The sequence below is a fragment of the Salmo salar genome, chromosome 10, assembly GCF_965601325.2.
Source record: "Salmo salar chromosome 10, fSalSal1, whole genome shotgun sequence".
Taxonomy (NCBI): Eukaryota; Metazoa; Chordata; class Actinopteri; order Salmoniformes; family Salmonidae; genus Salmo; species Salmo salar.
Window position 1 is genome coordinate 15,904,940 of NC_138300.1, and position 70,165 is coordinate 15,975,104.

The following is a 70,165-nucleotide window of genomic DNA, read 5'->3' on the forward strand; positions in this document are numbered from 1 at the left end:
AATTCCAAAGGGTTCACATACTTTTTCTTCCCACTGTAGATGGGAGGGGTTGAGGGTAGTTGAAGGATGAAAAAAATGAAATAAATGAAATAAGGAAAGACAACTATTGTAGAATACATTGTCCGTAAAATGTATATACAGGGCATTCGGAAAGTATTCAGACCCCTTTTTCCACATTTTGTTACGTTACAGCTTACTCTAAAATTGATTAAATACAACATCCTCATCAGTCTTCACACAATACCCCATAATGACAAAGTGAAAACAGGTTTTTAGAAATTTTTGCAAATGTATTAAAATGTAAAAACATGTTGTTTACATACACTACCGGTCAAAAGTTTAAGAACACCTACTCATTCAAGGGTTTTTCTTAATTTTTACTATATTGCAGAATAATGGTGAAGACATCAAAATAACACATATGGAATCATGTAGTAACCAAAAAAGTGTTAAACAAATCAAAATATATTTTATATTTGAGATTCTTAAAATAGCCACCCTTTGTGCAAAGCGGTCATCAAGGCAATCTTGGCATTCTCTCAACCAGCTTCATGAGGTAGTCACTTGGAATGCATTTCAATTAACAGGTGTGCTTTCTTAAAAGTTAATTTGTGGAATTTCTTTCCTCCTTAATGCGTTTGGGCCAAACAGGGGTGTTACACAGAAGTAAGCCCTATTTGGTGAAAGACAAAGTCCATATTATGGCAAGAACAGCTCAAATAAGCAAAGAGAAATGACAGTCCATTACTTTAAGACATGTAGGTCAGTCAATATGGAACATTTCAAGAACTTTGAAAGGTTCTTCAATTGCAGTCGCAAAACACATCAAGCGCTATGATGAAACTGGCTCTCATGAGGACCGCCACCGGAGTAGAAGACCCTGAGTTACCTTTGCTGCAGAGGATAAGTTCATTAGAGTTACCAGCCTCAGAAATCGCAGCCCAAATAAATGCTTCACAGATTTCAAGTAACAGACACATCTCAACATCAACAGTTCAGAGGAGACTGTGTGAATCAGGCCTTCATGATCAATTTGCTGCAAAGAAACCACTACTAAAGGACACCAATAATAAGAAGAGACTTGCTTGGGCCAAGAAACACGAGCAATGGACATTAGACCGGTGAAAATGTCTCATTTGGTCTGGTGTCCAAATTTTGAGATTTTTGGATCCAACCGCTGTGTCTTTGTGAGACGCGGTGTGGGTGAATGGATTATCTCCGCCTGTGTATTTCCCACCGTAAAGCATGGATGAGGTGTTATGGTGTGGGGGTGCTTTGCTGGTGACAGTCAGTGATTTATTTAGAATTCAAGGCACACTTAACCAGCATTGCTACCACAGCATTCTGCAGCGATACGCCATCCCATTTGGTTTGGGCTTAGTGGGACTATCATTTGTTTTTCAACAGGACAATGACCCAACACACCTCCAGGCTGTGTAAGGGCTATTTTGGATGAGTCAGACCGCAGAGTGAAGGAAAAGCATCCAACAAGTGCTCAGCACTGAATTGTAATTACTTCGCTACTATTGGTCTTTTTATTGCCTTACCTCCTTACTCCATTTGCACACACTGTATATAGATTTTTCTATTGAGTTATTGACTGTTCGTTTGTTAATCCCATGTGTAACTCTGTGTTGTTTTTTGTCGCACTGCTTAGCTTTATCTTGGCCAGGTCGCAGTTGTAAATGAGAACTTGTTCTCAAATGGTCTACCTGGTTAAATAAAGGTGAAATAAAAATAAAAAATTCTTTCTCAATATCAATATTGCACCATGTATGAGGTATTTCTGTACAATTATACAAACGAGGCTGTACTTATTTATTCTTCACTGTGACCATTCTCTGTGTATTGGCATGTTGCACTATTGTATTATTTCATATAAACAAATACTATTAAAGATGTGTTTAGAACATTGGATCAATCCACATGTGGGACCAACTCAACTGAATCGATCAATACTTCAAAGTCAATACTTCAAAGTTTGAGCTGAGTAAATCTTCCTTTCCCCACTTGCGCTACAGGACACTGACCCTGACCCCTATGAGGGACTCATAAGCTCAACTCGCAGCCGATACTTAGATTCCACATACACAGTCATTTACAAGGAAAATATACCTCAGGTAAGGCATTGTCAATTCATAATACTGTTACGTAGGGTTTAGTTTGGTTGAAAGAGGTGACGCTATGTTCAAAGATGGCACGTATTTAGCAACAGGTATTTGTCAATGGCTAGCTGAATAAACAGACGGTAAATTCAAAGCTTCTCAACAGAAATGTTGTTCTATTGTAAGTCTTCAAACTTAAAACAGAGTTTTTTTGGCATTGTGTGGTTCCTAGTTGCTGTTTTAATCCCTTTCATATACAGTGGGATCCAAAGTTATTGACACCCTTGATAAAGATTAGCAATAATGACTGTATTACATAAATAATTCAAATATTGAGCTATGTTGTATCCTAAAATAATTGGCAAATTATTTTATACTAATACAATTGCTCCGGGAAAGATTTTGTGTCACAAGTAATACTTTTCTTTCTCTAAAAGCTAGGGGTCAAAATTGACACCCCTAAAGGTTCATATTAAGTAATCAAAGGTTTTGTATTTGGTCCCATATTCCTAGCACGCAATGACTACATCAAGCTTGTGACTCTACAAACTTGTTGGATGCATTTGCAGTTCATTTTGGTTGTGTTTCTGATTATTTTGTGCCTAAAAGAAATTAAATATAATGTATTTTCATTTTGCAGTCACTTTAATTCTAAATAAGAATAGAATATGTTTATAAAAATGTGGATGCTACCATGATTACGGATAATCCTGAATGAATCGTGAATAATGAGTAAGAAAGGTACAGATTACCAATAATGGGAGGTTAGCATGTCCAGTATTAGTATAAAATAATAAAATGTTAAAAATGTTGTTAGCATACAATATAGCTAAGTATTTAAATTATTTATTTTATTGCTTATATTTATCAAGGGTGTCAATCATTTTGGACCCCGCTGTACATACTTAGATTGCCACTCTTGAGTTATGAATTCCATTAAAGGAGTTATGAATTCCATTAAAGGAGAGGTTTTACTTGCGTCCCAATTTTTTTTTTTTTTACAGGTGCTGAATAAAAGGATTATCCACTTTAAAGAAAAAAGTGCTTCTAATAAGCTCATAACATAACATACACTAAGCTTTATTGAAATATCACATATTTCGGAGAGCAAACTGAGTGGAAACTCTTTCCCACGGGGGGCCAGTACAACAAAAAAAAAATGCATGAAATGAAATGTATGCAATCACTACTGTAAGTCGCTCTGGATACGAGCGTCTGCTAAATTACTAAAATGTAATGTAAATGTAAAATGATGAATTTCCCCATTGAGATAGCCCCAGTGTGTGCTTTATTTTGTGTTTCCCTACATTACAACGGCCTCTCACTAGGCAAAGAGACAGTTGAACTTTGGAAGTTACTTTGAGAGGTGTTATGTTGGTTAGAATGTGTGCTGCAGTGGCATCTGGTGACTTAAAAAGTAAGGGAGGTAGGTTGAAAGTTATTTAGAATTTGTTCTAGTTAAGCCAATGGTATGACATGCTTTTATTTGAATGATATTGTTTTTAACGTTTCCTAAAAATGTAGGACATCCCTCTCCTCCCTCGAGGCGCCTCCTCTGGTTTGTACAAGTATTTCAAGGTAGCTTAAAGCAATAGATGTGTATACAGTACCATACTGTAGCCTATACCAACGCTAGTCCTTGTGAGCTGCAGTGTCTGCTAGTTTCCCCTTCCCCCGGTGCTTCATTGGTCATTACATGCCATCGGTTGGCCAGAGACAGCTGGTTTCCCAAGTCTAAATTAGCCTGTGACCAATGACCAAAGGGGTTGAATAAGCCTCATATAACCTGACCCAGACCCCTCTCTCCCCCCCTCAGGATGAGGTTGTCCAAGTTTGTGTGGACTCTGGGGCTGCTCCTCGCCTTGCTGTCAACCTCCCAGGCGTTCAAAGACTTCTGCCATGTCAAGCCCAAAGACGTGCCCCTGGAGCCCAAGTGTGTCTACCGCAGCCCCGACGATGAAGCCTTGACAGCGGATGCTAAGCCAGAGAAAGTCCCTAATAACACCAATCCCCGGGTGTGGGAGCTGTCCAAGGCGAACAGTCGCTTCGCCCTGTCCCTGTTCAAGCAGCTATCCCAGGATAAACCCAGCGAGGCCAACATCTTCTTGTCCCCTATCAGCATATCCACAGCCTTCGCCATGACCAAACTGGGCGCCTGCAACAACACGCTCAAACAGATTATGAATGTAAGGGGTCTGAAGCATAATGTTGGTGTCTCGTGTGTTCGCACGTGGCAAGCTTTTGTACATTCACTTCTGCCAAAACAGTACACAGTTAGTCACTCACCCTTTTAGATAACTTGAAATAGTCTAACCAGGTCTAGTGTCTTGAAGTTGCCTAGGCTAGGTAGTGCTAGCCAATTAGCTTCAGCGCGGCTGGTGTGCGACCGTGGAAAAATGGGGTTGACATCGGATAGCCTATCTCTGGGGCTAGTTAGGAACCATCAATAAATTACACAATGTAAATGGGACAATATTTTCAAGTTGCACACCTTTTAGTTGTCTCATTAAATGCTTTCAATATTTGTATATGAATTTCTACAATATATAGTTGATTTGAGGTTTGTAAGTCATAAAAATTTGGAGCTATTGACCTTTTAAAATATTGTGTACAAATTTACCATGGGCATTACGATCCGGTCGCGTGCAGCTGCACTCCAAATCGATGATTACTTGGGTGCTTCCAGCTGTGGGCAGGATTGAAATAAACCCAACCTAAGGAAAACTGTTAAGGTACCCTTCATTCCATGACAATGATTTTTCCTATCATCTTGCAACTCTGTTTTGGACGAGACTGACTTTATGACAAAATTCTCCTTTTTATACTTTATGGACACTAGAATAAATGTGTCTGACTCCTATCATTGCCACATAGTTCTCTTTCAAAATGAGAAGTTGGTTTTTAGGGGCAGTTGCTCTTTAAATGGTCTTGGTAACCCGCATTAAAATGCCAAAATACAGAGTGTACAAAACATTAAGAACACCTTCCTAATATTTCGTTGCACCCCCTTTTGGCTGGATGTGCTTTGCGTGGTGGACCATTCATAATACAAACGGGAAACTGTTGTGTGTAAACCCAGCAGTGTTGCAGTTCTTGACACACTCAAGCCAGTGTGCCTGGCACCTACTGCCATACCCTGTTCAAAGGCACTTAAATATTTTTGTCTTGCCATTCAGAGGCTGAATGGGCACACATATACAATCTTAAAAATCCTTCTTTAACCTGTCTCCTCCCTTCACTGATTGAAGTAGATTTAACAAGTGACCTCAATAAGGGATCATAGCTTTCACCTGAATTCACACGGTCAGTCTATGTCATGGAAAGAGAAAGTGTTCCTACACTCCGTGTATAAAACCATCAAGATTGAGACTGTTACTATACATTTACAATTACATGCATGACCCGCTCAGCATTTTTTTCATACACATTAGGCAGGAGGAACTTAGAAATGTGGGTTTTATGTCAGTTAATATGTTTACTCAGTCTTTCTTGCTCTTTCTTCTTCAGTGATGTTTATTTATTTATAGCCACAACCAATAACAGCTCAGGTCTCCCAATGTCTGACCTCTGTCTCAATCTCAATTCAGGTGTTTGAGTTTGACACAATCAAAGAGAAGACGTCGGACCAAGTGCATTTCTTCTTCGCCAAGCTAAACTGTCGCCTGTACCGCAAGAAAGACAAGACGACAGAGCTGATCTCAGCCAACCGTCTTTTCGGAGAAAAGTCTCTGGCATTCAGTGAGATTTACCAGAATATCAGTGAGCTGGTGTATGGCGCCAAACTCATGCCACTCAATTTCAAGGTCATTCCCTCTTGCATTTTTCATAGCCTACTGCTTAATTTGGCCTTTTCACACATCACAAATAGCATTTGATATTATGCACTCTTTAATAACAATTACTGTGTGTACAAGAGTTAATTCACTTGTTACTATTATGGACCAGAGTTAAGTAATCAATTAGAGAAGTGGTTCCCAACTCCGGTCCTCCAGTACCCCCAACAGCACACATTTTTGTTGTTGCCCCAGACAAACCTGATTCAACTCATTGAGGGCCTGATGATCAGTTGACAAGTTGAATCAGGTGTGCATGTCCGGGGGTACAATAAAAATGTGTACTGTTGGGGATACTCGAGGACCGGAGTTGGGAACAACTGAATTAGATGTACTGAGGTATTGCTACATGTTATTTATCTGAAGTTACTGCACAGTGTTGAGTAATTAAATTCTAGAGTTACCAAAGTAGTTCAAGGCATGTGATATGGTAGAAGTGTAATTCTGTGAACATGGGTCTTTTAGGAGAAGCCAGAGCTGTCACGGGTGACCATCAACGATTGGATCTCAAACAAGACGGAAAAAAGGATTCAGAACACTTTGCCGGAGGGATCACTGAACTCCAACACTGTGCTGGTCCTGGTCAACACCATCTATTTCAAGGTGAGTTGAATATATTTTCTCATACATTTTGTGTTCTGCACTGCCTATGGACGGACAGGCCAAAACAAGTTTTATTTTGGCCACCACCCAGGAACCCATTGCCTTTCATTCAACTGTCGCCTTATTTTTTGCTGTCTCACAGGGTCAGTGGAAAAGCCAATTCGACAAAGACAAAGTCTTCAAGGCCGACTTCTACGTGAGTAAGTCCAAGACGTGCCCAGTGTCCATGATGTACCAGGAGACCAAGTTTCGCTACGGCAGGTTTACTGAAGATAAGGTGCAGCTGCTGGAGCTGCCGTACCGCGGAGAGGGCATCACAATGGTGCTGATCCTACCACTGAAAGGCACACCCTTGTCTGAGGTGGGTCCTGGGTGCCTACTGTCGTCATTTACACTGTTCACTGACAATTATATTTGTACTCCCAAGGTTATTCATGTTTTAGTAATTTGCTATTCATGACACATTAGATCATTTCAACTCATCCTCCATACCACCAATCACACTGAACATCTGCTGTTGTTGTAAGGTGGAGGAGAACCTGGACTTGAAGAAGCTGACTGGCTGGCTGGATAACATGAGGGAGACCACGGTGTCGGTGCACCTGCCACGCTTCCGCATCGAAGACAGCTTCAGTCTGAAGGAGCAACTTCAGGCCATGGGGCTCGAGGACGTCTTCAGCCCCAGGGACGCCAGCCTCTCAGGCATCCTGGAAGATGAGGCAAATAATCTGTACATTTCAGATGCATTCCATAAAGCATTCATAGAGGTATGTACAGGATCCATAAGAATCATATGAAATCCATAAGGATCATCACTTAAAGTATCTGAAAAAAAAACAATTTGCTAACAGATCAAATGGGCATCAGGTGGGGCACTAGGCCTAATTGGACAATTAACAAGCATAACATAGAATTGTTTAACTTCATTAAATCAATGAAGATCATAAACTTTCTAAACTATTCTTAACAAATAAACAAACTGTTGCAGGTGAATGAGGAAGGCAGTAAGGTGGCTGCTGCCACAGCTGTGGTGGCCATTGGCCGCTCCATCAACTTAAACCAGGAGGTGTTTATGGCCAACCGGCCCTTCCTCCTGCTCATCCGAGAGTCCACCATCAACACCATGGTGTTCACCGGCCGGGTGGCTGACCCCTGTGACCCCTGATCACACACACCAACCTCGGATTCGTCATTCATGTAACTGCCAATTTCTGGTCTCTGTATCAATGTAAAATAAACCAAATCGGATGGACCACTTTGTGATGTATTTAAGAGTCAATACTTTTTTATGTAAATCTGTCAAATGACTAATTGATTAAGTATCTGTTGATTGGTGAAAGGACCATCCTTAAAATGACACTTTTAAACAAACACTCAAAAGGTATACATACAGGTACACATCCATTCACACATGTACTCATCCTGCCACATGTACGCAAACTGCTAAATCTGACCTTACTAAAAATAAAACCAGCCAATCACAGTAACACTTAAAGTACTTTATTTCCTTTGAAGAGAATGTACTTTAATAATGAAAATGATATAGTGGTTATTGTGAAGTAACCCTTTTTCACATTATCAAAAGCAATTAACAAATCAACCTTTGGCCTTGCAAATGACCCCAAGCGATAAACCAAACCCTCTTCATACCACTAACCCAAAGCATTACCCTTTACAGTATAATCAAGAAATGCTTCTTTTTCAGGAACAGGACCATGCAAAAAATTTAATAAAAAGGGAACTTCACATATAACCTGCAAGATCTTGCAAGACCACAGCTGGTTTTGTACATTTCTTGACAGGGAAAATGTAAAATATTGTTATTTAATATATTCCATTTTCTTTGAGATATTCTTTGTTTATGAATATATTTTTTACGTCAAATAATATTTTGCGTTAAGTATTAAATATTTTTGCCAATTAATTACATAGCTTAATAATTAGTTGGAGTAAGCATTTTGCAGCCAAAATGATATTGGATATACTGCATGTATGCATTTGTGTATAGACATTTCACACAAGACAATTGTTAAAAAAAAGAGAAACCTCTAAGACAATAAATCAGCAAGACCAAGACATAATAGCACAAAATGTAGAATATATTAAATGTCACCTAATATTATTTGGCATGTTTTGGAGCAAATATATTGATAAAGAAACTTTCCCAAGTTTGGCATTGAAAACCTATGACAAAGATGGCATGCATTGATGCTAAATAGGGCCTCAGCTTGACAATTCATTCAAGTAACTGAAATGTTTGGATTCCTGATTTTGACATCTTAACATTTTTAGCTAGATGTTGTTTTTCACAGTTGGACAGATGGGTCAAAACAGAACTTTCCAGAACAGTACTTAAATCAACTATATATGCATTATTGACACCCTCTCACTAGCTTAGTAAGAATCTTCACACGACATACCGAGGTAAGTGGAGACGACATAGATCTGTTTGCTGAAACTAGAGAGGCTACACGAGATGGCTTGTTCCTGTCATTGATCCACATTCAGCAGTAACAATACATATACAACGGTTCAATAATCATATTTACACTTTCAAACACACATGTCCTCTGCGCAGTTAAAGCTTATTAAAAAAGTAACAAAAGCCATTTGAATTATAAGCAATAGACAAAGAAAACAGCATGACAATCAATCTTGGTCAAATCCCCAAAAAGGCCTGGGAGTACTATTCAAACTAAATTGAAATCCAGCAAACCTGGTACCTGCTGGGAAAAAATCTTGTAAAACCAAACATTGAGTTTTGTTCTTTTTTCACATAGTAATTGTTTAAAAATCGAATTGTTTTTTTTTTTTTTTTTTACACATAATGCAGAAACACTTTCCTATCTGGATTCCAGGTTTTCCGGCATCAAGGTTTGTAAATGTAATGTAATCTCTAAGATGATTGAAATCTAATGTATCTGAAAACCGACTGTCAATTCAAATGATTCCGCTTTAGTTCTACTTTGGAATGCTATGTACGCACTGGAATGTTTTAATTCTAAGTCGGCACACCCTGTAGCTCTCCAGGACCAAGGTTGGTGACCACTGGCTTAGAGGCATGATCTGTGAGCGTGACTCACATTTTTTTATGTTAGCTGAAGCCATCTCATTGTTAAGAATCTTCATGCTGCAAGCATAATATTGAGTATTAAAATACTTATATCATGCATCCCTAATTGAAACATATCTGACTTCATATCAGTATAGGACAAACATGGCTGAAAAAACGATATTCTGTACCAATATTGTATGGTGTTAAATCTGAGCTGAAATAAAATTACACGGTGCACTGTTCACCTTGTACAACTCCCACACCCGGGGATTGGTGTTCTCTAGGTGAAAATATATTGGACCTTTACAAAAAATGGTCGTCTATAAATTATGAAAAAGGCCTTTTGATAAATATCTAGTTGTTGACACAATTTCTGTAATGCCATTTTTCCCATGATGGCTGATACATAAATTGTATCAGTCACCATGGACAAAAAGATATTGGTTATTGATCAAGATTTTCCCCCTAGCCTTTTGGGGGCCTTAAGCAACATTTTGTTGGGAGCCCCTGCAGGCAAAACATTTTAGTGGACCCCTCTTGATGGCGTAGAGAAACAAATATATGTTTGAGTTAATTTCCTGCAATAATTATTTTTGTTGCCATGGGGCACAGAGAAAATATTGCAGTTTTAAAGCAAGTTTGCTACAATTCTACACATTTTGCCATGGTGCAGAGAAGACTTTGCGATATTATAACTAATTTCAACGCTATTCCACTCATTTTGCCATCGGGGTGGAGATTTTTTCTTCTTCCGTTTTACACCATATTTCCTGCAATTCTACAGATTTTGCCATAAGTTGAAGAGACATTTTTGCAGTTTTAAAGCTAATTTCCTGCAATTCTACACATTTTGCCATGACTTACGCCACGTTAATATGATATCTGAGTGAGAGTAACTGACAAAATCAATGGGAGGACCCTGGGCATGTGCCCTTTGTGCCCGCTCAATAATTGACTGACATAAGAGAAAAAACTGCTGATGCTCAACTAAATTTCAAAACTGTAAGTTGAGACCCCAACTGAGTTCCTAAAAACTCTAACGGCTGGGGCCCTAAGCAACCGGTTTCATTTCCACATTTGTGCATCCCTAGTTTCGACGTAAGATAATAGCTGCATTGCTACCGCCATAATGGCATTTTCATTTACACAAAATAGTTTATTCATTTTATTAAAACATGTATATTTAAGCATTGCACACTTGCTAAATAAAGCTTGCTGTAAGATATCACTGCAGTTAGCCCAAGCATGTTTTTTTTAAACTCCATAATCTTAAACGTAATTTACAAAGAGAGTAAACTTAAAAACAGTAAACAAAAATACCTGATATTTGTTGTAACAAATGTTGACCTGTTTTTGTCTGACGAATCTAGACTGAGGTGTACTGTGGTGATGTGAAATGCATTCTCAATCCGGATAAGAAAAAACCAGTGGACAAATCAGTAGCTGTTTTTCACTTGCATACACCCATTCATAAAAACTCCTTTCACAACCACAAATGATTCACAGCTCTGTAAAACAAAAAGGGGGAAAAAAAGAACAGCCAATCCACTATGCTACCATTATATCTGTGTTCAAAATCTTAGCAAGTTGTTTAGGTTCTCTTTACTCTTATATAGCAACAAATGTGTTTAAATATGCATATGCGATATATACCTTTTACATAATTCTTAAATGCTATCCTTTCAAACCCCTCCTTTAAGTGCTTAGCATAGTACTGTTGGCCTCCATGCGAGGGGGGAAATAAGTTCCTTGGCTTATCCTCTCAATTCCATTGGTTGCCAGGATGCCTCTTACTGATTTCCAATGGAGCACATTCTACTGTTGCAAGCACGCAGGGTGCGTGTCTATCCTTTGGTGATGGGCCATCCGTGGCAGTCAGTGACCTCCTGCTTGCTCTTGGGTGGTACTACAGTACAGCCGCAAGGTCTTATTAGTCTCCCATCCTGCTCCTCCTTAGGACTCCCCTGATAGGGATACGAGTGTCCTCCATTACAATCTTGTCTCGTCTCTACATCCTCCAACATTGCCAACATTGTCAGAGCTAGATAAAAAAATGTTCCGAAGACATAAGACCTATGCGAAAGAAAATCTGTCACTTGTAAAAAAAAGTAGTTAACGTTAACCACAACATAGAAAAACGAGAAAACAATTACATACTGTAAATTCTGCTGAGTGTATCGACCAATCTGCTTGGAGCAGACCTGTATTGCGTAGTGATGTGTGAGAGGTAACAGTTTTATTGTAGCTTATCTGAGGTTGAAGACCATTGAGTTTCCTGTGTTTTGCGTTCCTGTATATAAGTATGCATTCAGCAGCTAGTTGAAGAATGTAGATATGAGGTTTTAACCAGTAAAATACAGATGGATTAAGAGTCCTCTTTTACAATACATCTGTAAAATTGTTGTACTGATTAAATAATGTTACACTTTCAAAAGCATTTAGCCATGTTGACCCTTCGGTCTTCTTGACATCTGTCAAGAAGGTTGTGTTATTTTCATCATTGCACTTATTACTACCAAATTAACAGTGTTTTTTTTGTTCACTGGGCCATATCTACTATTCATGTGCAATTGCATTTTTTTAAGCCATTCTGGCACTTATAATGAGCTTATATGAAGAGTCTGATTATCTATCATTGACCCCCAACTGCTCAAGATTGTCTCAAGGCAAAAGGAAAAAATGGAGAGTATGGATATATGTAGTTATTATACTGGCACAGTGTTTTGGCAATATTAATACAATATGACCAAACTGTGACCATTTCAGCCTGTTATTTTTTTCTGCATTCTGAACCTGTAAACCGGTAATACAAAAGTATAAAACTGTAACATGGGAAAATAGACAGTCAAATAAAAACCACGGGCATTCAGTGTTGTATGAAGTTATTAGAGTGTGTGGCATTTCTTCATGTGTTCGATTGATCTGTTCAGTTTGTATTATGAAGGTAGATGTGGTTTAAAGCGGACATATCACTTATAAATAACTATATAATACAAAGTGCCCTATCAAACTACTCTTTTGCATCATTCTGGAACTCCCGTCCCTGCTGTTTAGTTGAAGGGATTTGAAAATTGCTTATAAAAATAACACCCTGGATGGACTTAAAACCCTCTGAAATCACCTACTCCCTTTTCATCCTTTCCTTTGAAGCAACTTCCAAGATATATATTTTTTTCTTCGCCTGGCAGGAGAGTACAAAACGACAGCCTAATTGCCCCCCCCCCCCAAAAAAACTAATACCCTGTTCTCCCATACCCCAACCATCTCCCTCCATGGCCCACTGGGTCAATCAGGCCCAGTGGTGGAGACCGAGGCCTGGGCACCTTCTCCAAAAGAGGCCCCACCTCCGTTGCTACCCCCCTCTGGCTCCTCCTGGCTGGGCGACGACTCCTCGTTCTGGCCCCCCCGGGAGGAGACGGTGGTGGTCTCTGGGGAGGCACTGTGGGCCACCTCCTGAGGGGCGCAGCCCGGGTGGTTCTTGCGGAAGTGCTGGTTGAGGATGGCCTGGAAGGGGAAGCTTTTGCCGCAGACGTGGCAATGGAAGGGCTTGTTTCCTGTGTGCTTGCGAATGTGGTACTCCAGCTGGTCCTTGCGTGTGTACTTCTTGCCGCAGATGCGACAAACGAAAGGTGTGATGCCCATGTGCAGCCGCATGTGGCGGTCCAGGCTGCCCTTCTGGTTGAAGGACTTGCAGCAGTAGATGCAGGTGAGCCGAGGGTTGTAGCGGAACCAGCGGTCACCAACCTGCTCACGCAGGTACTCCTCGTAACCACCCATGTCGAACACGGCCTGCTCCTCCCCCTGGCAAACAAACCACAGGACTAGCGATGTATGGTGGACTTTGGGAATGCATAGTGCTGACCACCAGGGAAGAATACCAGTCGATGAGGGTGACACATACCTGTGAGCTGGTGTGGCGCTGGTTGTCCGCTCTGCTGGGTGACTCACTTTTGGCTCTCTGTCTCTCGGCCATCACCACCACACTGCCAGTAGGACTACACCTAACAGGACAGAGATACTGGATCCGTAAACCTCAGTTCGGTGATTAGCTCCACCTTGCCATTTACCTTAGCACTCCATCTTCCATTAGTAATACATATAGTAGGCTACTTTTGTATTGAATTTTCACTCAACTTTAAATGTTACCCAAAGTGCTTTTCTGAGGTACTTTGTGCTGAATTTGACTTCAGTTTAAAACTTGCATGCACACTCTCCCTTTATATAAAGGCATAGATGAAACCATGAAGGGCCTGCTTCCCTGGAACTTGTACCCACCTCTCTGTCTCACTGAAGCTGCTGGAGGGCTGAGAGCTTTTGGCCCCTGTGACAAAACCCTCCTGCACCAATGAGCTGCGCCCGGACGTGTCGATCATCATGGCTGCTCCCTCCTCCGCCCCGCTCCCTTCCTCCTGGGTATCGGCCCCCATCCACTCCTCCATCCTCTCCGTCTTTATCCTCAACCCGTCCACCACCCGCACTGACTCCCCCTCTTCACCACCACTCCCTCTCTCTGACTCGGCCTCCACGTACCACTGGCCAGCCCGATTGATGCGCAGTATGGGCTCCTTCCCCAGCCTGCTGCCCACTACCACCCCCCTAGCCAGCCCCTCTGGGCCCAGCCCGCTGTGCTCCACCATCTGGGGGCTCATGGACTCCCCCGCTGGGCTTCCCACCTCCCGGATATCCAAGGCCCCTCCAGCACTGCTTCCTCGAATGCCCAGAACCCTGGGGCTGCTGTGGCGCGGGCTAAGGGAGCGCGAGCCCCCTGATGTTCCTAACCCCCCTCCTCCTCTTCTGGCCTCCAAGCTCCCAGCCCCCCTGTGCCTCACTCCGGCCCCCAGCTCCTCCTCCACATCCGCCAGGCTGATCTTCAGATGGATGCCCTCCAGGATCTGCGTGCAGCGGTCGATGATGTGCTGCATCTGCAGGAAGCTGGCAGCCGTCAGGTAGCTGATGATGTCCGCCAGCTGCATGCACAGCCTCCCGGTGTAGCAGAAGGAGAGGAGCTGCTCGAACACAGAGGGGTTGCGGATGACTGACAGGGATACGGTGCTCATCTGGCTCAGTGACATGTGGTCTCGGAAGTAAGGGGAACTGGCAGCCAGCACCACCTTGTGAGCACGGAAGCTCTGGCCCTGCACGTTCACCACAATGTCGCACAGCCGCCCCTGCATACGCAGCTGGTTCAGGTGGGACAGCACAGAGTTGCTGAAGTCAGGGATGTCCAGTTGGATGCTGCCAGCTCGCTCCATGGTGTCTCCTCGCTCCATGCTGCCTTGTATGATCCCCAAGTTGGAAACTAGTGGACAGATATCTTGGAGATTAACTGTTTGATAACCTAACCAAGAAACTTTGCTTAGCAAAAGAGGACAACTTTTCTTACCTTTTCAGAATACACCGGCAGCACTGTACCACGGGCACTGAAACGTTACTTGCAATTAATTTCTGTACTGCACCATCATATTAACTACTGACTAAGCTGGCTGGCTAACTTGCATAGAATATGGAATTAATTATAGCTTGCAAAGGGTTGTGCATTGTTGACCAATGGTGTGAACCGACGCTGTTTTTGCACAGCGGTAACGCTCAAATGCTATAACCGAGCCCTGGCCCTCTTTTTAGCCACTGTAACATACTGCAGTACGGTGATGAGCCGAAGCCTAAACGAAGATATACACCCCGGCGTTGCTCGCGACAGGGAGGTGGCTAACGTTAGCCAGCTAGTTCAACGTCCATGTAGCTAACAACAAAAACGAAGAAAGACAGAACACCGTACAACTTCTGTGTCATAACGAACCGTCGTAATACAACTGCGGTACTGTTCCATATTTAATGTGTCTATGTGCACGTTAACTTATGTTCAATTTTATCTGCCCGGTTACTCCTTTCGCAGCTCTCATTTTCCCATTTCATGATACGGCAGACGGGACAATTTCGAGGGAAAAAAGTGAATTTGCATTATGGGAATTGGTGTTCTCTTCTCATTGACAAGCCCTCAGAGAACAGAGAAGACGCTAGATAAAATAGCATCTGTTCCCAGAATGCATTACTTTGAAGTCAAACAGATGTTTATGGTGCTTGTAGTTCCTGATGTATTTATTTACTTGTAGTAGCTAAAATGAGAAAAAAAAGTGCAGTAGACTATCTCTTCTTGCTTGTTAGTTTGTAAGTTGATTGACTGAAAGTTGAGGATGTTGAAAAGATCACTTTCAGGGGACAGAGACAAATAATCCTCTAAAGAAGAATTTATGGCATTTAGTTTATAGTTCATAATCATGGAACTACGGACAGAAAAATTGGTTTATTGGGTGTAAATGTCCTTTAAAACACTGCTCTTTCTTTCACCTCACCATCTGCTTCCCCATCCATGTATTTTAAATTAATGTCGCCCTGGATCGCCTGTTCAATCTGATGTGCTTTCTGGACTTCAGCAGTCAGCATTGAAGACAAACTCTCCACCAACTTCATTAAGTACACACTTTCAAACTACTCCACAGATCAAACAAAAAAATCCAACATGACCTTTGTTTGTTAGTCTTTTTAATTGGTGTACTAGATATCATTTTCCATAGTATAACTTTTTATGCCACTATAATTGACAAACAACCCAACAGTTAAAGGTATGTACATATCTGATTGGAAATACTGCTACTGTTGATGGCCTCAACAATCATTTTCATTTCCTGTCCCAGACTGAGAGGCATTGGCTGTCTGCAGTAGTGGCATTAAAGTACTGCGCAGTAAATGGAACTGTTGAGTGGTCCTTTGCATGGGGTGATGTAAGTTTCCCTTAACAATCAGTCTTCCAGATAGATAACATAGACACAGGAACCTTGATATAAAATTCTTTAGTAATAAAATGCAATTGCAGACAGAGATTCACATACCGAATACCTCAGTAGTCTATAGTAAAGATCTGTGTGGCGAAACAGGAGACAACGCTCTTTATATTAGTGGTGTGGACAACCTACCGTCAATCACACCTTAACATTGTTGCATTGGATTAGATACAAAGTATCGAAAATGAGAAAAGCATGTCTTGACTGTGGTTTCTCACTCTACTATCTCCGCCTTGAGGCTGCGTGACTATCAGCAGGTGCAGACAATTCTCAGTCTGAGAACTAAAGCAGTACATCTCCATTTACCCAGTACTTTTCCATCATTGCGCATTGCAAGCATACAAAGGTTATCACATATATACAGTAATCATGGCATTGGTGTAGCCCCACACCCGACCCCCAGGGTAACCCCCCAAATTCCCTCCTTTGAGACTACCTAGTCTCATATAACCATGTACAGAAATCAACGTTAGACATCTGGAACTTTTAACCATTCACATATAGGTAGTATAGTAATCATCCTAAGGGTCAGTTGGGCAAGCGAGAGGGTCATAGTTGGGGTCAACATCAGTGGCATCATAGTGTTCATCATAGGGGGCAGGTAAAGCCAATGCTGTTAAACCAGGCATGGTCTTCACTGCCCATTTACCAAGACAACAAAATATCAAAACACAGCAAAAGCCTATCAACACAGGAACTACAAATGATAAGATACCCATTCAAATCTGGAACATCACATTTCCAAATTTCCCAGTGAACCATTACGCTGGCTCTGCTTTTATTTTTCCCTCCTCATAAAATACAGCATTCCACAGGCCTGATCTGTCTCTGCCATTGGTCTACTCATTGAACCAAACAACTCTCTCATGGATTTGGGTTTTGACAAAATTAACACCGCTGTCCCGTTTGGGGACACTTTTCTACCTAAGTCTCGAACAAACTTTACCCACGTGTTGACAGGGCCGGCATCACCCACACAAACAAGTAGTGTGGATAGAGCCAACACAGTCAACCACCAACGACCACACGCTGCCGTCTTCCCTCTCTTATACCCCCCAAGGGTTTACAACATAAACTTGCTGATCATGTAAAACAGTTGGTTCTTCAGGGCTTTGGTCTTGCCCTTCATCTTTTTCAAGTCTTTGGTCTCGACTCACATCGGCTTCTTCCTCTTGTTTTAGGCTGTGTCTGGCTCCATCATCTCCTGTGGGCTGAACACCTTCTGGCAGGTGGGCCAGTCGGACCTTTCCTGAACTCTGACTGGGGTTGGTGTTGCCATGGTTACCTTGAATGGCCCCATCCATCTTGGTTGGTTCCATTTTCTCTTGTGGACACGGATTTTGACCCAGTCTCCAACCTCCACAGGCAGGTAGTCGGGGTCCTCACCTGGTACCTCCTCATGAGCTTTCCTAGTGTGAGAGTGGAGAGATCTGACAATAGTAGTTAGCTCTTTCATGTACTCCAAGTGTTCTACTTCAGCTAGAGTGAGGTCTATTTGTCTGTCAGTCATGGGTCTGTGTGCGGGAACATTCATGGGTCTTCTTGTCAACATTTCATGTGGTGTACACCCCAGGCCTTTATTAACATTACTGCACATTTTCATTAACACCAGTGGTAAACAATCCAACCAAGATTTCTTGGTGGAGTGGCATGCCTTAGCTAACCCTTGTTTATTGGATTGGTTAGCTCTCTCGGTAACCCCATTACTCTGGGGGTGGTAGATGGACACAAATTTCTGGTCCACTCCCATCATTATGGCTACCTGCTTCACTACATCACCAGTGAAGTGGGTAGCATTGTCTGCAGATAAAACCTCAGGAAGACCGAATCTAGGTATTATCTCCCTCACTGGTAGCTTTGCTACTGTCTTAGCATCACAGAGTGTGGTGGGAAATGCCTCCACCCACCTTGGTGAACCTGTCAATAAGGACTAAACAGTACCTTTTCCTTTCTTTTCTTTCTGCAAGATCTATAAAATCCATGGCAAGACGGACAAATGGTCCTCTTGGCATAGGGAAATGACACCACTGTTGCCATACCAAATGAGAACCAACATCCAAAGCCTGTTTAGATGCTAAATCATCAGTGTCTTTCCCAACAGTAGCAGAGAAGAACATGGAGTGGTTATGACACTTTGAGGCAGCCAATTTAGCAGCCTCATCTGCCATGGCGTTACCCATACTCACAAAAATTTTCCCCCCAGTGTGAGCAGCAACCTTCACAATAGCCAAAGCTGAGGGCAGCATCATAGCCTCCAAGAGATCTAAAACCATAGTGAAAACCCCTAATCTTCCAGACACCACACTCATGAGGGACAAACCCTTATTGCATAAGCAGAATCAGAGAAAATTGTAACCCTTTTCCCTTCTCCCATTTTACAGGCAGTGGTTAGTGCCAAAAGTTCAGCCTGTTGAGCTGAGAAAGTATCTGGCAATGGTTGTTGTAAGTGAGTGGTTCTATCAATTGTCACAATACCAAATCCTGCATGTTTCTTCCCTGTAGTTTGATCCATATATGCAGAACCGTCAACGGAAAGCTCCAAGTCAGCATAAGTCAGGGCAGTGTCAGAGAGGTCAGGCTCACCCTTCATTGGTGTGGGACCCACTGTCTCCGCACTGCCTTTGGTTGAATCTGTCATGGTGTCCCGTGATTTTGTTTTAATCAGGTTCTATGTAATGTGGACTGAGTGGCTTATCTGTATGATACTGTAGAAAAACCCAATTCTATCCCCGTATACGGGTAGTAGAACCTAACATAGGATGATATACCCAACACAGTTCTATTTTCTCTAACCCCTCTTCTTCTTTAGTTTCACTACATTTATTCACTAACCACGCTACTGTAAATGGTTTCACATATGTGTGGTAAATAACCACAATTGGTTTCAATTGTATTTTAACTTCAGTATGGGGGTCTCCCTGTCTCCTCTCTTGTGGATGTAATGGAAGAGTAAACTCACAACATGTCTTGCCCAATATGCAATTCGCAAATGTATCCCTTCTTGTACTAGTCTTAAAGACTTGTTGTCTATACCAGTCTAGATTTATTTCAGTACATAGAAATTCTTGATATTGACTAGCATATGTCCATTTACTGTTATCAAATACACTCAACTCATACAAGAATTGTTCCACACCAAATCTATAATCCCACCAATTATACACCTATCAAAACCAGTGTTTTCCCTCAGGTAAGAACACAGTACATAAATCTAGTGTCTTCCCTCAGGTAAGAACACCGTACATAAAACCAGGGTCTTCCCTCAGGGAAGAACACCACACACAACAATTCTTTAAAAACCAGTGTCTTCCCTCAGGTAAGAACATCGTACATAAATCCAGTGTCTTCCCTCAGGTAAGAACACCATACATAAAACCAGTGTCTTCCCTCAGGTAAGAACACCATACATAAAACCAGTGTCTTCCCTCAGGTAAGAACACCATACATAAAACCAGTGTCTTCCCTCAGGTAAGAACACCATACATAAAACCAGTGTCTTCCCTCAGGTAAGAACACCATACATAAAACCAGTGTCTTCCCTCAGGTAAGAACACCATACATAAAACCAGTGTCTTCCCTCAGGTAAGAACACCATACATAAAACCAGTGTCTTCCCTCAGGTAAGAACACCATACATAAAACCAGTGTCTTCCCTCAGGTAAGAACACCATACATAAATCCAGTGTCTTCCCTCAGGTAAGAACACCGTACATAAATCCAGTGTCTTCCCTCAGGTAAGAACACCACACACAACAATTCTTTAAAAACCTGTGCCTTCCCTCAGGTAAGAACACCGTACATAAATCCAGTGTCTTCCCTCAGGTAAGAACACCATACATAAAACCAGTGTCTTCCCTCAGGTAAGAACACCATACATAAAACCAGTGTCTTCCCTCAGGTAAGAACACCGTACATAAATCCAGTGTCTTCCCTCAGGTAAGAACACCACACACAACAATTCTTTAAAAACCTGTGCCTTCCCTCAGGTAAGAACACCGTACATAAATCCAGTGTCTTCCCTCAGGTAAGAACACCATACATACTTCCAATGTCTTCCCTCAGGTAAGAACACCATACACAAAAATTCTTTAAAAACCCGTACCTTCCCTCAGGTAAGAACACCATGCGCATATAACACTTTCAATCACTTGTCACCCTGTACCTCAGCACTGACTTGGTTCATCCTAATCTATAACCAAGTTCCTGACACAAGGTTCCATTAGACCCTCAGGAATTTCTATTACACCTCGGATTCTGTGTCATTTATCACATATCCATCCTATTACGGGCTTGTACATACATTTAGGTATCGACTGTTCCTGTAATTATCAACCCCATGAGTGAGGTGCCACTTACATACTGGAATGAGTCATCAACCACACAGTGCTTCTTCTAATTTCAGACTTTTGGTTTAACAGGCGTCTGCTTACCCTATAATTTGATGCGCTGCACAGTGAGATGAAGATCATCCAGACGCAGTGGTCACTCACTCCTGGGAAGCTCGCCAAATGTTGGGTGGTCCTTTGCATGGGGTGATGTAATTTTCCTTTAACAATCAGTCTTCCAGATAGATGACACAGACACAGGAACCTTGATATAAAACTCTTTAGAAATAAAATGCAATTGCAGACAGAGATTCACATACAGAATACCTCAATAGTCTATAGTAAAGATCTGTGTGGCGAAACAGGAGACAACGCTCTTTATACGAGTGTTGTGGACAACCTACCGTCGATCATACCTTAACATTGTTGCATTGAATTAGATACAAAGTATCTAAAACGAGAAAAACATGTCTAGACTGTGGTTTCTCACTCTACTATCTCGGCCTTGAGGCTGCGTGACTATCAGCAGGTGCAGACAATTCTCAGTCTGAGAACTAAAGCAGTTCATCTCCGGGTGTACTTCTTGCCGCAGATGCGACAAACCAAAGATGTGATGCCCATGTGCAGTCGCATGTGGCGGTCCAGGATGCCCTTCTGCTGGAAGGACTTGCAGCAGTAAATGCAGGTGAGCCGAGGGAAACTGCATCACCGTTTGGTTTGAAACTACATCACCGTTTGGTATGGAAACTGCCAAGCACTGCCAAGCAGTTTCCATACCAAACAGTGATGCAGCCAGTCAAGATGCTCTCAATGGTGCAGCTGTAGAACCTTTTGAGGATCTGAGGGCCCATGCCAAATCTTTTCGGCCTCCTGTTGGGAAAGAGGTATTGTTGTGCCCTCTTCACGACTGTGTTGGTGTGAGTGGGCCATGATAGATCCTTAGTGATGTGGACGAGGAACTTGAAATCCTCTACCTGCTCTACTACAGCCCCGTAAATGTGAATGGGGGTATACTCGTCCCGCCATTTCCTGTAGTCTACGATCAGCTCCTTTGTCTTGCTGACGTTGAGGGAGAAGCTGTTGTCCTGGCACCACACCGCCAGGTCTCTGACCTCCCCCCATAAGCTGTCTCATCATCGTCGGTGATCAGGTCTACCACCGTCATGTTGTCAGCAAACTCGATGGTGTTGGAGTCGTGCGTGGACACTCGGTCGTGGGTGAACCGGGAGTACAGGAGGGGGCTAAGCACGCACCCCTGAGGGGGCCCCTGTAGGCATAATTGGCATCATTTAAGCAACTTGAATTGAAATTAGTGGTCCCTATAAACCAGGATGAATATAACCATAGTAGACATAATAGGCACCTCCCCTCAAACCACCACTGCACGTTTATCACTGGACACAGGAAGCCACATAGTCAAAGTTGTCCGTGTCCCTGCAGGGCTCTCTCCCAGCAGCTCTTGTGAGGACATGTGTAACCATGGGTTTGCAGCAACGTTTTCCTACCTCTATAAAGACAACAGTGTAGTCAATGGCAACTCCACACAGAACTCCCACCGAATCTCCCTCCAGAATGTCAGATGAATTTAGATTGATCCATGTTTCTTTTATCTGTAAAGGGGGTTGTTTGTTAGAACATGGTGAAACATTCAGTCCTCAAGCAGAATATGGCATGGCTGTCTTACCACTCCATGTTGACCTTGTGACTACCATGCCACCTGCAGTGCAAAGAAAAGCATGTCAGCACAGTGTAACAGAGTTAGGAACGTGCCATACCTTACTCCACAGGAAGCTTGGATTGTTGCTGAGGGAGTTATCCAGTTGAATGCATTTTGTATAGCTCAAATGGCATGCACGTTGTCTCGCGGGCATGCATTTGTGTTGGCGAGACAGAGGACCCTGGTTGAAACCCAGTCAGAGGCAAATTCAGGGAGGCAGCTGTCACGTTTGTTGAAATAAGTGGACCAAGGCGCAACGTGCGTAGAGTTCCACATTATATTTAATAGTGAAACTTACAACAAAGAATATAACAAACGTGCAGTCATGGAGCGCACAAAGCACTAACCAAAACAATATCCCACAAAGCAGGTGGGAGAAAGGGCTTCCTAAATATGATCCCCAATTAGAGGCAACGATTACCAGCTGCCTCTAATTGGGAACCATACAAACCAGCAACACAGAAAATGAATGACTAGAACAGTAACGCTCTGATCTAACCAAGGGCTCTCTATGGTCAGGGCGTGACAGCAGCGCTATATACTAAGCTAGCACACTGACGTCGGTTAGAACGAATGTCACAAAATGATTTACACATTTTTGCATATGGTAAGTGTAATATTTCTTTCATAATTCAAAACATTTCTTACTTTCTTGCTGTTTTTTGTTTTCTAATTCTCCCTATAGATGTTTCAACGGCTTAAACAGTGCTAAGAAAGGCAAACTGCAAAGAAAATCTAAGAAATTCTAGTATAACCCTAGACCCACTCCAATTTGCATACCGCCCAAACAGATCCACAGATGATGCAATCTCTATTGCACTCCACACTGCCCTTTCCCACCTGGACAAAAGGAACACTTATGTGAGAATGCTATTAATTGACTACAGCTCAGCGTTCAACACCATAGTACCCTCAAAGCTCATCACTAAGCTAAGGATCCTGGGACTAAATACCTCCCTCTTCAACTGGATCCTGGACTTCCTGACGGGCCGCCCCCAGGTGGTGAGGGTAGGTAGCAACATATCTGCCACACTGATCCTCAACACTGGAGTTCCCCAGGGGTGTGTGCTCAGCCTCCTGTACTCCCTGTTCACCCACGACTGCATGGCCAGGCACGACTCCAACACTATCATTAAGTTTGCAGACGACACAACAGTGGCAGGCCTGATCACCGACAACGACGAGACAGCCTGTGGGGAGGAGGTCAGAGACCTGGTGCCAGAATAACAACCTATCCCTCAACGTAACCAAGACTAAGGAGATGATTGTGGACTACAGGAAAAGGAGGACTGAGCATGCCCCCATTCTCATCGACGGGGCTGTAGTGGAGCAGGTTGAGAGCTTCAAGTTCCTTGCTGTCTACATCAACAACAAACTAGAATGGTCCAAACACACCAAGACAGTCGTGAAGAGGGCATGATAAAGCCTATTCCCCCTCAGGAAACTAAACAGATTTGGCATGGGTCCTGAGATCCTCAAACGGTTCTCCAGCTGCAACATCGAGAGCATCCTGACTGGTTGCATCACTGCCTGGTACGGCAATTGCTCGGCCTCCAACCGCAAGGCACTACAGAGGGTAGTGCGTACGGCCCAGTACATCACTGGGGCTAAGCTGCCTGCCATCCAGGACCTCCACACCAGGCGGTGTCAGAGGAAGGCCCTAAAAATTGTCAAAAGACCCCAGCCACGCCAGTCATAGACTGTTCTCTCTACTACTGCATGGCAAGCGGTGCCAGAGTGCCAAGTCTAGGACAAAAAGGCTTCTCAACAGTTTTTACCCCCAAGCCATAAGACTCCTGAACAAGTAATCAAATGGCTACCCGGACTATTTGCATTGTGTGCCCAGCACCCCCAACCCCTCTTTTACGCTGATGCTACTCTCTGTTTATCATATATGCATAGTCACTTTAACTATACATTCATGTACATACTACCCCAATTGGGCCGACCAACCAGTGCTCTCGCACATTGGCTAACCGGGCTATCTGCATTGTGTCCCGCCACCCACCACCCGCCAACCCCTCTTTTACGCTACTGCTACTCTCTGTTCATCATATATGCATAGTCACTTTAACCATATCTACATGTACATACTACCTCAATCAGCCTGACTAACCGGTGTCTGTATGTAGCTTCGCTACTTTATAGCCTCGCTACTGTATATAGCCTGTCTTTTCACTGTTGTTTTATTTCTTTACTTACCTATTGTTCACCTAATACATTTTTTGCACTATTGGTTAGAGCCTGTAAGTAAGCATTTCACTGAAATGTCTACACCTGTTGTATTCGGTGCACGTGACAAATAAACTTGTGTTTGAGCAGACTTTTTTAATGAAGCTGGAAACACAATTACATGTGCAATGCCAAAAACTCAAACTTGACCATTTATCTAATGTCCTTAGTTTTGTTTACCTTATATGCACAACAAGGTTAGAAGGGCATGGGAGACCCACAAGGATATGTTACGGCTGTCTGAAGAGAGAGTGGACCAAAACGCAGCGGAGTTAGTGTTCGCCATATTTAATACTTGAACGGAACACTATACAATTACAAAAAACAAGAAACTGACAGCCAAACAGTCCTGTCAGGTGAAACACACTAACAGAAACAATTACCCACCAAACCCCAATGGAAAAACATGAACTTATGTGTGACTCCCAATCAACAACAACGAACTTCAGCTGTGCCTGATTTGGGAGCCACACACGGCCCAAAACAAAGAAATACAAACACATAGAAACAGAACATAGAACGCCCACCCAATGTAACACCCTGGCCTAACCAAAATAAAGAACAAAAAACCCCTCTCTATGGCCAGGGCGTTACAGTACCCCCCCCCCCAAGGTGCGGACTCCGGCCGCAAAACCTGACACTGAAGGGGAGGGTCTGGGTGGGCCTTCTTACGGCGGCGGCTCAGGTGCAGGACGTGGCCTCTGCCCCACCCTTGGCGTTGCCCTCTTAGGTGGCGCACCTGGCCGCGCCGAAGGTCTGGTGGGCGACCCTGGCTTCGCCCGGCTGGCGGGCGACCCTTGTTGCGCCCGGCTGGCGGACAACCCTGGCTGCGCCCGGCTGGTGGGTGGCGATGGCTGCGCCCGGCTGGCGGGTGTCCCTGGCTGCGCCCGGCTGGCGGGCGGCGATGGCTGATCCGGGCAGACGGGCCACTCTGGCTGATCCGGGCAGACGGGCCGCTCTGGCAGCTCCGGGCAGACGGGCCGCTCTGGCAGCTCCGGGCAGACGGGTGGCCAGGGGGGGGCAGTGCCCCTGTGACAACAATTTCGGACCCCCTTGTGGCCCCCCTAAATGTGGAGTATGAAATAATTTTTACATAACTCATTTTTGCTATTGTTCTTTTTTTACATCCGTTATTATACAGTGGCAACGATGATGATTATGAACATGGTCTTTTACCTGCTAATGCCTGCAATGCAGTGAAGAAAACGATATGACAACAATAACGTCTAATGTAACTGGCCCCTCTAACAGTACAATTGGCCCCAGCTTGGCCCCCCCAGTTGAAATGGTCTAGAACCGCCACTGGCAGAAGCACCAGCAGTAGTGCCACAAACGTCTGCTGTTTGGATGCTGTTTGACGAGAGAGCAACTGGGGATGCGGCACGAAGGAATCCCTCAGCAGATGCCATAATGGAGGTCCGATCCCATTTGGAAGAGCAGATCCTCTGTGCTGGTGGAGGAACAAGGCCTCTGTCTACCCACGGCTTACTAAAGTCATGACAGGGAGACTCTGCATAGTGGCCACATCCGTTCCCTCTGAGGGGGTCTTCTCGAAAACAGGACAAATAATTACTGAGAGAAGAAACCACATCAGCCCCTCGAAAGTGAGGCAGCTTGCATTTCTAAATGCAAATCTCTCATAAAAGCAAAATATGGTCAGCATTGCTGTGTGCTGCTGGTTATAACATGGCAATAAAGAAGAGAGAGAAAAGAGGGACCAGTTTAATGTTTTGGGATGCTGCAGTTTTGCAAATTGTTATTTGTTTTTCTTTGATATGGTGCAATATTCTATTATGCTGTTCAGAATGAATTCGTTTTGAATGGTTAGATTTATATGCACTTTGTTTATATACATTAAAAAGTTATACTTTAAATGCAAATGTTTAATAGCATTCTTTTTCATAACAAACCAATGCATTTTTAAATACATTGTGGTTAAGGTAGAGTATGATTTCATTCAATAATTTAATTAGAATTGTTTTAACATCAATCATAGTCAAACTATCGCAAACGGTTTGACTTGAAAAAATACAAAACCAATTTTTTTTAAAGAGCCGTTTGGGAGCCAAAAGAGCCGGCTTTTTTGGTGAGCTGAGCCAAACGAGTCACTGAAAAGAGCCGGAATGCCCATCACTACAATGAAGTCAGTTTCATTTGATCACGTGATTTTTCAAACCATGTGTTGAGAAATTCGAGATCCCACAAATGTTGTCATGGTTCTGGTGCTTTCTTTGATTCCAAGCTGCTTTCAAACACCGACCTCTACTGGATACCATACTTACAAATATAGTTAGGATTTTTTACAGGTACTGTATTTTCATCTGACCGGTAGTTTATCAGGTAGAATAGGGAATTATGAAACATTTAGGGAAGTGAAGGTATGGGGTCGAATGCTGGTGGTGGCACACTATTTTGATAAAAAAAAAAAAATTGAAACCACACTTTCTGCACATTTTTGTTCAAATAATTATTTTAATTTAGTGTAGTATACGCTTCTGTCTTTGTCACGAACCTCTTCGTCAGAAGATATGTTGAAGTCGCTGTCGGGAAAAAGTGGACCAATATGCAGCGGATTGCGTGCTCATCATCTTTTATTATAACTGTGAACACGAGGAAAAACAATAAACCAAACTCACGACAGGAACAGTGTCGCAGGCTAAACAAAAGCAGTGCTAACATACAACAACCCACAAAAACCAGGTGACAAACACACTCCTAATATATGACTCCCAATCAGGAACAACGATAACCAGCTGTCCCTGATCGGGAGCCACACAGACCAACATAGAAACAGAAATACTAGACAAACACATACCCAGTACTTCTGCCACGTCCTGACCACAATACTAAACAACTTCTCCCTCTGCTGGTCAGGACGTGACAGTCTTACTAACCAGGTTTCCATTCAACCTTTTTTTGCAAGTAAAGTACATGTAATGTCTTGATGGAAACAGAAAATGTTTCAGTAAACTTTTCAAATGTCGACAAAACAAAGTAGGCTAAACATGGTAGGATATTTTTGTGTTGGTAAGATTAATTATTAAAGAAATGTTGGTGGAAACGCTTTTGTGAGCAGATACTCATATAATAATCATATCAAAGTAAATTTGGCATCATGAGTGTGTGATCTTCCCAATACAACTCGTCAGGCAATCATGCAGTTTATTAGGCTACAGATGAAATAAATGATGATGAACTTTACAGGGTGGTGAAAGTGCAAGGTGATGAGCTTGATGCTCATTTCCAATACATTTTGAGGGTTTTATTCTGGTGACATGATAATCAATCAATCAATCAATCAAATGTATTTATAAAGCCCTTTTTTTTACATCAGCCGATGTCACAAAGTGCTGTACAGAAACCCAGCCTAAAACCCCAAACCGCAAGCAATGCAGATGTAGAAGCACGGTGGCTAGGAAAAACTCCCTTGAAAGGCCGGAACCTAGGTAGAAACCTAGAGAGGAACCAGGCTCTGAGGGGTGGCCAGTCCTCTTATGGCTGTGCTGGGTGGAGATTATAACAGTACATGGCCAAGATGTTGAAACGTTCATAGATGACCAGCAGGGTCAGATAATAATAATCACAGTGGTTGTAGAGGATGCAACAGGTCAGCACCTCAGGAGTAAATGTCAGTTGGCTTTTCATAGCTGATCATTCAGAGTTGGAGAGAGCAGGTGTGGTAGAGAGAGAGTCGAAAACAGCAGGTCCAGGACAAGGTAGCACGTCCGGTGAACAGGTCAGGGTTTCATAGCCGCTGGCAGAACAGCTGAAACTGGAGCAGCAGCACGACCAGGTGGACTGGGGACAGCAAGGAGTCATCAGGCCAGATAGTCTTGAGGCATGGTCCTAGGCTCAGGTCCTCCGAGAGAAAGAGAGAAAGAGAGAGATAAAAAGAGAGAGAGATAGAGAGAGAAAAGGAGAGAGAGAATTAGAGGGAGCATATTTAAATTCACACAGGACACCGGATAAAACAGGAGGATTTCAAAAGACCATTTTCTTGCCATGCCGTTAATTAATACTTCTAATTTCCTTAATTTTGTGGCTAGAGTAAAATACGTTCTGTGGCACAAACTACTGGTCAACATGAGCTACCAAAATTATTTGGAAGTGTACCAGGCCCTCCAGTCCCAAGATCGAAGGGGGGAGGGGGGAGAATTTCAGCAGGCAAGAAAATGGCCTTGCCGAAATCCCCCCCCCCCCCCCTTCTAATTTCCTTAATTTTGTCACTAGAGTCAAATACTTTTTGTGGCGAACATCAGATTCAAATACTTTCTATAGAACAAACTTCACATCAGGATAGAAAACCGAAATTAATAATGAATGTATGTGTGCTATATTAAGCATAGAGGAGGGAGTAAAATGTAGGCAAGCAATAAACATTTCAGAACAGCTACTAGTCGAATAAGACATGGGAGAGATGATGAATTTTGGCAAAGAGATTTATTTATAGACTAATACACTTGAAACAAATAGCCAAACTGAAAACTGCAGACATTACTAGTGCCTCCCCCACAATCAAACCGCCATAAAAAATGTAATGAAACACTGCCTAACGTGATCATTGGCAGCTGCCTTGAAGGACACAAATAAAAAATGCTTTCTGCTACTAAGATCAGTGAAATGTAGGCTAAACTGACAACAGAGTGAAGAGCAGAACTCTCAACTGCCAAGCAAGTCGCAGCAATGAAGAATTGAGTGTGTGCGCGTTCTTGCAAAGGGGGGTAGAAATCTGGCAGGGGGGAGATTTTTGGCATCACACCAGCACAATTTGATGACAGCGCCAAAGTCTTTAGAAAGCCTAAATTTTCTCATTACTAATATTTACTATTGCACCCATCTGTCACACGAATTTACCTTAGCTTTTTCAAAAGCTTTATTGCTGGCAGTTATGATGTTCAAAGTAGTCCAACATACTGAATAAACCAACAGTCCACTTCAATCAGAATAGCATTCTCAGTCTCGGTTACAGAAATATGTTTTTCTTTTGATGACTGTGATATGTTGTTGTTTTCTACTGTAGTTTAATTCACTGGCTGCAAGTTGTTCTGGATAAGAGTGTTTGCTGAATGCTAAAAGGTACATGTAAATGTAATAACAAACACTTGCAAAGCAGGCTTGGTATTATTTTAATGAGCTCCGCCCCCAAACAAGTAAACATTTGGTCGGTCCAGACCAGACCAAATCTGTACGAATCATAGATGTCTAGGCTATGTTCTTTTTTTGGTATTTGGTATTTTATTAGGATCTCCATTAGCTGTTGCAAAAGCAGCAGCTACTCTTCCTGGGGTCCACACAAAACATGAAACATGACATAATACAGAACATTAATAGACAAGAACAGCTCAAGGACAGAACTACATCAACATTTTTGTAAGGCACACGTAGCCTACATATCAATGCATACACACAAACTATCTAGGTCAAATAGGGGAGAGGTGTTGTGCCGTGAGGTGTTGATTTATCTGTTTTTTGAAACCAGGTTTGCTGTTTATTTGAGCAATATGAGATGGAATGGAGTTCCATGCAATAACGGCTCTACATAATACTGTACGCTTTCTTGAATTTGTTCTAGATTTGGGGACTGTGAAAAGACCCCTGGTGGCATGTCTGTTGGGGCAAGTGTGTGTGTTAGAGCTGTGTGTAAGTTGACTATGCAAACAATTTGGGATTTTCAACACATTAATGTTTCTTATAAAGGGAAGAAGTGATGCAGTCAGTCTCTCCTCAATTCTTAGCCAAGAGAGACTAGCATGCATAGTATTTATATCAGCCCTCTGATTATAATGAAGTGCAAGCCGTGCTGTTCTGTTCTGGGCCAGCTGTAGTTTAAAACCTCTTGGGGCTAGGGGGCAGTATTGAGAATTTTGAAAAAAATATGTGGCCATTTTTAACTGCCTCCTACACCAACTCAGAAGCTAGGATATGCATATTATTAACAGATTTGGATAGAAAACACGCAGAATTTTCTAAAACTGTTTGAATGGTGTCTGTAAGTATAACAGAACTCATATGGCAGTCAAAACCCTGAGACAAATTCTAACAGGAAGTGGATATCTGATGTGTTGAATTACTTTTAAGCCTATGCCATTGAAACACACAGGGACGTATTAATCATTGAGCACTTCCTACGCCATCCACTAGATGTCAACAGTCTTTACAAAGTGGTTTGAGTCTTCTACTGTGAAAACTGACCGAACGAGAGGCCTGGTAAGTTGGTCATAAGCGGATGGCCTATACTACTCTGGCGCGCGAGTGCATGTTTGGGTACTCTCGTTCCAATACGTTTTAAAAGAGAATGCAATCGTCCGCCTTGAATATTATTGAAGTTCTGATTGAAAAAGGCCCTAATAATTTATGCTATATAACGTTTGACATGTTTGAACGAACGTAAATATTATTTTTTCCCTCTTTGGTGAAGACAAGTCCGGCGGGCGACGTTCATGTTTTTGAGTAGCCTACAGGACGCGCTAACAACACGGAGCTTTTTTGATGAAGATTGTCAAAGGTTAGTGCATAATTTTAGCTGGTTTTCTGCTTTTGGTGACGCCTGTCTTTGCATTGACAAAACATTACACACAGCTATTTTCAATGTACTGTCCTAACATAATCTAACTTTATGCTTTCGCCGTAAAGCCTTTTTGAAATCGGACAACGTGGTTAGATTAAGGAGATGTTTATCTTTCAAAGGGTGTAAGATAGTTGTATGTTTGAGAAATTTGAATTATGACATTTAATTGTTTTCAAATTTAGCGCCCTTGATATTTCACCTGCTGTTGATAGGGTGTACCTAGCCCATAGAAGTTAACTAGGTTTTTTGTTTTTTTTCAGTTTATCTAGGTCTTTCTTTGCAGCACTGGACCACACGACTAGACAATAATCAAGACTAGGCAAAACTAGAGCTTGCAGAACTGGAGTGTGGTGTCAAAAAAGCTGTGCATCTCTTTATTAGGGACAGGCCTCTCCCCATCTTTACAACCATTACATCTATATGTTTTGACCATGACAGTTTACAATCTAAGGTAACGCCAAGTAATTTAGTCTCCTCAACTTGTTCAACAGCCACACCATTCATTACCAGATCCTGCTGAGGTCTAGAACTTAGGGAATGATTTGTACCAAATACAATGCTCTAAGTTTTAGAGATGTTCAGGACCAGTTTATTACTGGCCACCCATTCCAAAACAGACTGACACTCTTTGTTAAGGGTTTCAGTGACTTCATTAGATGAGGTTGCTGATGCGTATATGGTTGAATCATCAGCATACATGGACACATATGCTTTGTTTAATGCCAGTGGCAGGTCACTGGTAAAAATAGAAAACAGTAGAGGGCCTAGAGAGCTGCCATGCGGTACACCACACTTTACATGTTTTACATTAGTGAAGCTTCCATTAAAGGAAAATCCTTTGAGTTCTATTAGATAGATAGCTCTGAATCCACAATATGGCAGAGGTTGAAAAGCCATAGCATATAAGTTTTTTCAACAACAGGTTATGGTCAATAATATCAAAGGCTGCACTGAAATCTAACAGTACAGCTCCCACAATCTTCTTCTTATCAATTTCGTTCAACCAATCCTCAGTCATTTGTGTCAGTGTTGACATGTTGAGTGCCCTTCTCTATAAGCATGCTGAAAGTCTGTTATAATTTGTTTACAGAGAAATAGTGTTGTATTTGGTCAAACACAATTTCTTCCCACAGTTTGCTAAGAGCTGGCAGCAAGCTTATAGGTCTACTGTTAGGCCACTTTACCACTCTTGGGTAGCGGAATTACTTTGGCTTTCCTCCAGCCCTGAGGACAAAGGCTTTCCTCTAGTCTCAGATTAAATATATGATAGGAGTGGCTATCTGTCACGTCCTGACCAGCAGATGGAGCTGTTGTAGTAGTTTGGGGGTCAGGACGTGGCAGTCTTGTGTGTGTGTTTGAATGTTCTGTGTGTCTTGTGACTCCTGATCAGGAACAGCTGGGGATCGTTGTTCCTGATTGGGAGTCATATATGTAGGAGTATGTTTGTCACTGGGGTTTGTGGGTGGTTGTTTTTGCACTGCGTTTATAGCCTGCAGAACTGTCACTGTTGTCACCTTTTGTGTTATTAAGTGGATGCTTTACTCCTTAATTTAAATTAAAGATGAGTATTCACATACCTGCTGCGCCTTGGTCCATTTATGAAGACAGCTGTTACAGAACCACCTACCAAAGGACCAAGCAGCAGAAGAGGAGGAAGCCACAGGAGAGAAAAAGGGAGGAATGGACTTGGGAACAGATCCTGGACGGAGAGGGACCATGGACTCAGGCTGAGGATTATCGCCTCCCGCTGTGGGAGATTGAAGCGGCGAGAGCGGAGAGGCGCTATTACGAAGAGAGAGAGCGCAACGAGCGCGAGAGGAACCCCCAATAAAAAAAAATTGGGGGGGCACACGGGTAGCTTGGCCAGGCCAGGGAAGAGCCGTAAGCCAGCTACCCGTGACTACAGGGAGGTGCGTATGAGGTGGAGGGCTCCATGTTACGCTGTGGTACGCACCATCTCGCCTATACGGACGCACAGCCCAGTTCGCCCAGTACCAGCGCCCCGCAGGTGCCAGGGCAAGGGGAGCATCGAGCCGGAAGGGGTGATGCCAACCCTGCACTCAAGACCGCCAGTGCGCCCTTTCGGTCCGGTGTTTCCCGCTAGATGCACTAGCATGGAGGTGCGTGTCTCCAGGCTGGCACGTCCAATACCAGCTCCACGCATCAGGAGTCTAGTGTGTCAGCCCAGCCTCGCCAGTCAACAGTCACCAGAGCTGCCCGCCAGTCAACAGTCACCAGAGCTGCCCGCCAGTCAACAGTCACCAGAGCTGCCCGCCAGTCAACAGTCACCAGAGCTGCCCGCCAGTCAACAGTCACCAGAGCTGCCCGCCAGTCAACAGTCACCAGAGCTGCCCGAGTGGCCAGACTGCCCTGAACTGCCCGAGTGGCCAGACTGCCCTGAACTGCCCGAGTGGCCAGACTGCCCTGAACTGCCCCAGTGGCCAGAGTGGCCAGACTGCCCTGAACTGCCAGAGTGGCCCTCCTGCCCTCCGGTCCAGCCCGAGGGCGGGTCCAGCCCGAGGGGCCCTCCTGCCCTCCGGTCCAGCCCGAGGGCGGGTCCAGCCCGAGGGTCCCTCCTGCCCTCCGGTCCAGCCCGAGGGGCCCTCCTGCCCTCCGGTCCAGCCCGAGGGGCCCTCCTGCCCTCCAGTCCAGCCCGAGGGGCCCTCCTGTCCCCCGGTCCAGCCCGAGTGGTCCGTCTGCCCGGCGCAGCTATCGGCGCCATCAAAGTGGGCGACGCCGAAGGTGGAGCGCGGTCCACGTCCTGCACCTGAGCCACCTCCAGGATAGGTGGGTTGGGGAGGGAGGGTGTAGCACAGTGCCGTCGGTGACGGCAGCCACCCTCCCTTCCCTCCCTTATTGTTTAAGGGTTAGTGTTTATGGGTTTTGTTGGGGTTTTTGTTTGTTGTTTTTTTTTTTTTTTTTTAGGTGCATTCCGGGGTCTGCACCTTGAGGGGGGGGTACTGTCACGTCCTGACCAGCAGATGGAGCTGTTGTAGTAGTTTGGGGGTCAGGACGTGGCAGTCTTGTGTGTGTGTGTTTGAATGTTCTGTGTGTCTTGTGACTCCTGATCAGGAACAGCTGGGGATCGTTGTTCCTGATTGGGAGTCATATATGTAGGAGTATGTTTGTCACTGGGGTTTGTGCGTGGTTGTTTTTGCACTGCGTTTATAGCCTGCAGAACTGTCACTGTTGTCACCTTTTGTGTTATTAAGTGGATGCTTTACTCCTTAATTTAAATTAGAGTATTCACATACCTGCTGCGCCTTGGTCCATTTATGAAGACAGCCATTACACTATCGAGTCAGCTACAATCCTCAGTAGCTCTCCCTTTAATTTGAAGGACATTATTATCATTATTGAGCGATAACAATAATTTTTCCACCTCTCCCACACTAACTTTACAAAATTCTAACTTTCAATGCTTTTCTTTCATTACTAGTTTTTGGATGCATGAATACGATGGCTCACTGTTCATTGTTGGCATTTCCTGCCTAAGTTTGTCCGCTTTGCCAATGAAGTAACCATTAAAATAATTGGCAACATCAAATGGTTTTGTGATGAATAAGCTATCTGATTCGATGAAAGATGGAGTTGAATTCGTTTTTCTGCCCATAATTTCATTTAAAGTACTCCAAAGTTTTTTTTTCATTTTTTATATCATTGGTCTTGGCTTCATAATACAGTTTCTTTGCCCCATCTCTTTCAACCATAACGTTTTTCAATTCCTCATCAATCCATGGAGCCTTAACAGTTATAACAGTCAGTTTCTTTACAGGTGCATGTTTATCAATAATTCTAAGAAGCACTTTCATAAATGCATCAAATGCAGCATCTGAATGCTCCTTATTAATCACATCAGGCCAACAAATATTTTTAACATCATCCACACGGGTCACAGCAAAATCTTTTGTATGATCTCTTATACACTATTTTAGGCCCAGCGGTTGGAACTGTGGCTTTCCTGGATATAACAAACTATACTGTGATCACTGCATCCAATGGGTACGGATACAGCTTTAGAACAAAGTTCTACAGCATTAGTAAAAATGTGATTGATACATGTGGATGATCTTGTTCCTGTAGTGTTTGTAAACACCCTGGTAGGTTGATTAATAACCTGAACCAGATTTCAGGCACTGGTTACAGTAAGAAGCTTCCTCTTGAGAGGACAGCTTGATGAAAACCAGTGAATATTCAGGTCCCCAAGAAAGTAGACCTCTGTTTACATCACATACACTATCAAGCATTTCACATATATTATTTTGATGCTGACTGTTTGCACTTGGTGGCTTATAGCAACACCCCAAAAAGGTTTTAGATGTGCCAAGTGAACCTGCAACCACAACACTTCAATAACACTTGACATAAGATCTTCTCTAAACATTACAGGGATTTGGCTCGGAATATATACTGCAACACCTCATTCCTGTATCTTCTATAGATGTTATATCCTTGTATTGCTACTGCTGTATCGTCAAATGAATTATCTAGGTGAATCTCAGAAATGGCTAATATATGAATGTTATCTGATGTTAGTAAGTTACTGATTTCATGAACATTATTTCTAAGGCTACATATATAAATATGGGCTAGTTTCAGCTCTTTCCTGGGTAGCTTATCAGAGATAAACAATACTGAAAAGAGCCAAAAAAGCAAGAGAAGAAAATCTACATTCAGCAGTCCGTTAATCAATTGGTGTGTGTGTGTGTGTGTGTGTTCTGCGGGGTTGAAGCTACAAACCCATAGGCTTGGCTCTCTCATTGCCCTCCAGGCTTCTGGGAGGGAGGGTGGACAATGAGCCTGTCTTAGCGGATGTAAGCAATGTCCCCACGAACTCTGGCAGCTTTCATGGCTGGGATCAGTTCTTTCCTCTTCTGGCGCACAGCTTCAGGATAGTCCTCGTTGAGGAAGATATATGTTCCTCTCAAGTTTTTGGCTCGTTCCAGAACAGCTACAATGTCCTTGAACCTCAGGAACATGACCAGTATCGTCCTGGGCCTGTCACCTGGGCTGGTAGTTGGTTTTCCAGTCCTGTGGGTGCACTCCACCTCAATCTTCCTGTGGTCCATCTTCAATTTCTCTGAGATCATTTCCCTCACTTTGTCCTCAGACTTCCACATTTTGTTGTGTTACAGCCTGAATTCAAAATCGATTAAATAGATGTTTTCTCTCACCCATCTACAGACAATACCACATAATGACAAAGTGGAAATGTATTGAAAATTAAATTCAGAAATATCTCATTTACATAAAAAGTCAAAACATGTTCGAATAACCTTTGGCAACTGTGAGTCTTTCTGCGTAAGTCAACGTAAGCTTAACTTTCTGAACATTCGAGATTTGTAGTACACTTGTGTAGCTAGCAGGACTGACTTTGTATTAGCTAGCCAACATTTAATTACTTCTGTGTTATGAACTAGACACGGACATGAATGATCCATTGGTAGCTTGTTGTTACCAAGTATTGGTGCTAACCGTGTGTTATAGGATGCTAGCATGCTAGTTAGCTAGTTAGCTACGGCGTCATAGGACACGGTGCACTAGGTGGGTTTTCACGGAAGAATACTGTACCAAGTTATCTAGCGGAATAAACTAAGTTTGAGCCTATTCCTGGAAACATTGAACCACTGTAGTTTACATCAATTTTAATTTCTAGTGGTAGCTAGAAAAGTTATATTTTAGCATTTTAGTGTTTCAGTGAATTGTTAGTGAGGGAGGCCCTGCTCTCTCGCTTCCCCAGTTGTTAAGTTAATTTTCATGCCAATCTCCTTTGCATTAGCGTAGCCTCTCCTGTAGCCTATCAACTATGTGTCGGTCTATCCCTGTTCTCTCCTCTCTGCACAGACCATACAAACGCTTCACATCGCGTGGCAGCTGCCACTCTAACCTGGTGGTCTCAGCGCGCACGACCCACATGGAGTTCCAGGTCTCCGGCAGCCTCTGGAACTGCCGGTCTGCGGCCAACAAGGTAGAGTTCATCTCAGCCTATGCTACCCTCCAGTCCCTCAACTTCTTGGCGCTGACGGAAACATGGATTACCACAGAAAACACTGCTACTCCTACTGCTCTCTTCTCGTCTGACCACGTGTTCTCGCACACCCCGAGAGCATCTGGTCAGCGGGGTGGTGGCACTGGAATCCTCATCTCTCCCAAGTGGACATTCTCTCTTTCTCCCCTGACCCATCTGTCTATCTCCTTCTTTGAATTCCATGCTGTCACAATCACTAGCCCATTCAAGCTTAACATCCTTACCATTTATCGCCCTCCAGGTTCCCTTGGAGAGTTCATCAATGAGCTTGACGCCTTGATAAGTTCCTTTCCTGAGGATGGCTCACCCCTCACAGTTCTGGGTGACTTTAACCTCCCTACGTCTACCTTTGACTCATTTCTCTCTGCCTCCTTCTTTCCACTCCTCTCCTCTTTTGACCTCACCCTCTGTTAGAATAATTTGATATCTTGATGATCATAATCAATAATCAATTCGCCTTGACTAATGCCCAAGGTTTGTAAGACAATGGGTTAAATAATTAGGCAAGGACTCAGCTTTCTGCAAAAGGTTTCTGTAGCTTTATTCAGAGAACGTTCTGAGGTCAGGATAACAAAACAGTCATTTTATAGTTCTTGCTTACTTACGCACATGCATTTACACAAAAACTGTTGGTGACCTGCATCCCCCATTGACTTCCCACACTGTTTATCACTACCTAGCTCAGCCTGTTCCTTTCCCTCAAGGTTAGGAACCTTTTGAAGTTTTACTCCCTTTACCATCTGGCTCCTGTTCCCATGGGCACACTAAATACTCACACACATTTCTTTCCCTCTACAGCCTCTACTAGATTTTCTGGGACTAATCGGACTAATCGATCACTACATTGATCATTACATTGATTATTCATTAACCATGCTGTATGACTAATAATTCATCATGGTTTATTGATTCATTTACCTTTATTAGATAATTCTCTTATCACCCTCTCACCGTCCCCCCATACTCACAAGGCAGGCAATACGCTTGACCTCATCTTCACTAGATGCTGTTCTTCTACTAATCTCACTGCAACTCCCCTCCAAGTCTCCGATCACTACCTTGTATCCTTTTCCCTCTCGCTCTCCTCCAACACTACTCACTCTGCCCCTACTCAGATGGTATTGCGCCGTCGCAACCTTCGCTCTCTCTCTCCTGCTACTCTCTCCTCTTCCATCCTATCATCTCTTCCCTCTGCTCAATCCTTCTCCAACCAATCTCCTGATTCTGCCTCCTCAACCCTCCTCTCCTCCCTTTCTGCATCCTTTGACTCTCTATGTCCCCTATCCTCCCGACCGGCTCAGTCCTCCCCTCCTGCTCCGTGGCTTGACGACTCATTGCGAGCTCACAGAACAGGGCTCCGGGCAGCTGAGCAGAAATGGAGGAAAACTAGCCTCCCTGCGGACCTGGCATCTTTTCACTCCCTCCTCTCTACATTTTCCTCCTCTGTTTCTGCTGCTAAAGCCACTTTCTACCACTCTAACTTCCAAGCATCTGCCTCTAACCCTAGGAAGCTCTTTGCCACCTCCTCCCTCCTGAATCCTCCTCCCCCTCCCCCCTCCTCCCTCTCTGCGGGTGACTTCGTCAACCATTTTGAAAAGAAGGTCGACGACATCCGATCCTCGTTTGTTAAGTCAAACCACACCGCTGGTCCTGCTCACATTGCCCTACCCTATGCTTTGACCTCTTTCTCCCCTCTCTCTTCAGATGAAATCTTGCGTCTTGTGACGGCCGGCCGCCCAACAACCTGCCCGCTTGACCCTATCCCCTCCTCTCTTCTCCAGACCATTTCCGGAGACCTTCTCCCTTACCTCATCTCACTCATCAACTCATCCTTGACCGCTGGCTACGTCCCTTCCGTCTTCAAGAGAGCGAGAGTTGCACCCCTTCTCAAAAAACCTACACTCGATCCCTCCGATGTCAACAACTACAGACCAGTATCCCTTCTTTCTTTTCTCTCCAAAACTCTTGAATGTGCCGTCCTTGGCCAGCTCTCCTGCTATCTCTCTCAGAATGACCTTCTTGATCCAAATCAGTCAGGTTTCAAGGCTGGTCATTCAACTGAGACTGCTCTTCTCTGTGTCATGGAGGCTCTCCGCACTGCTAAAGCTAACTCTCTCTCCTCTGCTCTCATCCTTCTAGACTTATCTGCTGCCTTTGATACTGTGAACCATCAGATCCTCCTCTCCACCCTCTCCGAGTTGGATATCTCCGGCGCGGCTCACTCTTGGATTGCGTCCTACCTGACAGGTCGCTCCTACCAGGTGGCTTAGCGAGAATCCGTCTCCGCACCCCGTGCTCTCACCACTGGTGTCCCCCAGGGCTCAGTTCTAGGCCCTCTCCTATTCTCGCTATACATCAAGTCACTTGGCTCTGTCATATCCTCACATGGTCTCTCCTATCATTGCTACGCAGACGACACACAATTAATCTTCTCCTTTCCCCCTTCTGATAACCAGGTGGCGAATCACATCTCTGCATGTCTGGCAGACATTATCAGTGTGGATGACGGATCACCACCTCAAGCTGAACCTCGGCAAGACAGAGCTGCTCTTCCTGCCGGGGAAGGACTGCCCTTTCCACGATCTCGCCATCACGGTGGACAACTCCATTGTGTCCTCCTCCCAGAGTGCTAAGAGCCTCGGCGTGACCCTGGACAACACCCTGTTGTTCTCCGCTAACATCAAGGCGGTGACCCGATCCTGTAGGTTCATGCTATACAACATTCGCAGAGTACGACCCTGCCTTACACAGGAAGCGGCGCAGGTCCTAATCCAGGCACTTGTCATCTCCCGTCTGGATTACTGCAACTCCCTGTTGGCGGGGCTCCCTGCCTGTGCCATTAAACCCCTACAACTCATCCAGAACGCCGCAGCCCGTCTGGTGTTCAACCTTCCCAAGTTCTCTCATGTCACCCCGCTCCTCCGCACACTCCACTGGCTTCCAGTTGAAGCTTGCATCTGCTACAAGACCATGGTGCTTGCCTACGGAGCTGTGAGGGGAACGGCACCTCCGTACCTTCAGGCTCTGATCAGGCCCTACACCCAAACAAGGGCACTGCGTTCATCCACCTCTGGCCTGCTGGCCCCCCTACCTCTGCGGAAGCACAGTTCCCGCTCAGCCCAGTCAAAACTGTTCGCTGCTCTGGCACCCCAATGGTGGACAAGCTCCCTCACGATGCCAGGACAGCGGAGTCAATCACCACCTTCCGTAGACACCTGAAACCCCACTTCTTTAAGGAATACCTGGGATAGGATAAAGTAATCCTTCTAACCCCCCCCCCCCCCCCCAAAAAAAAAGATATAGATGTACTATTGTAAAGTGGTTGTTCCACTGGATATCATAAGGTGAATGCACCAATTTGTAAGTCGCTCTGGATAAGAGCGTCTGCTAAATGACGTAAATGTAAATGTAAATCTCTAAGAGCTTTGCAAACCTGGATTGTACAATATTTGCCCTTTATTCTTCAATTCTTCAAGCTCTGTCAAGTTGGTTGTTGATCATTGCTAGACACCATTTTCAATTCTAGTCATAGATTGTCAAGCCGATTGAAGTAAAAACTGTAACTAGGCCACTCAGAAACATTCAATGTCATCTTGGTAAGAAACTCCAGTGTATATTTGGCCTTGTGTTTTAGGTTATTGTCCTGCTGAAAAGTGAGTTTGTCTCCCAGTGTCTGTTGGAAAGCAGACTGAACCAGATTTTCTTCTAGGATTTTGCCTGTGCTTAGCTCTATTCTGTTTATTTTTATGTAAAATAAACTCCCTACTCCTTGCCGATGACAAGCATACCCATAACATGATGCAGCCACCACCATGCTTAAAAATATGAAGAGTTGTACTTCGTGATGTCTTGTGTTGGATTTGCCCCAAACATAACGTTTTGTATTCAGGACATAAAGTTAATTTCTTTGACACATTTTTTGCAATTTTACTTTAGTGCCTTGTTGCAAACAGGATGCATGTTTTGGAATATTTGTATTCTGTACAGGCTTCCTTTTTTCACTCTGTCATTTAGGTTAGTATTATGGAGTAATTACAATGTTGTTGATCCACCGTCAGTTTTCTCCTATCACAGCCATTAAACTCTGTAACTGTTTTAAATTCACCATTGGCCTCATGGTGAAATTGTGTGTGTGAAAGTGTGGTTTCCTTACTCTCTGGCAACTGAGTTAGGGAGGACGTCTGTATCTTTGTAGTGATTGGATGTATTGATACACCATCCAAAGTTTGGTTAATAACTTCACCATGCTCAAATGGATATTCAATGCCTGTTTTTTTACCGATCTACCAATAGGTGCCCTTTGCGAAGCGTTGGAAAACCTCCCTGGCCTTTGTTGTTTAATCTGTGTTTGAAATTCACTGCTCCACCGAGGGACCTTACAGATAATTGTATAATATGTGTGGAGACAGAGATGAGGTAGTCATTAAAAAATAATGTTAAACACTGCTAAGTTTCATGTGAGTCCATGAAACTTATTAAGCACATTTTTACTCCTGAACTTATTTAGGCTTGCCATTGACTCAAGACATTTTAGCTTTTCATTTTCTAAATTAATTTGTAAACATTTCTAAAAACATAATTTTAAATTCAGGCTATAACACAACAAAATGTGGAAAAAGTCAAGGGGTGGGAATATTTTCTGAATGCACTGTAGGCCTATGGTTTCAAGCTTTGGTTGATTTCACATTTATTCTGCTCGTCAATCATTAATATGTTGGATTCACGTCTCCATCTTAACCAAAAATCTAAGTAAAAAAATAGGACTAAATCAAATCAAACTTTATTTATAGCACTATTCTTTAAAGGGATACTTCACGATTTTGGCAATGAAGCCCTTTACCAACTTCCCCAGAGTCAGATGAACTCATGGATACCCCTTTTATGTCTCTGTGTCCAGTATGCAGGAAGTTAGAGGTAGTTTCGTGAAAGCGCAATAATGACACATTTAGATGACAACTACACCAAAAATCTAACATTTCCATTGGAATTTCGTTGTGCTTTTAGATGGTTGAAGGCACAGTGATAAAACATTAGAAATTCAACTAACTTCTGGCTGTCTTTTTCAGTGGGTGAGTAAAGGTTGAAATGTCATTGAAATGTCCACATTGAAATGACATGGTATGCCTAGTGGGAGGATCGTCATGTCACCTGCTACATACAGAATTTAATATACAGAAAATATACAGAAAAATGAAATTAACATTTGGTCACAAAAACGGCCTTTGAATCTGCTTCATGAAGTAATAACAGCATATAGCCATAGGGGGGCGCTAAGTATCTTAATTATTGTATATCAGAACTAGACTTGAGTGCCACCAATAGTCTTAGACTTAAGTTTAAATAGGTGTGCCCCCAAGATTACCCCAAGAAAGGAGAGGGCTTAATCTGTTCAGCTTGCCCTCTGGGAGCGGATAGAGTCTACCTGAGGGAAGAAGCTGGTATTCAGAACGAAGTAGCCTACGAAGTAGCCTCAGCCCAGTCAAAACTGTTCGCTGCTCTGGCACCCCAATGGTGGAACAAGCTCCCTCACGACGCCAGGACAGCGAGGACGACGCTAGGACACCTTCCGGAGACACCTGAAACCCCACCTCTTTAAGGAATACCTGGGATAGGATAAAGTAATCCTTCTAACCCCCCCCCCCCCCCCTAAAAGATTTAGATGTACTATTGTAAAGTGGTTGTTCCACTGGATATCATAAGGTGAATACACCAATTTGTAAATGTAAATGTACATGTGAGGGGTCAGCTATGATTTCAATGCTGTCATACACCCATGACTGGTACACTACTCTCTATTACAGCACGATGAAACAATACATGTTTCCTGGTCAACTCCAAAGACCCAGAGTATATGTAAAATATATTCGTTGATAACTTTGGAGCAAAAGCTAATTTCTTAACAGGAAAATTAATCAAATGTTTCCTATTTGGTGCAACATAGTCTAGGTTAGACTATATCAAATTGGAGGAGCAAGATTCAACCCTGCATCTAGACCAGTGGTGGAAAAAGTACCCAATTGTAATACTTGAGTAAAAGTAAAGATAGCTTAATAGAAAATGACTCAAGTAAAAGTGAGTATTTTACCCAGTAAAATACTACTTGAGTAAAAGTCTAAAAGTATTTGGTTTTAAATATACCGTAAATTCCGGACTATAAGCCGCAACTTTTTTCCCACGCTTTGAACCTCGCGGCTTAAACAATGACGCGTCTAATATATGGATTTTTCCCGCTTTCAAATGTTTTTTTCTCAGTTTTTTGGAGGCATGAAGCTTTCATTAGACCAATGAAATTGCTGAACGGGTTACGGTCAAACAACTTTTTTGTTTACTGTTTAGATTAAATCGAGCACTCTCAAACTTCCCATCATTCTGATTACGGTAGTCATTTTGTCACCCTCATCATGGCAAAGACACGGAGAAATGCATATGATGCAGCTTTCAAGTTGAAGGCGATTGATCTGGCTGTTGGAAAAGGAAATAGAGCTGCTGCACGGGAGCTTGGTCTTAATGAGTCGATGATAAGACGTTGGAAACAGCAGCGTGAGGAATTGACTCAGTGCAAAAAGACAACTAAAGCTTACTGCAATTTTTTTTATTTTTTGTTACAAGCCGTGTTCCGTTAAAGCCTATTTATTTTTGTTACAAGCCGTGTTTCGTTAAAGCCTATTTATTTTTGTTACAAGCCGTGCTTCGTTAAAGCCTGTGTAAAGTTCATTTGTTTCAATGTACCGGTAGGCACCTGCGGTTTATAGACATGTGCGGCTTACTTATGTTCAAAATAATATTTATTTTTCTAATTCAGTGGGTGCGGCTTATATTCAGGTGTGCTTAATAGTCCGGAAATTACGGTACTTACAAGTAAAGATAATTGCGAAAATATACTTAAGTATGAAAAGTAAAAGTATAAATCATTTCAAATTAAGCAAGCCAGATTGCACAATTTTCTAGTTTTTTTAATTTACAGATAGCCAGGGGCACACTCCAACAAATTTACAAATGAAGCATTTGTGTTAAGTGAGTTCACCAGATCAGAGGAAGTAGGGATGACCAGGGATGTTCTCTTGATAAGTGCGTGAATTGGACAATTTTCCTGTCCTGCTAAGCATTCAAAATGTAATGAGTACTTTTGGGTGTCAGGGAAAATGTATGGAGTAAAAAGTACATTATTTTCTTTGGGAATGTTGTCAAAAGTAAAAGTTGTCAAAAATATAAATAGTAAAGTACAGATACCCCAAAAAACGACTTAAGTTGTACCTTAAAGTATTTTTACTTAAGCACTTTACACCCCTTATCTGGACAAGTGTTGAATGGAACACCAGACAGCAACAGTATTCAATACTGGTATTCTAAATCGAACATGTCATCAGAGGTCCTTGTGTTGGTTTTGATAGTTTTTGTTCAACTTCATTTTTGTTATTGCTTGCCAGTTTATCGGTTTGACAGAGAGCCGGCTGGGGACGAGATAACCCTCTGCCCTCATCTCCTGTTCTGCTGAAACAGCTGTGTAAGTTTCCTTCGGTGGTGGACCTGTCCCCAAACTAGTTGCTTTAGAGGATTATCCTATTATTAACAGATATTTATCCAATTCTCACTACTGTCTCCCATCTTTAGGTGGCAGAACTTATTTCTGTAACAATATGACAACTTCCATGTTAAAAAAAATATATATGTTGCTTTAATGTCACAACATTCTGTACTGGGCCTACCATACCAGGTCTCAGTGTGCATTAAGAGAAGACAACAATAAACTTTTTTTTTATTTCCAATATTTATTAAGAGCTAACCAAAACATTGAAACAAAAACACGTGCAAAATATGACTTGGAAGTTTGGCTAACTGATTAATTGACCACTGACAAGCGCTATTGTACTTGGCTGTGGGTGTTTAACGGTTCTTAAAAACACATATTTACTAACTGAACAATCCATAGGCGGTTTCAGTGAACTATTCCAGTGAGCTATTGATGATGTGTGTGCCCACAGTAACGTCCATATTCACTTCTTCCTTTATGAAAAATGTAAGTCATTATTGGGGTCGGTGCATTCAACAATGGACGAGTGCTATTGAGTTTATCCTTATATGTCAATCTCTTGTGTTTTTTCGACCTCATGTCCTTCCCTAATATTGGGCCATGCGGGTTTTCACAAGAGAGTATGTTTTTGAGAGTGGAAACCGAGGGACAGACAAATATGCACAAGTTAAATGGCTGGAGCTACAGTATCTACAAAATCTAAAAGGAATCCCCCTTTATTAAGGCAGTGAAACAGAAATCATAACTGGAAAAAGAAAGACGACCTTTGTCACACATCAACCAGAATATAAATTATTATTGCAACTACATTGCATCGCTACAAAGATAACTTTATCGAATAAGAGTGAAATAAAACAAATTACAAGTACGAAATACATTCTTAATCAAGGTGTAGAATTTACATTGTACTAGCCTTCAGAGTTAAGTCGAAGAAACACGAGAGCTTCATTAATTGTATTTCTTAAACGTTTCAATAAGAACAATAAACGCTGCTAACTATTGTTACACTTCCATCAACACCTTAGAGAATCAGTAAACACCTATAATGGGTTGATGGTTTTTAATGAGCCTTTTTACAACAAGTGCTGTACTAAATACATTAAAAATACCTTTGACTAAAATGGCTTCTTCTCAATCTGTAAAAAGAACATGGTTGAACTCAATACTGAAAAGTCAGGTTTACACTTTGGGTGCTGAACTGTAAGTGCTTCCCTATGACATTGTCTTTTGAATATGAAAATATTCAGTTCAGTGCTGGCAGTCCTCAACGTGTGGGGGAGATGGACACAAACTGTAACACTCTTTCAGTTCTACTCTCTAGCATGGATGTCCAGAGATATTCACTTTCTTCCAGTTTAGCCCTTTTTTCTGATTAGTTTCTTCTCATGCATCAAAGACAGACCCTTTGAGAAATGATCAAATAAATGGAAACTGAAGAGGCAACTTGCATACTGTACATAGACACAACCACAGCGCAACAAAACCACATACAAACACACACACACTCTACTTATACACATATATACATAATGTACACACACACACTTGCACACTGCGCAAAAACATATATACACACATCCACATTCCCTAAGCAGTGGAGCTACTTTTCTCACAACAGTCCACAAGGCCCTTTAAGAAGAGGAGGTGATATTCCCAGAGGATACGACGGTCTCCCTTGGCGAGTACTCTGGCTCGTCCTTATTGGGGTGAGACGAGTTGTCCGACTTGCTTCGGCTGAACTCTGCACCCATGATGGGCCGAGAGAACTTGCCAGAGGGCCGGGTGCAGACACAGCAGCACATGAGCGTTTTTAGGAAGGCGCGGCGCATCTCGTTGCTGGTGAGCGTGTAGATGAGGGGGTTCATCGCCGAGTTGAGCACGGCCAGGGCCAGGAACCACTCGGCTTTGTACAGGATGGCGCACATGCGGATGTCACAGGCCACGTCCAGCAACAGGAGGATGAAGAGTGGAGCCCAGCAGGCGATGAAACAGCTCAGCACGATGATCACGGTCTTCAGCAGGGCCATGGACTTCTCCGAGCTCTTGCTGCTAGCGCTACCCCCGCCGCGGCCGTTGGAGACCTTGCGGAACACCAGCTTGCGGCTGCGGGTGCGCACCAGGGCGTAGATGCGCGCGTACAGGACCACGATGGCCATGAGGATGACGCTGAAGACGGTGGTGCAGAACAGGATGTAGGTCTTGTGGTAGAGCGGCAGTACGGTGGAGCAGCTGGGCATGCTCTGGATGCAGTTCCAGCCCATGATGGGCAGGCCGCCCAAGATGGCTGCAATCAGCCACACGGTGCTGATGAGCATGAAGACACGGCACGTGTTGCCATTGTTGTGCAACTTCATCTTCAGCATGGTGAGGTGGCGCTCGATGGCGATGGCCAGCAGGCTGAAGACTGAGGCTGCCAGGGCCACAAACATACTCCCCTCCCGGAAGAACCACTGTGTGGGGGTCAGTTTGTATGTGTTGGCACCTGACAGCAGGATGTTGGCAGTGTACACCACACCAGCAAGCAAGTCTGATAGAGCTAAGTTCCCAATAAAGTAGTACATGGGCTTGTGGAACTTCTTGGTCCTCCAAATGGTAAGCAGGACCAAGACATTCTCAAGGATAATGAAGCAACATACAATGATGAAAACCACAGAGTCCGCTTTGAGTCTGGAATCCTGCTCCACTTTCCGGAGCTTCCCTGTGAAGTTGTAGTGTCTGGCTATTAAGTCGGAATACATGGAGTCACCCATGGCTCTGATTTGAATTTAAATCCTACAAATTCTGTAGTCCACCACTTAGTCCACTGAGGGGCGATGGCAGGCCAAGGCACAGCTGGCAATGGTATTCCTTAGCACTTGATAGGTTGTCATTGCAGACAATCAATCAAATAATCCTTATTGCCACAGGATGTTCTGAGTATGATCTTGGGCCCCATCATGAAACTCCTAAAAAAAAAACAGGGAAAATACCGATTTAGAACAGTCATAAAAAATAAAATAAATGTATGACTGTCTAAAGTAAAATACTATTTAATACTCCTTCACTTTTATGTGAAATGAGGACTGAGTATACAGTAGACTAATTCAGCATAAAATACAAGTGAATGGGAGACAGAGGCAATTCTTTTGTCCAATCGTAAATTAGGGTACATTTTCATGTGGAAATGTGTGATCAAATAAAAGCAAACGAACAGAAAAGTCGGACCCCTGGCCGGTTCTTTATGGATATGATGTTCATTATGGTAACTGATTCTGGACTGTATGCTGAATTCCACAAGATGGATAGGTATCGCACTGATGCATGAGCTAAATTATCATCATGATAGGCTATTTTGAACTGTGCTAAGAATGAGATGGGTGGTGGGGGGGGGGTTGGTGTGCATTGGGACGCTATGAAGTTATTCAATGTTTTTTTAACGTTTTTTAAAAATCCATAAACTTCAGGAAAATACTTGCAATAACTATGTAACGGAATCTCTCAACGTGAACTTGAAATGCGCTTGAAACTCACGTTATTTTGTTCAAACGTATTTTTTTTCGATTTCTTCTGTGTTAAAGATATGATTAAACAGTTAACTTAAATTACTTTCGAAAGGCACAACTTTGATTTGCATTCTTATTGATGACCAGACGCTAAAACTAATTCGGCCGTGTAAATGTACATTAATAAAATCTAATCTAGAAATTAAGTAAATGTTTCCTTACCATAATAGTGGTCATCAATGAGAATATTCCAGGTATCAACCTATATTCGCACAAATCCTCGAATCAGAAACTTTTTTATATTTTCCAGCGGCTGAGTTCTGTGTGTTTGCGGCGTGATTTCATGGAATGAGCACCGTGCGCAAGAGAAGCTGAGTATAAGCAAATCTTTTTATCAGTTCATACCACCCCTCCCTTCCCCATAAAAGGAAAACTCCACCCAAAAACTATTTTTTGGTATTTGTTTCATTAGTCCATTGTTGATATTTTACCTACTCATTCAAAGGTTTCTCTTTATTTTTACTTATTTTTTTTACATTGTAGAATAATAGTGAAAACATCAAAACAATGAAAGAACACAGATGGAATCAGGTAGTAACCAAAAAAGTGTTAAAATATATTTGAGATTTGAGATTCTTCAAAGTAGCCACCCTTTGCCTTGATGACAGCTTTGCACACTCTTGGTATTCTCTCAACCAACTTCACCTGGAATGCTTTTCCAACAGTCTTGAAGGAGTTCCCACATATGCTGAGCACTTGTTTGCTGCTTTTCCTTCACTCTGTGGTCCAACTCATCCCAAGCCATCTCAAATGGGTTGAGGTCGGGTGATTGTGGAGGCCAGGTCATCTGATGTAGCACTCCATCACTCTCCTTCTTGGCCAAATAGCCCTTATACAGCCTGGAGGTGTGTTGGGCCATTGTCCTGTTGAAAAACAAATGATAGTCCCACTAAGCGCAAACCAGATGAGATGGCATATCGCTGCAGAATGCTGTGGTAGCCATGCTGGTTAAGTGTGCATTGAATTCTAAATAAATCACTGACAAATGTCACCAGCAAAGTACCCCCACAGCATCACACCTCCTCCTCCATGCTTCACGGTGGGAACCACACATGCGGAGATCATCCGTTCACCTACTATGTGTCTCACAAAGACACGGCAGTTGAAACCAAAACTCTCAAATTTGGACTCAAATGACTCAGAACAAATCAGAACAAAGGACAGATTTCCACAAGTCTAATGTCAATTTCTTGTGTTTCTTGTCCCAAGCAAGTCTCTTCGTATTATTGGTGTCCTTTAGTAGGGATTTATTTGCAGCAATTCAACCCTGAAGGCCTGATTCACACAGTCTCCTCTGAACAGTTGATGTCTGTTATTTCAACTCTGTGAAGCATTTATTTGGGCTGCAATTTCTGAGGCTGGTAACTCTAATGAACTTGTCCTCTGCAGCAGAGGTAATTCTGCGTCTTCCTTTGCTGTGGCGGTCCTCATGAGAGCCAGTTTCATCATAGAGCTTGATGTGGTGCAGAACACAAATATATGTGGCTTAAAATAATTGTTTTTCAATTTTTTTGTAATATTACATTTTAGTCATTTAGCAGACGCTCTTATCCAGAGCGACTTACAGTAGTGAATGCATACATTTCATACATTTTTTTTCTCCGTACTGGTCCCCTGTGGGAATCGAACCCACAACCCTGGCGTTGCAAACACCATGCTCTACCAAATGAGCCATCATTTCTGGATTTACAATTTTTAAATAATAAAGACAGTGATAATAATGAGAATATTTGTCCGTCATAATAATCATAAATGCTAGGCAACTGGTACAACCTAAACCAACTAAAATCATCATCATCATCATCACTTTAGTAGGTCTGTTTTGTTTGTAAACTTAAATGCTCCTTTGGACAATGCAAACCCTTTGGTGGTGAAGGATGGCCTTGGCTCATTTCTGAGTCAATTGCTGTCAATCAAAAGTGCATAGCTCAGCCATTCAGCCTCGGAAATGAACATGTATGTACTAAGAAAATCCATTGTAGAATGGTAATTGCAGAGTAATAAGCTATGAGTTAGTAGTCGATAGATAAAATGTGTATACGTTTTATTCAAATCAATAGGGAGAACAGAATAGCCTGCCTAAAAATACAAACATCTGTATTGAAGATGTGGTGCAGTTGACTTACTAACATGAATTTAGATAGTCTAATGGACGCAGTGAACACAGAGATGACTACTTATTATGATACCTATTATTACCTACTATTACTTTAAGTATTGGCATAGCCAGCAGTAATTGTGGTCGTAATAATACATATAAAACAATAAGGATACCAATAATATTATTATTCAATTGTGTTAATAGAAATCCTTTTGTTTTCATCTCTGGGAATGCACCAGCTGTGCACATTAGCCCCCCCCCCCCCCCCATGAAGTAAAGCTATATGTGCATGAGTAACCGCCCTTCTCCATCGTCTCTGCTCCCAGCTCCGTCCCCTGTGGGTCCCAGCTCCATCCCCAGTGCCCCATTTCTTCTGCCCATTAATCACATGTGCTGCTCCCTCTGTCTCTTCAGGTTTTCTGCTCCACCCAGCCCTCTGCCCTCAGGGTGTGGGGCAGTAAGGAAACATGGCATATCCATACCCTCTTCTGAGTGTGTGTACAGTATATCACCCATTCCTAACCATCCTTTCAAACATGATGGTGGCTGCATCATGTATTGGAGATGACTTAACCAGAAATGCCCACATCTGTAATGCCAAAGTTCCTTTCACCAAGTATTGATGTATTCATAGAACTATTCAATCACGTCATAACATTTTCTCGTGATTTCTTGTAATTAAATATTTTCCTTTAAATCCTTACGTGTTTGTGTCTGTGTGTGAAAGAGAGCGCATAGAGTGAGGAAAATGACTGAAAGGAAAGAGAAAAACATGGAAAACTAACTAAGGAAACCCTTCCTTCAAGAGGTCTCTTTGGTGCATTCTTTGACGGGGGAGAATATCTATATGCATGCTCCAGTTGGTCGTCTGTGAGCGAGCGTTGGCACCATCGCTGTCAGCTCTCTGGACCATCAAACCAAGTGAGAGCAAAAGCCTGCATGCAGAGAGACACAGGGTCTTACATTTTGGGAAGCTCCACTGCCATTCCTCTTTCTTTGTTTATTTTTGATCCCCTTTACTTAGACGGAATTCATCCTCGACAGGACTCAGCCCCACTTATCCTCCTATAGTGGTTGCTCCCGACGTGGCTTAATTGAGGCGAACATCAGCATGAAACTAAAGCAAATGGGCACATAGATGGACCATCCAGATAAGCTCTCTGGACTTCATATACTAATAATTTCACTATAATAATTTGCTACAGTACACATTGCTGCTGTACTTGACACATTTCTTTACAAAAAGGGTTTTGAAAATGTATGAAACGAGCTATATTTCACTGGGTTGCATGACGTCGCTATATAATGTCGCTATATAATGTGAGAACATAGCACCTGACTTTAAACGACAAGTGTCGTCTTTCATTAACAGATCCTAATTTGTGTACTCAGACGGTCAGGGATAGTTGATGACTCGCATTGTTGCGAATGTGAACCAAAGCAGCTGGGACCTTAGGCTAGTTAACCCCCCCCCCCCCAACCCTTCAATGTCCGAGCGGTCAGTGGGAGAGTAGCCATGCAGAAAAATACATGGAGGGGCGAGAAGAAGAAAGGAAAAAGAGAATTAACAAACAGTGGTTTGTGCTTTTATGAGCTCCACAGACTTTGTTTCATGACTCTCAGAGGAGAGAGTTAAGGAGATGAAGTGACATTGGCCCAGTAGTGGTGCGTGAGTAAAATCACTGGTAAAACCAAGGCCCTACGTATTACAACCAATGTGTTGTGATAATTGCGTTGTTTGGCGATCGTGATATATAGGCCTGAAGGTCGAGACAATAAGAAGAGACAGGGGCAGAATAAATTCATCCACACCTTTGTTTTATCCCAAAACTGGATAGCAACCTCTGTCCAGTGAAGTCCACAAAGCATATTGCACGTAACAGACAGAACGTGACCTACAGCATGATCAAGCAAGCTAATGTTTCCAACATTTTTGGATCACTAAACAAAGAAAACAGGAGCTGCCTCCACTATTCCAGCACAATTTCAACTTCAACATTTCAACATCATCAAATCACCTCTGCTTAGTCTAACACAGTGACAACTAAAAGATACCATAAACAATTTAGTCCAATCAACGTAAGCTAAATATAATGTGGCTGTCCAGGTTCTGATTTCTGTGTGCGTGTGTGTGCGTGCGTGTGCGTCCTGCTTGTAGAGAAACGCCAATGCCATCCTCCTCTTTTTCATGTTGAGGAAACAGTCGATCACTCTGTCATACAGTACATGCTTTTATTTTTGTTGTCCTAGGCTACCTGGCTAAAATGCTTGCTCGCTAGTCTAACTTCCATTCATGGGCAACGTTAGCTAGTTAATATTAGCCTTCATCTAGTTACATATTTAACTTCAATCCTTTCAGGCCAGGGGCACAACAATGTATGAGTTAATGGTTGGATCAGAATCGCTATTATAATCATTGGCCAGTACAAAGAATTAAGTAAAACCCAAATCCCTATCTCCGTCCATGGCAATTTAGGAAAGGGACAATTTTAGCTAGCCAGCTAGCTAGCCACCGGAGGACAACAACACAACAAGATGCAGCAATTCAAGTTGTTTCTGTCAATGACTAATACTCTCAATGCGATTTGATAGGAGTGATGCCAAAATCTAAGCTGGCTTCCCCTGACACTTTTTTTCGGTGCTCCAGGACCATTCACAGTTGAGCTCGCTCAGTTTAGCTCAACGCTGATTGGCAAATGTTTCATACTTTTTTTGTTATCAAGGAAGGCAAAATGCTCGCTGGCTTCCCTTGCATTCAATGCTAGGAGCGGCAACAATGTAATACTCGTTTGGACCAAACATCATCAGATAGATGGCCTACACGTAGGAGACAGAGGGGGCGCTGTTTCGCTCACTCGGATGCTTTCTCCTGTGAGATACATTCAGCCTCTTGCGAATTGAAGGGAAAATGATGTAATGTTTTTTAATAGTTTTCTTGGTATTTTTTGGGGGGCAAGCCTGTCTTCCCATGGCATCCATAAATACACGCCCCTGCATTGGCCCCATAAGGAAGAGGAGGGCTCCGTTGACTCACAAGTACTGGAAATGCTCCATCGTGCTCCGATTGATCCATCATGATACTTCAACATTGACATTCCACACGTCCTTGTGCCAGCTGAATTTGGCATCTCACCACCAACCCATTCCACTCTCTTTTTGCCATCTCTTCATTCTGTTGCATCTGGTTGGTTCATCATTGTTTTTATTTAACCTTTATTTAACTAGGCAAGTCAGTTAAGAGCAAATTCTTATTTTACAATGACGGCCTACTCCGGCCAAACCCGGACGACGCTGGGCCAATTGTGAGCCGCCTTATGGGACTCCCAATCATTACCTCAGTCCTTCTCTAGGCGCAACACCAACATAATCTGCATCTAATATGTAGCTCCACAACCGTACAGTCACACCAACACAATCATTGGATTGAGAAAAGCCTTGAATGTCTATGGGTTGATCATATTTTGTACAATACACCCCCCCCCACTCCATACAAGTATATGTTTGATATACAGTATGTACCCATACAAATACAAATACCCAGACTTAAATTGATTCATTGTTTGTGTAGCATATTTTTCACAGGATACCAAAAAGTATAGGCTACAGAGATTGTAAGTCAAAGTCACACGTTCAGAGGTCACGTCTGAGCATAGCATACCCTGACACAGCCTAGAAACTGACGGCGAGGACAATGAGAGCGCATAGGCTACTCAACTCAATAGGCGGTACTAACTCTAGGTCTATGTTGTAGTTTAGCATTATACTGTAGCCATTGGTCTGGACGGCGAATTAAGTATTGAGTGCAAATCAGATGTTAAAAGAAAGCAATACATACAAGAAAGAGACAAAGTGCTGCAGGGCAGGTTAAGTGCAGCAAATTATTTCCCAGTAGCCTACTACATTACGGAACACACCAACATCAATTCAGTCTGTTTGGTAACATGACTGCTGTTCTGTTGACCTTGCCGGGTGTCAGTGTAGAAAAGGAAACCCCTTAAAAGAAAAGCAAGAGTGGAAAAGAGAGTGGAGAGGAAACCCACAACCATTCTTATTGCTTTCCCTCAAAACAAGTGATTTACCTAGACGTGAGTTAGAAAATGGGGTGGTTTTAAGGTGGGGAGTAGCGTAGGTGTTTTTGGAACCCCTTCAAGTCATGGGTCGTAAAATACCTGTGGGTGTACTTACAGTGTTAAACTGCTCTCATAAAGCATTCGAGAGGAATATGATCTCAGGAAATGCTCAATGAATGAGAGTACAGAAAGCTAAATGAATTTACTATGGTTTTTACAAGGCCTCCTAGGGTTTCATGTTACTTTAGGTAGACCTAAGTGTTAAATGGAAACACATCTGCAACAAAGTATGTCCTATATCTAGATGTCTATTACTCGCACATAAGACGCACTGACAAGCACAAGTAGTATGGATGGCATAGTTGAAAATAGAAAAAAACTTACTTAACAGCTTACTCTTCAATGTCTTAGCAGGATTTCAATGTCCCTGACCAACCACGAGCATGAAAGTGAGTTCCAATTCTAATTATCCACCCATCCACCACTTATCTAAAATCTTGTTTCTAAGATCAACAAACAAGCCCCAGAGTTCCACCAGTTCAACCAGTCAAATATAAGTTGTAAGGGGAGGGGAAGAACAACATTTCATGAAAGATAACAATCACCACATCCTTGCCTTTTCCCTCCGAAGCCCTAAAAAAGTGACTTTTCTCCTTCCTCCATCCGGTTCTCACAGTCAGTATAGATAGCGCCAATCAACCCCACCCAAAACGCAGCTTGGGACTCTTTATTGACATCTTGACCATAAAGACAACATACAGAAAGAAGCACTGTCGTCAAAAAGCAGACCAAAAAGACAACCTTGTCAGGTCAAAACACTTTAGGTTGATCAGTACAATGCATTGAATTATTGAATCTTAGATGATAATGTTGCAATTTGATTTACTTCCCAAACAGAGGTAGGCCTACAGAGCATAGTAGTGAGATTCTTGCCATTTAAGAAAGTCAGGGTTAAGCTTTCAGGACACATAATGCAATGGCATGGGAGTTTTTCCTAGCCACCGTGCTTCTACACCTGCATTGCTTGCTGTTTGGGGTTTTAGGCTGGGTTTCTGTACAGCACTTTGTGACATCAGCTGATGTAAGAAGGGCTTTATAAATACATTTGATTGATTGATTGATGATCAGTAGAGATGCCAATGAGATGCCAAGTCAACCATATTGGGTGAGATTGCAAGGAACAATGTGTTCTACATGCTCCGCACTTCATTTGGCTTTAAATTCCTTACCAGTAATCATCTCCACATGGCTAGCTGTGAAGTCCCTGGAATGTCTCTCAACCCCCTAAAGTGAAATTGTTGACGCTTCCCACTGGCCACAGACGTTAATTCAATGTCTATCCCACGTTGGTTCATTGTAATTTCATTGAAATGACGTGGAAGCAACCTTGATTCAACCAGTGTGTGCCAAGTGGGCTCAGTCTTTTCCCTTTTATTGACAAAGAAATCATGGGAGCTATATTCCCAAAAGGAGGGATTCATCATCAAATGCAGGACTGGGAATGGAGATGGTGTAAAATTGTCACTATTCGTTAGGTGTTGTGAACATTTATTTTTATTGGTTATTTCAGTTCTATTATTTCAGTTGTCATGGTGTTCACTGTGAATACTGTAACAGCATAAACGTACCTGTCATTAAAGTGAGAATTGTGGGAAGCCTTGAGAAGTAGCCTAATGCTCTGGGTTAACACCAAGGTCTCTAAGATGGGAGACTGTTCGGGACATGCCAGGACTGACCGTGTGTGGAATATTGGAACCATTGCCTCCTGACAAAGTGTCGTGGTTGTGTGTGCCATCTACATAATCTGTTGCTGGACAAGAGAGCAAAAATCTCCATGGAGACCATTGTCCAGAAAGCTGTTCGGATTCCCTTTGTTGTCGGGGGGCAAATCTGAGCACGACGGGATCCAGCTCAGCATAAGCCTTTCGGCCAGCCCTCGTTTATTAGAGGGGCTTTGCAAATTTCTCAGACAAAAGAGTGCTTTATGTTTTAAACACAGGACTAAAAAATAACCACACACACTTGCCCAAACGCACAGATCTTGAACAATGTTATGTAAGGAGATATCAGGCTCGTATCGCTGTGGTCAGAAAGAGTGGTGGGGAGGGGAGAAGTGAGAACAAGCTACAGAGAAGTCACTAGTCTTCTGTTATCAAACTGGTGTTCAAATCCAGTCATGAAAGATCCTAATATCATCTGTCAGCTTCAGTGGGAAAATTTAAGCAGAAAAATCTTTCCTAGTAATAATCTCTGCAGGAATTAAAGACATATTTTCGTTTTGGTTGGTTTCTCTGGAATTAGAGTAAAATAGTAAGTGTTAATGTGTGCATTGTAATATGCAGTCACAACAAGCAAACGGTTTCGGGCGTACATTAGGTGTCACGTGTAGACCTCGTTTGCTCATCCCACTAGTGTAGTCTTAATTCTTTGATGGTAAAATCACTGTTTGGTCACACACTGAATTGGTCAAGTACTCTAACAGTTGATAAAACATTTTTTTTTAAAAATATACTCAGTAAATTGTTTTTGCTCGTTCATTTCTGCGGTTCTGACATGGCAAACAGTATACTCTTATTTTTAACTGTGTCGTGGATATGGATAATGATTTTCAGAAAGACTAATGGCTGCTGTACACTGGTTTTTGTCATGACTGGATAGATTATTATTTCAGGCAAAGGTCAAATAGGCATTGTCCTGTAAAGGGTTATTCTTGTATTGGTCAAGTTCAAAGACACAGATGCATGAACTGTATCATTGCCATATTATCGTCATGCTAACTTGCCTCATCCATTATAGCTAATAACATAACATGGTGTGAGTGGGATCCAAACCCATGCTTCTTTTGGCAAGGCTTTTTGTACTGATATTAGAAATGCAAACTATGGAAGGACATCCCCATCCCTAACTGTAACTTGTATAGAACTGTGCAACTCCCACTATCACTCTGATTGGACATTTTGGCCAGTTGGGTCCTTCACTTACGATCTACTCTGTCAGAAAGCATTGGTTTGGAATCAGGTCAGAGGCTCTATTTTGTGAAGCTCTCTCTGTCAAGTTTGAGCTCTTATAGCAGGAGCGAAGAACTATCCACTCTTCCACCAAAACACATATTAGGATGTCTGTCACGTCACATTGTGTCTCTTTACGATGAGTCTAACGTTACAGTAACTTTGGGAAATTCACTTCCCCCAGTGGAGGTTTTCTTGAGGGAACCAGGAGAATGAAATGACACAGGCGCATTGACACTGCTAGTTCTTCAGCTTGTCACCATGGTGCGGAGTAAACTATGCCAAGCCCTGAAAAGGGTGAACTGCACTCTGAGGAAAGAGTCTTTTGTTGGAGTAACGCCCCCTTCACAAGTTTCCTCTTTCTCCTCATCTTTTCTCTATTTTTCAGAGTCTTTCAGTCGAACAGGAAATGGGATTTGGACAGGTCATGAGTCTTGGTCTCTCTCCCTGCACTGCCATGTAAGAATGCGCCATGGACCAATCCTAAACCAATTTGAGCTTACCCACTAACTAACAGGCCAAGCTTGCGGCAAACATCACATTGTAAGTCCATGTCTGGCTTTTTGTTTCTACATCCAAAAATGACTTTCAATAGGTCTCTGTGTCTTTGAAATTTCAAAACACCATTGACAGATGATGATCCTAAGAGGTCAAGTATTACTGAAGGTTCTTGAGCTAAAATGATTGGTCAGTGGCAAACAAAAGCCTGCCTTTCCAGACCAATTCATTCTGGGACAGCCACACTGGATGTTGTTTATGGAACAAATTCCCTGCTGGCAGGCAGGTCCCTGTTATCACATCTAAAATGGAGATGTTGCTGCATATATAAACATTGTGCTCATGTTTATACAGTTTTGCATAAGAAAACAAAGTACCCCAGTACGGTTTATTTCTGCTGTCAACAGAAAGGTTATAAATGTGACTCGTTTCAGGAAACTAGGCGTATGGTGCTCATCACTACATCACAGGAGTAACATTTGTCAAAATGCGTTTTTGGGCAGAGATGCCTTCTGGAATATGTTAACTTCCATGTACCTTAATAACAAACTTGTATGCCATCTGTAAATATGAATACAAATTGTTCAATTACGAGCCTAGTTGGTTTAGCCACGGAAAAAGTCAGGAACCTTCCCGCTAGCCATGATTGGCTGAGATAATGGATTTAAAAAAATATATTTGGTTTTTTATTTCTTCTTTATTTAACCAGGTAGGCCAGTTGAGAACAAGTTGGGCTGGACATGCCGATAGATGTGTTCTGATTGGTCTGCCATGTAGCAGGCTTCTGCATATAACACGAGCTGCTCAGTATGTGTAGTTAATCCTTATCTAATGCAGCTTTTTTGAAAGATATCATGAAGAACTACAAATGTGTTGCTAAAGCTCTCCACTTTCTGGAGGACCGAGGTTTGAAATCAGTGGAATGCCCGGTGGAAGCAGAGTATGATAGCTAAGGAGATGAAGAAAATTCAGTCGTTTGAATGCAAATATGCAGAGGGAGTCGAAAAGAGAACACACAGAAAGAAGGCTGTTGTATAAAACACCTGTCTCCGGATTATATCTTCCAACCAAGGGCAACCATGGCATCCGTGACAGAGAGGGAGAGGCGTTCCTCCATGTGTACGGATAAGAGAGTCTAGCTAGCTACATTTTCAGATATACATTTCTAATTTTGTTAGAAATTCGTTTTCATTGCAAGTGAAAGCGTACTGTTAGCTAGCTAGCTAACGTTAGCTGGCTGGCTGGCTCGCTAGCTAACGTTACAAGTATGATCTGTGTAGTAATATTATGCGTATCTCAGAGCCATTGGTAACATTATGAGTTGGGATTGTGACTCATTTTTTAGTTAGCTAGCTACATGTCTAAACAATAGACTCCACTCATCAAGTAACGATTTCACTGTACCGTTTACACCTTCTGTATCCTGTGCATGTGACAAATTTCCTTTGATTTTATTTGATATAGTGTGTGTTTACCAGAGATGGTAATGTGAAGAACAACATGACCTGCAACAAAGTGAAATTAGCATATAACATTTGGCCAACGAGATAGCGTCCAAGTTCTAAAATTCTCCGGAGGAATGCCCTACATTGATTTCGTCACACTCACAACCGTAAGCTATTTTCTGTAATTAGCTGGCCATTAACTTGTAAAATGCCTGTAGCACAAGCACATGGCAGGGACAGTCCACAGTATGTCATGCCAAAGTTTTGACTGTTCTTTGTCTTTTTTTCCAGCCCTGTTTCCTGACCTGGGATCTGTTGGTACACACTGTCCATGCTAGAGGCACGACGCCCCTAAACAATGACCTGGCTCGAACTGACCGGCCAAAAGACTTGACCCAGGATGTGTGTGTGTAACACAGGGCTTAGTCAGAGAGGAAGTGAGGTCACAATGCAGACACATCCCTGAGCCTGAGCCCTAGAATGGCTGGGAACCTTCCATAAAAGGTGGGGCAGCCAGGGGGAAGACATGGGACGGCATACCCAACCTCTCAGACAAATATGACTATGACACATTACTATTGTTACAATGACCATGGTGATTATTATTCTTTTTGACATCACCTTTGACTCTCTCAGGAAGTAGTTCAGGGTTTTAAGTCGGTGCACTTTATCTGAATGACTTTTTTTCTTGATAAACCTCCATGGGTTAATCAATGAGTAGTTCCTCTATCATGATATGGAGCTCAAAGCAACAGAGACAGGGGTCCTCTGTACCTCAACAGGGCATATCCCATGCCATGATCCTTCACAGTAAATGTCCCTTATTACGTAACATTACATGGAAGACCACTCACTTTGTTGTGTCTGTTTACCTTGGCTCAGGTGTGAATTGAAATGGGGCCGATTGTTCCAGGAAAATGAAGTGAGAAATATTTGCGTCTGGCAAGAGACCAGACAGTACTGTCTACGCCTGTATGGATGCTCCAGGAAAGAGGGGTCATTCGGGGGAAGTACCAGCTGGCACCTGATGTCACCAGGAACAAAAGGGATGTTTGGAAACAGTTCTCCCTGCTGGGAAGTAAAAGGCATGCTCATAAAAGGTGTGTCTCATCCCAATTTAAACTATTACAACCCTCTCCCATCCCCCAGCTCAATATATTCATTAATATGGAGGAGCACTCAATCAAGTGAAACAGAGAGGAAACATGATTAAAAAAACCTCTCTGATTTGTACCAAAAAAAGTATAAATAAATGTAGCTTGCCAGTTTTGCGAAGACAAAGAAAATTGAAAATACATACAGTATAGTATGTTAGGTATAGTTGTTGATATAATGGATTGACTTAGCTGAATAGACAAATACCTATTTATTACTAGAAAACAGCACATTTCAGTTAAAAGCCTTCATCAGTGTGCTAAGAATCTAATCATTTAAATCAGTCTTGAATTGTCTGTAAATCATCAGTCTCTTACCCCCCAGAGGGAAAGGACAATGTAGTGATTGGGCCAAACTCTACTCTCCGCTGTGCTGAGGGAAAGATGTCTGGGTCCCTTTCCAGGGAGAGTTGTAACCTGTATCACCGTGGAGAGTTGGACCACAGGGAGATCCAGCTCACTCTCTGCCAAGTGATAAACTCGACTCGGAAACAGAGCTAGTGTGTCCATCATTCAGCTTTGTCATCATGTCTCACAGTCTTCCAGTTGATGAGATACTGTGCTTTCAAAGAAGGCCAAGCCAACCAGCCAAATGGTACACAATGAACACCTTGATCTCTAGGGTCACACTTTATTGAGATAGTTTGTTGATAGTATCTTGACTATCTGTTGATAAGCAACTGCTTGCTAAAGTTACGGTTAGGGTTAGGTTTAGAATAAGGGTTTGGTTAAGGTTAGGGCTAAGGCTAGGGTTAGGGTAAGAGTTAAGTTTAGGGTTAGGGCTGGGGTTAGGGTTAATAGATAGTTAGTTGAAATTTTACTGATAGTCTGTAGAGCATCTACATGTGGCCTATCCAAATAAAGTGTTACCATCTCTAGGAAGTCAGACATAATAAGGATACACTTGAAGGTTGACAATGTAAGGCCCAGTTAATGCTCTCAGTATAAGCTCTACACCCAGTCGAGTGTGTTTACATCGTAATCAATAAACAAAGGTGTGCCACAAGGATGTATACTATCCCCCATGTTGTTCATTCTTTATACTGTCAACTGCACAAGCCATAGCCCTATCTGTTCCATTGTTGGCAGCAGCCCAATCTTTAGCCATAAAAGGCTAAACTAGACATCGACCAGACTCCTCCCAGCAAAAATTCACTGTTCAAATACACCTTGAGAGCATAAATCACGTGTGGTACGTCATTTAGAATTTGGGACAGCATAGTTCAGTTGAAACCAGCCTTCTTTATAAGCACACACTGAGTATGGCATTTTACAAACTGTAATTACTCCTATTATTCCTTTATCTCAGGCTACCAGCTCTTGGCAAAGGCGTTGCAATTCATTATGCATTTAAATTAAATCAGTCTGTTATCAACAATGTGCAAATGTAATCAAGTGCACGTCATTAAAACCTGGCAAAGAGCCACATTTCAGGCATGCGCTCCACAGTACAACAAAATAAATAAAAAACATATCTTCCTTGACATTTTATTTCAGCTCTCATAACTGAAAAAATACAGAAAGATCTTGGAAGGCGAAATAATATGGCTAATGTTGCTACAACTTCTAGATCACCTCCATCTTTGACTTCACACTGAGTGCCGTCTTGCAATACAATATAACTCAGGTGCTCTATTCCTCACATATCGAAAACATTTGGGTATATGTTTGATGAAGATGTGATATAGTGGACCTTTCAATAAGGGATTAAACCAATTTAACATGATCAGCAGGCCAAAGGACACCAGACAGCACAATGCTTGGACTGCTGTCACAACAACAAAAAACATTTGAATATTCCCTGTAGGAATGTCAGAACCAACTGCCACTGTGGCTATAATTACTGCTAACTCTCTCAAGAGGGAAAAGAGAGCTAGAGAAAAATAGAACAGTACCGTTAGGACCTGACCCATGGAGGGGTTGTTGCAGGGAGGAGGGGTGTTGAAGTGGTGGATGGGTTTAGGGGGCTCACAGAGGGGAAGAGGGGTATTCGGGGAAGGGTTGATAAAAGGGTTCAGCTAAGCATGTCAGAGGAATGTAAATGGGCTTGTGTCTAATTGAAGCGGGCCATTGGATGGGTTGGGAGCACACCCACAGAAGAAGTTGAAGTCCCAGCGTTGGACTGTGTAATCTGTTAATGAGCAGTCAGTCTATGAGAAAGGGGGGATTCCTAGTCAGTTGTACAACTGAATGCACTCAAATGAAATGTGTCTTCCGCGTTTAACCCAACCCCTCTGAATCAGAGAGGTGCAGAGGGCAGCCTTAATTGACATCCACGGTGCCCAGGGAACAGTGGGTCAACTTAACTTTCGGTTACTCCATTCCAACCATTACAATGAGCGCGTATGTGAAAGCGTCTGAGGGGAGTCTACTTGGTTGTAGTAGTAGATATGAATGGTTGCATCATTTTCACTGATATGTCAATGCTCGTCATTAATAGTTACGGCAAGCGTTATATAGCTACTATGTCAGTATTATGACAATGCCCGGATCCCTAAAGTTAAGTGACAGAATACAGTAGCAGTAGAATGAGTCAGTAAAACTTGACTGTAGAAATCAAACCCATGAAGAAAAAGTGCTTTTACAGTGCTCCTCTAACTATGACAGACTAGTTACGTCCTGTGGCCTCCTTGGGAGGGGGGGGGGGGGGGGGGGGTCAGTTGAATAGAAAGATGAAGGTAGTCGAGTTCTCTGGAGTCTGGGAGTGGGGGAGGAGGGGTGTAGAGGTGGATATTGCGTCGAGCTACCAAGGGAGCACAGGAAAGCATTAGACTGCTTCCTCATCTCCCTCACTTCCTCTGATGTCATAAACGTCCCTTTGGGAAAATTGTGGTTTGGGAATAGCTACTCTTCATATGCCACATTACTTAAAAGTCTGACCTTGTAAAACATAATAACACTTGTGGAGAGAGTGATTATAGTTATGTGTTCATGAGGTCATAGAAAAGTTGAAGAGTGCTTACTGAAGGGAACCTAAGAATTGTACGTCATGAATTGCTGAGTGGAGTTTGATTTAAAGCACATGCTCCAAATCAGAGCGAACATCCACCCCACAAACACACAAGATACTGTATCAACATGATTTTTCTAGTCAACTTCCACTTCCAGATTATAAGGGGAGATACTGTATGACCAAATGATTGACCCAAGTACTATAATTAAGCTGTATACCAAAGTACAACATGTTTCCTTATCCTATATATCAGACAGGTGTGCTCACCTTTACATATATGTAGTTTCACATCTGAAATCGCTTTTTCACACGAGAAATAGATGTTTTCACGTTGTACTTAAATTTCATATGTGAAACCACATGTGAATCTCACTTTCACATGTGGAATCTCATCCGCGAGCTGTTTTCGCCCACAGGACTACTGCTGAGTGGATCTTTTTTGTTTGTCGCACCCTTCTTGGTACAGGCTTCTTTCTTTTCATTCTGTCAATTAGGTTAGCATTGCGTTGTAACTACAATGTTGTTGATCCACTCTCAGTTTTCACCTACTATATCACAGCCACTAAACTCTGTAACTGATTTAAAGTCACCATTGGCCTCATGGTGAAATCCCTGAGCGGTTTCCTTCCTCTCCGGCAACTGAGTTCAGAAGGACTCCTGTATCTTTGTAGTGACTGGGTGTATTGATACACAATCCAAAGTGTAATTAATAACTTACCATGCTTAAAGGGATATTAAATGTCTGCTTTTTTTTTACCCATCTACCAATAGGTGCCCTTCTAATAATAACATGCTATTAGCAAACCTAAATGACCCAAACAGACCACCCATTAGAAGCATACAGTGGCCCAATGTTAAAAGGGGAAACAATCATGGGATGTTGACTCAACTCATTATAGTAAGCGGAAGAGATCTTATCATAATTCTTACTATATATTGTTGTTTGGCTCTTGTTGTAAAGCAAACATTCAACAATATATAGCTGAATTCACTTTGGTGATGGTATAACACCTTGTGTGCGTGAGTAATACATGATTTTTGATAAAGGTACATACAATACATGCATAGTATACCATACCATCACACACTAATTGCCAATACAAACCTGTTTGTGTTTGTGTTTGTGTGAGAGGGAGGCAGGGAGCTGAACAACCTCTTGTAAGGACACTGTGTTCCAGGTGACAATAAGCAACAAGAAAGTCTATCACCAGAGGGAATCTGTTAGACAACTGAATTGAAAGAGAGGGGCATTGTTAGCACCATGGCTATTTGCTATAATTAACGGGCTTTTCCAGGTTTCACACTTGGTAATGTAGATATCCACAGATTTGGGATGTATAGGGAAATGTACAGGATGTAGGATCTTCATTTGAGCCAGTTTGCTACAGCAGGAAAAGAATCCTGCAGCAACAGGAAATGTGAATTATTATGTGGATTATAATTCATGGACTTTTTTGTAGGGGTTGATGCATTTTTCGTAAGGGAAAATCAAGCCTGAAATTTCTAAGTGGAAATGACAAACTTCAGAAGCCTTTTTAAATAATAAATAAACTACACGTTCTCCAGCGACAAGGTTATCAAATTAATAAGATCCTCCGTCTGTAATGTAGTGCAGCGGTCAATAAACTGTGGTCAATCAAACAACAGGATGATCATGGAAATGGATCCAAGCCTTTTTGCTTATCTACTTAATACCTGGTATGATGACAGTGCAATAGGAGCTAATACATGAGTGATGATATCTGTCAGCAACTTCCAACCTCTAATGTCCCATTAATGTTATTAACCAGTTATGTATGGCCTTCATAACCATGTGTATAAATCACATTACTGCCTTCCACGATGCTCTATGCTACGCACGCACGCGCACTCACTCACGCACACGCACGCTATTCAATTCAAACAATATTCTTCACGTATTCAGACGTGTCAATGCTCTTCGCATATTCTCATCCAGTACGCCTCTCAGTACTAGTGCAGTGCCAGTGGTCCATATCAATAAGAACTAGGAACAACACCAAGTCCACAAACAGTGCAGAACAAGTTACAAGTGTAACCAGGCCAAGGGGTCCTGAGAACAACCTTTGGTGTCCAGGCCTCTCGGTGTGATGGGTGGGCAGCCAGCGTTACATGAGAGATCAGATAACAGGGGTCACAACTCAGGAGTCAGAGGTCATTGCTCTCTCCCGTCCTGTAGCTAAAATTCCTCGTGTTAATTCCCTCCAGACATAATAGGCAAGGGGGATTCTGTTTAAAAAATCCTCCTCTTCAGCAGTGTTTGAAACTGGCATAAGGAATGCTGTCTACAGACAGAGACATATTTCGAGATGTGAAATAGGAGTGTGAAACAATGTCATTTTTTTTAATGATGTGTCTGTCATATGAAGAGGTCCAACATTAGGACCCAGGCTGTACATACCTGGAGTTTTCTGGCCTCATTTCTGGGTCCCTACTATCAAACCCGATGTCAATCCTGAGTCTTTGGTTCGACTCAAGACTGTGAGGCTGCCAAGCTATAGCCTGCATTTTAGCGCTGGATGCCAACTAGTCTCTCCTTACCTACCGTATCTCTTTGGTTGATCTTGAGTGGTAATCTTCTTACTGCAAAGTCAGACCACAAATAGAGAGAGAAACCCCTTGGCGTCACCCAGTCCGGTGCATGTCAGTCATCGAATAAGACGTCAGTATGCCCTCTGCCCTGTTTCTCTCTCTCTCTCTCTGTCTGTGACATGTGAATGTGTGTTGATTCAACATTGTGATACGATAATAATCGTTGGGGGTGAATTAATTTCTTATTGACCCACACTCTCACACAGTGGCCTCCAGGCATAATAAGAAACACTGAATGTATTGAGCTTACAACGTGCCACAAGAGCTGATCTAAAGTCATTTTCGATTTTTAATTCCTGGTGGTTAATGTTATAATAGGAGGTATGGTATCCTGATCCTAGATCTGAGCTTGTGGTCAACTCCTAACAAGAGTCTGTGAGTGACTTTGAGCTGCTGTGTTTTTTGTTACTGTTATCATGTTACTGTTAACTGTTATCATGCTTTGGTGTACTGTACTCTGTTATCCCGCTGTTATGGGTGTATCGTATCCAATAAAGATGTCTGGGTAAGGTCTTAAACCCCTTCACTACCACAGAAGGCAAAGAATAAGAGTTTTCAAAACAAACATAGAGATGGCTAATCCTGATTTATCCAGACCTAACAGATGTGCATGTTTCTCCTTTGCTGCCCTATTGAACAGAACTATAAGTAATAAGCTAACAAAAATGTTTATTGACAAAAAAATTCTAAAGGTGGTTGGGAAAAGGTAAATGGCAACAAGGAGAAACAGAAATACTGAAGCTCAACCCTCCATTTGATGTAATCTGAACTGAGAATGATTTCTTTTGTATGCGGCCATTGTTGCTCTCCAATAATGAGACAGGAATCAGCTGTATTTAGGGAAGGGGGGGTCAGTGAAGCAGAAGCCACTGCTGTCATGACAACTTCAACTCACATTACAGTAACCAACCAGAGGGCCCAGACACTGCCAGCGGCATGTGTCAAAGGGAATCCCATGTTTTCATACATGAACAAATAACTCCATAATTAGTACATATTACATTGGGTGGAGGGAACCTTTTTTCCATTGCTATATTGTCGTGGAAATTACCACCAGAGACACCTGAAGTCAATGTTAAATGAATCATTCTTTATTATCAGCAAGCTGGAGAGGTTCCAACAAACTTAATGCACTAAGTAGTACACGTCTGTTAGGAGCTCCGCCGGGGCAGTCCCGTTAGTTCTCTTATATACTGCTTACACAGACAAGTTATATTCACATGATTTAGCTTATTCATTATTCACAATTATTTCATCATTAACGTTTGGTTCATGCATGTGACCGACCAAAACCTCACAAGGCTTGAAACTGAGACACCCCTTTCAGTTCTCAAAACAATGTTCTGGGCGTACTGCCAAATTGCTTATACTGATAGTGAGGATTCCTCCCAGGAACGTTCAATCAGTCACTTGCATGAACCCAGTAGAATTGGTTATTAAAAAAAGCACAAACATAAAATGTTCCTTCACAATATCATGCTTTTACCAACAAAGATAAATGCAGAGCGAAGAAACTTAGGCCATCAATTTTGTCATGTTGACGTAGATATACAGTGTATTTGGAAAGTGTTCACAGTGGCGATTTTAGCATGTACATCTTGGTGGGGCAAACACATTTTTTTTTAAAATTGGGAGCATGCCTGCAAAACCACTACACAACACAACACTAAACAATACATTAATTGCACTATAACGGTGACAACCAGTGGCCACAAAATGTTAGGGCTGTGGGGCTTGGGCGTAGTGGGTGCCAAGTCAGGCGCAGGAAGCAGAGAGTACAGGGTAGTGTTTTAATTAACACAACGGCGAACACAAGCCACCCCACGGAGATACAGGGTGCACACAAAAACAAAGTGCCCCAAACACAGGGGACTGAAACAGTCTGAGCAAACCACGTACCAGCACCTCAAACATGAGCGTGCACAGAAGCAAAATACAGATAAACAATCCCGCACACAGAGCAGGCGGGCCTACTGGCTAAAATACCCCAGCTAATCAGCCCAACACAAAACAGGTGCAAACAATAAACAGAAAGGGGGAAAAAAGGGAATCAGTGGCAGCTAGTAGGCCGGTGACGACGACCGCCGAGCACCACCCGAGCAGGAAGGGGAGCTACCTTCGGTAGGAGTCGTGACAAGGGCCTACATAAAGGAATCCCAACAGCAGTCCCAACACCTTACCACTGCTACATCTGGCTATCAGCCAATTCCTTGTCTGGCAGTGAAACAGTTCATTCAGCATCATTTACATTTACTTATAAAAGGCAATCCGTAATTTTGAATAAGACATTAATGAGCGAGCTAGGACAGACATAGTCAATATAACTATTTGTTCAGCACTTTTGAAATGTACAGCGACGGAATTCAGAACAGTCTTACAGTGTTCTCCCTGTACATCAAGTCAGAACCGTAGGATAAATAAAGGGGGCATATAAGCAGACAATAAAGCGCTTACAATATTCGCTGATTACATTTTTCTAAAACAGGTTATAGGCCACATGTGCACCACCAAGTCAGAACACTAGGCAAAATTAAGAAGGGAAAATAGACCAAATTATTAGGGTGAGGCAGATGTGCTACTAGCAGCTTACTACACAACATACACTTAGTATTACTTTCTTAGCTAAAGTATACATAGCTCCCTGGCATATTACATCATTTATGCAGCAGCATACAAGACATTTTTGGACTCACCTTGTTGTGCTATCCACACTTGAACAGGAAGGTAGTGCTGCGGTCCTTCGTGGGCAAATTTTGTGATTAAACTTTGTCACCAAAGTCTGGCATTATCTGGATTTATGGTGCTTTCAAGACAACTGGGAACTCAGAAAAAAACAAGGTTGAATCATGATGACGTCAGTGATCTTCAGGTCGTAGCTTTAGAAAGAGGCCCAAGTTCCCAACCTACAATTCTGAGTTGGATAACGTATTTTCCCAGTCGGAGCTAATTTTTTCCCCGAGTTCCCAGTTGTCTTGAACTCACCGAAGTCAGATTTCCAAGTTTCAAGTTAACAGTTGTTTTGAGTGCGGCAGAAATCATGCTGGATTGACAGCATGGTCAATGTTGAATGATTAGAATTTTAAGCTTGGAAAAGAGACCATTAAACCCAGACTTTGGACCACACAGCCACTCCACTGAATAGCAGGCTAGTGATTGCTTTGCAATGCTTGCAGTTATCCACTGATTCTTTCCAAACCACTCATTGTTGAATTTGAGATTTCCAACTTGTTGTGTAATGTTTATGGGCGATGAGCACCGACACGTTTTATCTATAATTTCTCTTCATTGTTTCTCTTCATATGACAAGGATTAAAAAGGATTTGTCAGTAGATTGTCGACTTGATACATGATGATGACTGCTAGCTAATCAAAGCTACTGTAGATAAAACGTGATTTGACTTCCTTTTATCTGTGGCCAATGACCTTGAGCTTTCTTGGATGGACACTTCTAATATAACTCTATGGCAGCACCCAAGGGGCATGAATTTTCCAGCTCTACCCTTAGATTTGGTGGTGACGTAGTGTCCCCATGAGTGACAGAACACCTAGCCAATCAAGGCACAACTAGAGAACATTACCAACCCCTACGCTCCGTATTTTCCGCTGGCTGCCCCACCACCACCACAGAAAGCACTGAGCTAGGCTGAAACACCTGCATTTTGGAGCTGCCTTACTGAAGAAAGCAAAAAAGAGACCCTGTCTGTTAGTGAACTGATATGTAACACGTATTAACACCAAAATAACATGCAAAACATGGCAACCCCACCCCAAAATATATATAGCTCAAAACAGGCCCTGAATGACGGGTCGCCACTGAGTATTCAGAACCTTTGACTCTTTACACATTTTGTTACGTTACAGCCTTATTCTAATATTGGTTAAAAAAAAAATCCCTCATCAATCTACACACAATACCCCATAATGACAAAGCAAAAACAGTTTTTTTGA

At 42.6% G+C, this 70,165-nt stretch overlaps 3 protein-coding genes across 3 annotated transcripts; 1 reads left to right on the top strand and 2 right to left on the bottom strand.

Annotated features, from left to right (window-relative positions):
• Positions 1–1,965: 1,965 nt before the first annotated feature.
• LOC106613587 (antithrombin-III) lies at positions 1,966–7,794 on the top strand. Its single transcript, XM_014216004.3, has 7 exons — positions 1,966–2,120; positions 3,922–4,291; positions 5,693–5,908; positions 6,404–6,541; positions 6,684–6,902; positions 7,069–7,308; positions 7,530–7,794. Exons 2-7 carry the CDS (start codon positions 3,923–3,925, stop codon positions 7,704–7,706), a joined length of 1,359 nt encoding a protein of 452 aa, XP_014071479.1. The 5' UTR covers positions 1,966–2,120; position 3,922; the 3' UTR covers positions 7,707–7,794.
• A 231-nt stretch (positions 7,795–8,025) lies between these two features.
• Positions 8,026–15,569, bottom strand: LOC106613586 (zinc finger and BTB domain-containing protein 37). Its single transcript, XM_014216003.3, has 4 exons — positions 14,980–15,569; positions 13,872–14,895; positions 13,498–13,597; positions 8,026–13,397 (listed from the first exon to the last, which is right to left on the bottom strand). The coding sequence occupies exons 2-4, from the start codon at positions 14,864–14,866 to the stop codon at positions 12,882–12,884; spliced, it is 1,611 nt and encodes a 536-aa protein (XP_014071478.1). The 5' UTR covers positions 14,867–14,895; positions 14,980–15,569; the 3' UTR covers positions 8,026–12,881.
• A 30,492-nt stretch (positions 15,570–46,061) lies between these two features.
• On the bottom strand, positions 46,062–48,679 carry LOC106613588 (sphingosine 1-phosphate receptor 1). The gene is made up of 2 exons (XM_014216005.3): positions 48,541–48,679; positions 46,062–47,781 (listed from the first exon to the last, which is right to left on the bottom strand). The coding sequence occupies exon 2, from the start codon at positions 47,584–47,586 to the stop codon at positions 46,468–46,470; it is 1,119 nt and encodes a 372-aa protein (XP_014071480.1). The 5' UTR covers positions 47,587–47,781; positions 48,541–48,679; the 3' UTR covers positions 46,062–46,467.
• Positions 48,680–70,165: the final 21,486 nt, after the last annotated feature.

Excerpts from the sequence above, each read along its gene's own strand:
- LOC106613586 (XM_014216003.3), bottom strand. The coding sequence starts at position 14,866 with ATGGAGCGAGGAGACACCATGGAGCGAGCTGGCAGCATCCAACTGGAC. Across the intron at positions 13,598-13,871 it reads AGCTTCAGTGAGACAGAGAG|GTGTAGTCCTACTGGCAGTG; the intron begins GTGGGTACAAGT and ends CTGTCCTGTTAG. Across the intron at positions 13,398-13,497 it reads AGCGCCACACCAGCTCACAG|GGGGAGGAGCAGGCCGTGTT; the intron begins GTATGTGTCACC and ends TTTGTTTGCCAG.
- LOC106613588 (XM_014216005.3), bottom strand. The coding sequence starts at position 47,586 with ATGGGTGACTCCATGTATTCCGACTTAATAGCCAGACACTACAACTTC.
- LOC106613587 (XM_014216004.3), top strand. The coding sequence starts at position 3,923 with ATGAGGTTGTCCAAGTTTGTGTGGACTCTGGGGCTGCTCCTCGCCTTG. Across the intron at positions 4,292-5,692 it reads CGCTCAAACAGATTATGAAT|GTGTTTGAGTTTGACACAAT; the intron begins GTAAGGGGTCTG and ends ATCTCAATTCAG. Across the intron at positions 6,542-6,683 it reads TCAACACCATCTATTTCAAG|GGTCAGTGGAAAAGCCAATT; the intron begins GTGAGTTGAATA and ends GCTGTCTCACAG.